Below are 71,908 nucleotides of genomic sequence, written 5' to 3'. Positions count from 1 at the left end.
AGTTTAGGTCCGGGTAACCCATGGTTGTGATTCTAGTGTTGTTTTGCGGTGGATTTTAGCGTGGATATTGAGGATATTGTGGTCTTAACAAGAAAGAAGGTATGAATATTTCTCTTTTGGTATTATTTAAGACTTATTTACAGAGATAAAGTCATTACATAATTGTGTAGTAAGTTGATTAGTTATGGAAGTTGGAAAATAGTGTGTGGGCTGTTTTATGGTACATATTGGTGTTGATAATATTGTTGTTGATGTTGGTATTGTTGTTGTTGTTGGCTGCTGAATTGAGATTTTGGGCTAGGCATATAAATAGAGGAGATGCTGCCGAAATTTCGGCAGATTCTAGAAAGATTTATTTGGAGGCTTAGGATAAGTATATAACAACGAGCCTAACAATAGAATGAATGGTTTTATATGTAGATTTCAAGAAAGAAGGTAGGTTGGAAAGTCGAGAAGCGAGCTTCCAGGTATGTTAAGGCTATCATTTCCTTCTTTTGGCATGATCTATGACAAGTGCGAAGCGTAATGATATCCATAATGAATCCATTCCTAGATGTAGGGTATCCTGAGTTCCTTGACTTCTTATGTCCCGAAGGGGCACCCATAAGTTGTACGATTTCATAAAGTTGTCTAATTCCCGAAGGGGACATTCATAAGGTCTTTCTCTTACCTATGCATTTTACATTTAATTTTTGAGTCTCGAAGGAGACAAATGAAAAGGGGAAGAAGTTCCCATTTTTGCGAAAAAGGGGAAGAAGTTCCCATTTTTAAGAAAAAGGGAAGAAGTTCCCGTTTTGAAACTAAAGTTGCTCCGAAGGGAGTCTTTTGATGGTTTTCAAAGATTTTCATGCATTTGCATATTTACATACATGCACGACATCATTTCATGGGGAAGGGAAAAGGGCTAAGGATTTATATACGCAAACCACCTGATCAGCTGGAATACGATGATTATGATGCCCGAAGGGGCTATTATGCCCGAAGGGGATTTCATAAAGTTGTCTAATTCCCGAAGGGGACATTCATAAGGTCTTTCTCTTACCTATGCATTTTACATTTAATTTTTGAGTCTCGAAGGAGACAAATGAAAAGGGGAAGAAGTTCCCATTTTTGAGAAAAAGGGGAAGAAGTTCCCATTTTTAAGAAAAAGGGAAGAAGTTCCCGTTTTGAAACTAAAGTTGCTCCGAAGGGAGTCTTTTGATGGTTTTCAAAAAATTTCATGCATTTGCATATTTACATACATGCACGACATCATTTCATGGGGAAGGGAAAAGGGCTAAGGCTTTATATACGCAAACCACCTGATCAGCTGGTATACGATGATTATGATGCTCGAAGGGGCTATTATGCCCGAAGGGGCTGCGAGCAGGGTGAAGGCATGCATTATATATATATATATATATATATATATATATATATATATATATATATATATATATACACATACTCATGTTGCATCAAAAGTTCATATGCACGTACATGTTTATCAGAGTTGGTTACAGGTACAGGTCGAGTCTGATACTCTTTTATCATCCGAGTCGATATATATGTTTCAGTTCTGCCTTACATACTCGGTACATTGTTCGTACTGACGTCCCTTTGCCTGGGGGCGCTGCGTTTCATGCCACACAGGTGTATACAGATGAGTAGAAGACATTTGGCTATAGGATTTTCCCAGGCTATCAGCTGGATTGGTGAGCTTCATCTCAGTTCGGAGTGTTGCCGAGTCAAAGTACTTATGTTATGGTATTTTGTATATGTTAGAGACTTTGCAAACAGTGTCCTGTGGATAGTGCGTCGAGGAGTCAACAGTGGTATAAAGCGACCATATAGGTCGATGTGTTTTCAAGCTTTATTTTTAAGGATTGTATTGTGACTAAAGGTTTTCTTGAACTAACGATAAGGGAGAAGTCCCTGATTTGACAAAAGAGTTTTATTGAAAAGTTTTTTATTTACCTGACAGAAGCGTCATTTCGTAGATTAAAGGTTCACAAAAAGTTGTAACTCATGGATGGAATGGTAGTATGGCACTCAGCCTCGCTTTCCGCATCTTGTCCTCCACCGATGTCACTCCCACCTTATACCGGATATCTTCATTCCTAATTGTGCCCATACATCCACCGCAACATTTGCATTTCCACGACTTTCATCTTCTGAATGTGAGAGTTCTTGACTGGTCAATACTCCGCCTCGTAAAACAAAGTCGGTCTAACCACCACTTTGTAGAACTTGCCTTTAAGTTTTGGTGGCACTTTCTTGTCACACAGCACTCCGGAAGCGAGCCTCCATTTCATCCCCCCTGCACCAATACGATGTGAAACATCATCATCGATATCCCCATCTCCCTCAATAATAGACCCAAGATACTTGAAACTTCCTTTCGTTTGGATGGCCTGGGTACCAAGTCTCACTTCCTCATCAGCCTCATGTGGTATGCCACTGAACCTGCACTCCAAGTACTCTGTCTTGGTCCTACTCAACTTAAATCCTTTAGACTCCAATGTTTGTCTCCAACCCTCCAACTTAGCGTTAACTCCGCTGCGAGTCTCGTCAATCAAGACTATGTCATCCGCGAACAACATACACCAAGGCACCTCACCTTGTATTTGTCACGTCAATCCATCCATCATCAAGGCAAATAAAAATGGGCTAAGAGCTGATCCCTGATGCAACCCCATCAGAACAGGGAAGTGCTTCGAGTCTCCTCCTACTATCTTTACCCTGGTCTTAGCTCCATCATACATGTCCTTTATTTCTCTAATATATAAATTATTAATTTAAAATTTAATACCTTAAAAAATTAGATTTAAAATCTGTAAGCTTCAAATTCGAGTCCGTCTCTATCATTGTTATCAGCAAGGGTCAACCATCAAGATGGTTTATGCGGATTGTGGCCCATTTTATCTCTTCTTTCCTGCCAATAATGCTCACGCATGGAGAACAGATGCTGGCAAGTGGACATGTTGCCTGTCTTTAACCCTTCTATCAATGTCACATTTATGTAGTCTACAAAGAGCACTTTACATTGAAGTAGGGAGGGAGTTTAACTGAATTTGGACGGACTAAAATTAATTGAGTCAATAAATAAGCGAATTAATAATTCGTCCAAAAATTACTTGGACTAAAAAATATTGAATTAAATGGGTTAAACATTTGGCCCCACAAAGGGTAAGGGAGTCGACTGAAAATCTCAACTATTAGCAAGAATTTCATCCGCATAGGATCCCCAATTCTTGTTCACCCAAATGATCATATTCGGTGAACTGTGACCTTGTACGATTGTGTCGGGTGAGCAGCAATAGTTTCATCATTGTCTTACTTCTGGGCTAGCAGGTGATCATACTTTGGCCAAGTATACTATAAAGAGACTCTCGAAAGCCAAAAGTATTAATAAGCTGCCCAACGTAACTCTTATCAAGGTTTAATATTTTTGTTTGTTTTCTTATAATTTATTTAATTACTCAATATTTTTTTCTTTGTTATGACTATATATAACATACTTATCAAATTAAAAAAAAATTAACAAGGTTTATCATTGGTCACTTTAAGCTACATATTTAGTCCAAATCATCTCAACTTTTAGATTGATTGAATTGAACGTATAAAATTTGACTAAGTTATTAATGGGTGATAACCGGCCCAAACTTGAGAGGTTTGTGAGGGTCATATTTTTCACGATGTCATCCCTAGGGAGACATAGTCATAGCAGGCGACTAGTGTTGTACTCCCATTTCAATTTATGTGACGGTATTCTTTTTAATTTGTTACATTATTTATTGTAGCTTATAAGTCGAAATACAAATATCACCTAAGAAAAGGTCAGAATTGCTTTTCAGGTATCCATTAGGCCAATTAGGGGATGTCTAGAGTTATCTTTTGAAATTTTAAAAAATGTACGGATTCAAAATACAAGAAATAGTCGTTGCACTTATGGAAATAATCTTACAAAGTCAAATGAGAGGAAGGGGCAATAATAGATAGATGGATAAGGTCGTCAATCTGTCTCTCAAGTAGTGGTCGCTTAGCATCAACTTCAAGTTTTGTGTACGAATGGTGTAAAAACATATATAGAATTAAATTAGGATTAATAATTATTTTTTATTCCTTTAATTATTGATAAATTCTAATTTTTGGTTCCTATAATATTCGATGAAACATGTTTAATCTTTAATTAGTTGTAATATGCAATTCTGAGCTCTTTATATTCACAAATGTATCATAATTATCAATTATTTTATTACTTAATTACCTAAATATTATGTTAAATTTGTAGTTTGTACTGTTACTCTATGTTTTACGATAATACAGTTCTAGAAACATTTCAAATATAACATACTTCTTACATAAAAATACTAAAAATACGCACTTCAACTAATCTTTTAGAAGTGTTCCGTCGAATATCACAAGGATCAAAATAAAAATTACCAATAATCGAGGGACCAAAAATGCTATTATGTCATCAATTTATTAATAAAGTATTTGCGGGTAGATCTATAATTAAGCATTATTTGGTAAACCGGCATAAATGGTAAGAAACCTGCCATAACATTTTACTCTCTCACAATTTATGTGATGCATTTTTTAGTATGTTTAAAAAAGAATGATACCTTCTTATATTTAGAAATGAATTAACTTTAAATTCTCAATTTACCGTTGATGAAATAATTTAGAGTTACACAAATATCTATGACTTGTTTTAGATCATAAATTTCACACATTTTCTTTCTTTCTTAAACTCTGTGTCTGATCAAAATACATCACATAAATTAAATATAAAATATTATATTAATAATAATAAGTAGTACTTATTTATACTATCAGTGTATATATATCTTAAGTCAAAAAAAAAAATCAAAAAAAAAATTAATCATATTCGCATATATGTTTGGAGTACCCCTCACCATTCACCAAAACAAACAGTTGACTCTCCTTTTTCCATTGCCTTTGCCTTTTGATTCCATTCTTCTCTTGTGGAAAAAAGGCTCGAAAGTAGGTAGTGAGCTAGCGCTTCCGTTACGTGTTCGGCCGAATTTAGTGATTTTGGTTTAAATTTTATATTTATATTAAATTATTTATTGAACATGTACAAATTAATTTACAATCATGTAACTATAAAAGACTAGAATGTACAAATTAATTTACAATCATGTAACTATAAAAGACTAGAATTCCGAACTCATAAAATTTAAATTTTAGCTCCGCTTCAACTTAAAAAGATACCAATGACAATAAGCAGATATTATATCTCTTAAGGTTCTGTTCTTCTCTATATTACATGGGCACAATCTTGCTAAGCATAGAATATTTTGATTTGATTTGGGATAACGATAAAACCATGTGAGCAAAATGTCAAAATTTTCTTCCTTCGACAGTTTTTCTTTTGGGGAATTATTCCTTTAGTGTGAAGACTATATCACCTAAGTATCTAGTTACTGTTGAACTTGGAGAATATCGACTCCCAAACTAAAGAGTAGGTTCTCGTTGAAGTTTGAGCACCTTCTAGATATCACATTTTTTTTATTTATTTAATTATATTTCAACACACTTTTCTTGTGAGGGTTTGATTTTCTTTAAAGAGCTTCTCCAGCATGATGGTGCGCGGATGTCATCGTAAAACTCAAACTCAGGACCTCAGTCTGCTTTGAAACTGTATTAAAATATGATCATCTCACTTGAAACCTTAAATTGTTAGAGAGAACGATCAACGCACATTCATATATGAGCTTGGTTCACATCATGTCTTTAGACTGACCTAACCCAACATTATTCCTAGTTACTTTACCTCTAAGGTTGAATGGTGCGCTCAGCTTGCCCATCAGTCTGCGGGTGAAATGCGGTGCTAAATTTCACTTGAGTGCCCAATCCTTCTCGAAAGGACCTCCAGAATTTGGCTGTGAACTGTGCTCCTCTATCAGTAATGATGGACACAGGGATGCCATGAAATCGCACTATCTCCTTGAGATACAATCTGGCATAGTCCTCTGCTGAATATGTAGATCTGACGGGTAGAAAATGTGCTGATTTCGTGAGTCGGTCAACAATCACCCAGATGGAGTCATACTTGCGCCGAGAACGAGGTAAGCCTACAACAAAATCCATATTGATCACGTCCCATTTCCAGGTTGGAATTTTCATTGCTTGCAAGAGCCCTATCGGTTTTTGGTGCTCAATTTTCACTTGTTGACAATTTGGACATTGAGCCACAAACTCCGCTATATCTCTCTTCATTCCTTCCCACCAATACATTAGTTTGAGATCATGGTACATCTTTGTCGCTCTTGGGTGAACAGAATAACGAGAGTAATAAGCTTCTTCCAGGATCTGACGGCGCAATCCCGCAATATCCGGAACAGATAACTTATTTTGATATCTGAGAATCCCATCTGCAGAAATCTCAAATGGTGACTTCTCATTTTGGGGAAGTGTGTCTCTATAATAGCTCAACTTGGGATCTTCATACTAGCGTCTTTTTACTTTCGTGTCTAGAGACGAAACAGTTGGGTTATGAACAGTAACTCCTGCATTGCCCGAATCCGTTAGGCGAACTCCTAGGCTAGCTAGCTGGTGGAGCTCACGGGATAATTCCTTTCTTTCCAGCGGGATATCACATCGACTGCCCATGGATTTACGGCTAAGAGCATCAGTTACCACATTTGCTTTTCCAGGATGAAATAGAATATTTACATCGTAGTCCTTCAATAGCCCTGACCATCGCCTCTGTCGCAGATTCAATTCCTTCTGCTTGAAAATATATTGGAGACTTTTGTGATCTGTATAGATATCCACATGGACGCCGTATAAATAATGCCTCCATATCTTCAAAGCATGAATAACCGCAGCTAATTCAAGGTCATGGGTCGGATAATTCTTCTCATGTTTCCGCAACTGCCTAGAAGCATAGGTAATAACCTTACCGTGCTGCATCAGTACACAGCCTAACCCGACACCGGAGGCATCACAACACACAGCATAGCCTTCTGATCCTTCTGGAAGTGTCAGGACTGGGGCTGAAGTCAACCTGTCTTTCAGCTCCTGAAAGTTGCGCTCGCAAGCATCGGTCCACTGAAATTTGGCGGCTTTCTGCGTCAGCTTCGTCAACGGTGCTGAAATAGAGGAAAACCCTTCCACAAATCTTCTGTAGTAACCTGCTAATCCCAGAAAGCTATGGACATCTGTAGGCGTCGTAAGCCTTGGCCAAGTCTTCACAGCCTCAATCTTTTGAGTATCGACCCGAATACCATCAGCTGAGATGATATGGCCCAGAAAAGTGACAGAGTTCAACCAGAACTCACATTTTGAAAATTTAGCATATAATTTTCGAGCTCGGAGAATTCCAAGGACCGTACGCAAATGACCTACATGCTCTGCCTCTGACTTGGAATATACCAGGATGTCATCGATGAACACAATTATGAATAAATCTAGAAAAGGCCTGAACACCTCATTCATCAAGTTTATAAACACTGCCGGAGCGTTAGTCAAGCCAAACGACATCACCCGAAATTCATAATGACCATATCTAGTTCTGAAAGCCGTCTTCGGAATATATTATTTTTTGACCCTCACTTGGTGGTATCCTGACCTCAGATCTATCTTTGAAAACCACTTGGCTCCTTGCAATTGATCAAATAAATCATCGATCCTCGAAAGTGGATATTTATTCTTTATTGTTACCCTGCTCAGCTGCCTATAATCGATACACATCCGCAAGGACCCATCTTTCTTTCTTACAAATAAGACAGGTGCTCCCTATGGCGATGAACTGGACCTAATAAATCCCTTCTCGAGCAAATCCTTTAGTTGTGCTTTTAGTTCTTTCAATTCTGCAGAAGCCATTCTGTAAGGAGGGATTGATATTGGCTCAGTATCTGGCAATACATCGATAGTAAATTCAATCTCCCGCTCCAGTGGAAGACCTGGAAGCTCATCCTGAAACACATCTAGAAACTCATTTACTACCGGGACGGATTGAAGAACCGGCGGTTTTGCTTCAATGTCATGAACCCGAACTAAATGATAAATACAGCCTTTGGCGATCATCTTCCTTGCTTTGAGATAGGAAATAAAGCTGCCCCTTGGAGATGCGGTATTACCTTTCCACTCTAGAACTGGTTCTCCCAGAAATTGGAATCGAACCACTTTGGCTCTACAATCTACATTGGCATAACAGGAAGCCAACCAATCCATACCCATAATAACATCAAAATCTAGCATCTCTAGTTCAATTAAATCAGCCACGATGTGTCGACCACACACTGCAATCGCACACTTTTTATACACTTGCCTAGCTATTACTGGATCACCCACCGGAGTAGACACTTCAAAAGGTTTGATTGGCTCGGGTTTTATTCCAATACGGTCGGCGATATAAGGAGTAATATATGACAAGGTAGAACCCGAATCAATCAATGCATAAACATCATAAGAAGATACTGTCAATATACCTGTAACAACATCAGGGAAGGTCTCAAGATCCTGTCGTCCGGCCAATGTATAAATACAGTTTTGGGGACCGCTCGAACTAGAGGCTCCTCCTCTGCCCCTGCCACGGCCCGCTGAAACCTGGGGAGTCTGCCCTACGGGGCGCACGGACGACGAAGAGCCTGCTACTGAACTTGTGGGCTGGGCCCCACCTATGCCACTCACCGAGGGGCAATCACGCATCATATGCCTAATCTGGCCGCAGGCATCTGAACCTTGGCGGCACTGACCCGAATGTAGCTTACCGCACTGGTTACATCGTGGCACTGATGGTCTCCTCTGACTGGAATCACCTCCGAACTGGGGGCCTAAACATCTCGAGCTCTAGCCATGTCCAGAATAAATAGGGCGATCAAATCTTCTACCCGCGAACCGAGGAGGTTCCCTAGCTACAGGCTGGCCTGAATGTCCGGAATGTTGTGGTCTCTGGCCCCCTCTATATTCACCGCTCGTACCGGTAGATCTGACCCTCTTACCATATCCCCTATCAACATGTCTCTCACCCCTGTGCGGTTGTTGTTGCTCTTCTAGGTTCTGGGCATGGGCTTGAATACGCGAGATGTCCATTCCTTCCAGAAATGAAGCTGTCAAACAATCTTTAAACAAGTGTGGCCCTAAGCCACTCACGAACCGATGTACCCGGTCTCCTATGTATGCTACCATGGTCGGAGCATATCTAGCCAATGAATTAAACCGGAGACTATATTTTCGGGCACTCATACTTCCTTGCTTGAGATTCAAGAATTTATCAGCGCGAGCCCGACGAACCTCAGGTGGCAAATAATGACGAATAAAAGCATCCACAAACTCTTACCATTTCGGGGAAGGTGTATTTTTCCCTCTTGAAGAAATCCAGTTGTTATACCATAGAACAGCTACATCCCGGAGTCTATAGGAAGCCAACTCCACGGACTCAGTATCAGAAGCATGAATTATTCTCAGCGTTCTCAACACCTCGTCAATAAAGCCCTGCGGGTCTTCATTCGGTTTTGACCCGAAAAATTCTGGAGGGTTCAAGCTCATAAAATGATGTGCTCGGGCACTAGTCGTCCTATCACCTGGACCCGCACTCTGCCGCTGAGCCTGAGCGGCAACTAGCTGAGTCAGCAACTGGACTGCATCTCGTAAGTCCTATTCTGGAGCAATAGGGGAAGGGGCTGGGGCCCTTTCATGCCCTTCTGCTGCTGGAGGAATTGGAGTGGCGTGCGAGGGAGTAGCACTCTGAGCCTCACTATGTCCTAACTCAGCTGGGGGTTCTCGGCTGGTACCTTCTCCAGCGGCACCTAATATTCTGCGGATTTGCTTCTTCCGTGACGGCATCGCTGAAATCATAACGCACAATTAGGATAAAAGGAAATCTTACATTGTAGCTCTATCGCACGATCTATGAAGAAGAAGGACGGTCGTTATTCCTAAATGCCCCGCAGCCTCTTGTCTATGAATGTGGTGGGCTTCACACCCATAAACAAGACTCTACCGGACACGGCTCGTAGACACACCCTAGGACGAAACTGCTCTGATACCACTTTTGTTACGACCCGACTAGAGGGCTATGACAGGTACCCGGAGCTGACTACCGAGCACCACTCATCATACTACTGTCCTGCCCAACCTGTACTCACATAATCTCCAAGATGATACTTATTACGAACTGACCATAAATTATTCCGCAAGACATGCATGTATATAAGCCCTCACGGCAACAAAAGAATGATATACAGAATATACACTAGAGGGTCACATAACATCAACTACCGACACATATGTATCCACGAGCCTCTAACTGAAACACTGAAGTCATGAAGACGGGACAGGACCCCGCCATACCCAAGTATATACACAAAAGAACATATCAAAAACTACACCTCTGGAGTAGGGAAGTGCTCCTGTGCAAGCTGATCTGACTCCTAAGAATCTGGGTCGTCTCCCTGTCTACCTGTGGGCATGAACACAGCGTCCATAAAGGAAAAAGGACGTCAGTACGAACAATGTACTGAGTATGTAAAGCATGTATGACATATAATAAGGAAATATAGAAAACATAGTAACAAGGATAACTGTAACTGGGTGCCTCTTGAGGCGGAGTCATGCATGCTCACTTTTACCGTTCAAAACATATCATACATACATACATAGATTGTCTGAATCAATAATATCATTAGCCCGCGTCCGGGGTAATCATCTCGCGCCGCCCACTAGTGGTGTCATGGCCGGTCAAATAGGCACGGTGTAATCATTAACCATAAGCAGCCCACCGAAGTAATGTCATGCCCGGCCAAATAGGCCCGGTGTAGTCATACATAAATATAACATCAAGCATGCATGCGAGCTCAAATAAAGGCTACTGGTCTATCGGAGTGACGTAAGGTCGGTAACCTCCAATTACATTATGGCATCATCATCATCGCTATGTCTCACCTTGAAGGAACTAGTATCATGAGGTGAGACAACAACAAATAACAGCATCAATGAAATTATAGAAACACGATCAACAAGCTCAAAATAGCATTATCATCATTAACACGGGACATATCTCATCTTTAGCTCATAAGAACTCTTAACCGTTTGGGATATAAGAAGGTCATGGAATATATGGAAGACAAATCACAAGAATCATGCCTTACGAAGGAAAAAGAGCTAGCCTTACATACCTTTACGTCTCCTTAACTATATCGGCTAAGCGCTCTCCTTCCGAGCTCACAATTCTAAATACAAAAGTGTCCGTACTAAAATCAAATAATCGGAAGTACAATTAAGCTTAAACTAAAACGACTAAGGACTAATGAAAATTGGACAGCATTTCCTTTGTTTCGAAAACTTTTCCCATATAATAAAACAGCTCCCAAACATCATAACAACACCTATAATATCATACTACACAAATTCCTTCGGGTTAGACATTATTCGACTTCCAAATTCACTTCCAAAATCCTCCATAACCATAACTATAATACAACATCATGTTCATCATTCGCATAATACTTTTGCAACATCATTAGCGCCATTCGTAACAAGATTATACCCATATTACACCATGAATCATAACTCCAACTATCTTTCAACTCAACATACCCTTATTTGCATATTTGAGGTCATGTTCCATAAATTTTTCCTAATTCGAGTTCTTCAACTACTCACAACCATCAATAACATGAAACAATTGTAAAACTCACCTTTGGTTATATAGGAATGGTCTTTGGATGGAAATATGCCACTTGAGAAAAGCTCAACTTTAATACCAAAGAAATTCTTAGCTTCTATCAACCCTTGGAAGCATCCACACCCTTGATTCTACCAACTCTTGATGTTTGATCTTTGAGTTTTCCCTTAGATATGTGTTAGTGTGATATGGAGAGGGTTCTAGAGGTTTAGAGAATGTTGGAGAAATGGAAAATGAGAAAAAAAAAAAAGAGTCGTACATATATGGAAAAAGAAATTCTGACCCGACCCGAAATCTACGGCCTATTATACGGACCGTATAAATTATATGGTCCGTATAATGGATCGTGTATTTCCTCCAGAATCTCATCCCTCACTGGAAGGGTTCTACGAACAGGTATACGGGCCGTATAAATTATACGGTCCGTATATATGACCGTACAATCCACAATTTCCCGGATTTGTCCTCGTTGGTTCGTTTAACTTCCAATCCTCATGAAACCTTGTTGGCACTTGTTTAACGCTTCATTAACGATCTAAAGAACCTTATAACTCATCCTCAAAATCTTGCTAAATATCCGTTAGCTCGGTAACTATGAAATCTTCCCCAAACACAACTTATACTTCGCTCCCTTTGACGAACCTAGCTTCACCAAATCATATAACTTAAAAATCTTACCGTATATACTTTAAGGTTGCCAAATACCCTTTTATTAGTCGTAAGAGCTTCATGTTCGTCTTAAGCTTGTGTTACTCTATTTAAGACTCCACGACATAAAATTTCCGAGGTGCAACAAAAATAAAGTATGTGTTGGTACTGCTAACTACTCCTACTCAGTTCTCACCTATACTTCTCCTCTCTTCAGTATGTCTTCTATCCAAGTTCTATCTTCACAATTTGGCTTCCTATAAATGTATTCCAAAATCCTGTGTTTGCTTTCCACCATGACTTGTTTGCTTATCACTAGAGGTCGCGGTACTTTGTGGTTCCGTAGTGCTTCATTTCGGGCCTCCCATATATAATATATCAATGCTGCTAGAACTGCCCATAGGAAAGCTCTGCTGACTCTTCCTTTTGCCCTTCTTGCCACTCTAATCCAAACACTTTGAATTCTCTGGTTCTGCATCTGTAATTGTAGCCAGTGCAGCACCTCCTTTAGGTAAGCCTTGGAGAATATACACTCAAAGTACATGTGCTCAAGTGACTCAGTCACATTGCCACATAATAGACATTTATCATCCTAACATATGCCTTGTCTTTGCTAGTCTATCTCTTATCTGCATCCTGTTGTTGCATTGCTAACCAGCTGATAAAGCAATGTTTGGGACACTAGTCATGTTCCATACCCCCTCCAGTAGTCTGCTCCAACCCCGTTCCTCAATTGACATCCACTTTTTATGGTGTACTGTCCTGAGCTAGTAATCCATCCATCTTGCACATAACTAGTCATGAATTTATCCCTAATTCCACACAGTTTCTTCCACTGCCCGAAACTATCTTGTGGGACTTTGTATTGCCACCAATCTTACCCCTTAAATATATATGGTTCATCTATTTCACCCAAAGATTATCAGTTTTATCGGCAATGTTCAATACATACTTATTGCAGCTTCATTCCAGACTATACAATCAGTAATTCCAAGCGCCCCCCCCCCCCCCCCCCCCACCCCTCGCTTCTTAGATCTGCAGACTAACTCCCAGGGTATTAGAGGTGACTTAATATTAATAACCTGACCACACCATAAGAAGTATCTACATAAGGCCACAATTTATTTCATCACTTTCCTAGGTTGGATAAACATGGAAGCCCAGTAGGTGTGGATATGGATCAACACTGAGTTAACCAACTGGACTCTCGCTGCATATGAGAGGTGTTTTGAACCCCAAGTTTTTACTCTGCACACCATCTTGTTCACGTATCTCACACTCTACTGTAGACAGTTTCTTGGGTGATATTGGTATTCCAAGATACCTAAATGGAAGCTTTCCTGTTGTGTATCCTGTCAGCTCACACAAGTTATTTGTTACCTGGTTTTCCATATTTGCTGAGAAAATATTTGATGTTGTTGTAGCATTTGTTTGAAAGTCTGTGTGTAGATGTTATATGTTTAAAAAAATGTTTAGATATCAAACGTGCCACTCGGAATGAAAACAGGACATCTAGTGCCACTGGCAAAAGAGTGAAATGCTTAGCTCGACGGACTGAGTTCGATTCTTGTTTGCCACACTTTGCTCTTTTACTGTCTCGAAGAAGTACATATTTCGCTTTTTTGCTTTCTGACTTCAGTTCTATTCTTTTTGTTTGTTTTTTTCCTTTAATTTCTTATTAATCCTAGTTGACCTTTTTTTTTGGGGGGGAGATGTCCTCACTTCAGTTCTATTCTTTTTTAATTTTTCTTTTTCTTTAATTTCTCTTGACTTAGCTACTCTTTATCAATCCTAGTTGTCTCTTTTTTCTGTTTTATTAAATTTTGACTTTTTTAAATTCCTCTTTCTTCAAATACTAGTCTCAATGAATACTGAGTTTTAGAAAAAATACATTAATATTAATAAAATATGTTTGAATCCCAAAATATAGATTTAGAAAAAATTTAAATTTTAAAAGTGATGTACATTGATTATATTACACTGAGTATATTGTTGTTGTTAATATAAAATATGTTTGAATCGTAAAATATAAATTTAAAAAAAAAAAATGATGTACGTTGATTATATTACACTGGGTATGTTGTTGTTTTTTATATGTTGATTATATTATATATAGTTTTCAAAATTAAAGGGTTATTTCGATCTTTGACCAAGGTCCGAGCCAAATTAAGAAAATGTACCGAAGAGGATACAATCCTTCATTCTTAACTATATATCCGCACCAACACACAATATGCGAAGGAGTATGTATATATTGAGGTAATGATAATAGATGATTTTTACAGGTTCAGATTTCTAATGTAGAAAACCTATTTATTTCTCAAAAATATAGAGAACATGGCCTTTTATCCGTGCAAAAAAGTTGGATAACTTAGGAATCTCTAATCACATGATATCTTAAAAGAGAACATAACTAAATAAATTTTCATATTCGATCAACTTATCGTTATAAATCAAAAAGATCCATCAGAATCGAAGCACAAAACTAAACAAACTCACCCGTTTACCTAGTGTGGCACCCGAAACCTTCAAACTCTAAATCCACCTCTGCTTGACACCTAGGCCACATGATTCAAATCTCAAGAGATACAAAGAAAACATTAGGTAATTTTTTGTTATTTAGCTAACTTTTGGTGGACAGAACTACTCAATATATGTGTTAATGGGAGGTAGCAACCTAACACGTATCCAGTAAAATAGTCGAAGCATGATTAAACTGACCGAACACCATTACTACAAAAACAAAATGATATAACTCCAAAGTTTTAGCGAAGTTTGAAATAAAATTATGCTATGGAACAACCAGCACCAGGTGCTACACTAGCCGATTTATACAAACAAAAATTAAATGATTCGATCCCTCAAGACAGATATGACGTGGAAGACATTTATAATTTGGTCATATATATAACCATTCAAATTCCTGTTTGTTCGCTTATCTTCTGTGACTTCGAAAATTTCAACACAATTTGCAAAACTTTTAATCATGTCTTAACCAAAGCCAAATGCCCTTCCCATTTCTCAGGTTTTGACCATTAATGGTAAATTTTCTTTTTTTCCTTTTATTGTCTCTTCTTTATTCTTAAACATTTGCTAGAAATATTGATTTTTAATCTTGATGGTTGTTTATGATGATAGTAATGATGGCTCTCTTGTTCTAATACTATTTGATTTAGATTTGGACTTTTTTTTTTTTGCATTGGTGTAGGTCAATATTGATACGTAAAGAGAAGTGGAAATGGCATATAAGGTGGATCATGAATATGATTACTTATTCAAGATTGTTTTGATTGGAGATTCAGGTGTTGGAAAATCTAACATACTTTCTAGGTTTACTCGAAATGAATTTTGTTTGGAGTCTAAGTCCACTATTGGCGTCGAATTTGCAACAAGGACCCTTCAGGTAATAATTAAATTCATCTTGCTTTTATGAATTTGCATGTGTGACATGATCACAATTTGTCCAAAATTAGCTCGAATTATAGAATGTGGTTGATTTCCTTTTTTCAGTTTCTTGTTTATTTCTGCAACAAAATGGAAGTAATAAAAATTTGGCAGCATAAGACGAGACAAGGATGATAGTTATAATTAGTAATGTTGTTATATATGTCCTCTTCCCATTGAAATGTGACACATCAACAAATGTTGTAGTAGTTTCTTTTTAAGTCCTTTTTAGGTCCTTTCTTCCCACCTTAAAGGTGACAAACTTTTTAAGTCCTGTCTTCCCACCTTAGAAGTACTGGTGGATCATAAATTCCTTTACAAAATGCAGAGATATAAATTTATTGGTAGCCCACAACAACAGATTATTGCATCTGAAAAAACCTTGGAATATAATTATCAGCCTCTTTTGGATCAATCTTCATCATTGGGATGTTTCTCTTTTCATTTGAACTTGCAATTACGTTCAGAGAGGTGAATCCATGATTTTAAGTTTGTATGTTTTGCATCCCTCGGATAACGCAAATCCGGAAGGAGTCAGTAGTTGAGCACTGGATCCCTTCGAACATAACCCTTTTGCCATACTAGGTTTTGAAGAATATTTTGTTACACATTAAGTGAATTTCTTAACACATATAAGTTTGGACCAAAGCTACTTAATTCTATCGCACTCCTAAAATGGTGGATTCGCCCATCCTTCTTTTAGGGAATATCCATATGATTCTTTGACTAGTGATTAGGGCAAGATTCATGATTTGAATTCTCAAATGACTTGCTTTTTTCCTCTCACAATTAACATACCATGATTAATTAGGAGATATAGTTCAAACCCTCTCTAGGGATGTATTGTTTACCCTATCATTTGTAGCTCTAACATGTTATAACAGAGTAACTTACCATTTGTTCTCAGATCCCAATCAATACCAACTATTAAAGGTCTTTTGTAGCTGCCTTTTAATCCGCCTTATTGTGCAAATAGTTTTCTCAGAATCTGTGCATAGAGCTGAAAATTCTTTATAAATAATCCGTCTCAATGGCGAAGTCACCCTTGTCCAAGAAGTGTCAACTGAAAATTTACACTTTGTAGATATACTAAATGTTGAATTTCTTCCCTTTTTTGTGTTTGTGTCTTTAAATATTTTGACTCGTCATAGTGAAAATCCTGACTTAGTGGCACGTTTGTACTTTGGCTGCATGGTGTATATAGGTAGAGGGCAAGACGGTAAAGGCACAAATATGGGACACTGCTGGTCAAGAAAGGTACAGGGCAATAACGAGTGCTTATTACAGAGGAGCTGTTGGTGCACTTTTAGTCTATGACATAACAAAAAGACAAACATTCGAAAACGTGACACGTTGGCTCAGCGAGCTAAGGGACCACGCGGATTCCAACATTGTCATAATGTTGGCTGGAAATAAGTCGGATTTGAACCACCTTCGAGCCATCTCCGAGCAGGATGCTCGGGGACTGGCTGAGAAAGAAGGGCTCTCGTTCCTCGAGACGTCTGCTCTTGAGGCATACAATGTCGAAAAGGCGTTCCAGACGATTTTATTGGACATTTATCAGATCATAAGCAGGAAAGCTCTGGCTGCTCAAGAAGCAGCTGCTATTCCTGGTCAAGGCACTGCTATTAATGTTGGAGAGCATTCTGGTAATAATAACAGGAGACCATGTTGTTCTAATTGAAATGGTGAAAAAATGTTGTGAAATTTTATGCCAGAATATAAGATTTTTGGTTTGTCAGAGTTTATAATGGAAAATGATAGATACTGTAGATTACTTAAAATGTTGTAATCTAATACAAGTTGAGGTGAGAATATTGTAATACTTTTAATTTCTTGGCATTCTTATTACTTTGTTGAAAGAAATATGAATTTTGCATGATGTGAAATTCTTGTATTTGAAAGATACTATTTATTTATGTTTTTTTTCCACCCTGTGTCCGGTACCCGCATTGGAGCCCGACTAATCCAGATACACTCTGTGTAGAGCCCATTCTAGGGAAGCGCTCCTTATCAAGGATTTTTCCATACTCAGAGCTCGAACCCGAGACATCTGGTTTAGAGAGGAGCAGCCCCATCCGTTGCAGTGTATTTGAAAGATCTGATGTATTTAACAGTCTCAGTGTGTTTCCTTCTCATTCCACATCTCATTACTGGACCTAACACTATGTCTTAGAGGCTCAGACTTAGAGGCTCAGCATTTTATGAATTGCTCTTCCTTTTTTTGTCGAGATGGAGTTGGTGTTCATTTAGAACAATATTTGCATGAAGAAGGGAATGTTCCTGGAGTCATTCAAATATCTGATCTTTATTGCCTTTAAAATGATAGTCTCCAATACAAGACAGAATTGCTATATTTCGGTTTAATTGCAAAATAGGTAGTCTTATTTGTAGGATTTGAGTTGTATTCCATCAGTATCCCTGGTAGGACCCCGAAAAAAATAGGGGTAGCTAAACCACCTCTGCATGATCACCTCATTTCCTCATCAATGACCTCTAACACGATACAACAGCAGAGGAAATTAAATCTCTACGAACACACGAGGCCAAAGAAGTCACAATGAACGCATCATAAAGGAAAAGTTCCTGTCAAGCGAATGTGTTCCAATGTACTTCGTAAACCATACTTATTCACAGCTGCATAAACAGCTCTAAATCCTCCACCATACGCAGGAGAAGCATCATGGACAATCTGGTGCATGAAATACTCGCCTAGTTTACTCTCTGCTTGAGATTTTTCGCCTTTCTTGGATGATGACCATGTATACGAGGATGAAGCTGTTGATGTGGACGGCATATTGCTAGATCCAGACATTACCTCTGATTCAAGCCACATGTGGGAAAGCACTTGGCAGATTCCTTCTTCTACCTCAGGGCTGAGATTACGGTATCCTGCAAATTACAAAAGTATAATGAAGTTCTGATGATGAAACATCCAGCTATATTTCTTTCCTTGACGATTGTTCGTGTTTTTAAAGTTCGCTCCAGACTGACAAAGTTGAAAGGAAGTATAGAATTTTACCTTTTAGACGTAACCAGGCATGCATCAGTTCATGAGCAAGAATGGCACCAGTAAGTAATCTGCATACAAAAATATTTGGTAAACCTATTTGCCATAATCTTCTAGGAAGCATCTTGATTGTTAATTGATGGTGCAAACATACCATACAGTACTATGGTCACAAGAAAGATCCGGGAACAGGAAAATAACAGTGATTTTTTCTAACATGTACATCAACTTTAGTTTCCCTCTGCTTCAAAGTCGAAGAAAATAAGTTGGTTTCATGCCAAAGCATATCTTACTTACTTGGATTTAAGATAAAGATCAACCATACTTTCCCACTGGTTGAACGTCTCTAAAAGGATATTAACTGGCTGACACGTCAAAGCACATCTTAAATACGTCATAAAAAGTTCTTATTTCAACAACTATCCCTCAATCTCAAGCTAGTTGGTGTCTGCTATATGAATCCTCACTATCCATGTCGCTCATTTGAAATTCATCTCCGTCCAATATTTAAAATCTTATATTCTCTAGCACTAGAAGTTCTCTATAAAGACTCCTGACAAACATTCAACCTTAATTTAACGTACCAACATGACTAAAATTTAGTGCCAAGCAATGGTATCGCCTACATGGATTTTTTTTCTCCTCCTTTTCTTTTTCTCAGGGAGTGTGTGGAGCACCACATGCCACATATTGGTTTTCATTTTCACCATGACGCTAAAAGAAACTGAAAGAATCAAGGAACACAAAGAAGTTACCTTGGGAGGCCAAATATTACTAGGATAGCTGTAACTTCACATCTTCTAATTAGCTTCTGAGGATGTGTTCTGATTCCTATTAGTCCACGAACACCTATTCTTGGCCTTCTGAGTATCTGCATTGTTAAACAAATTGTCATGGAACCATCACATGTTTCACTAAAAGGTCATGAAGACACGTTTAAGCTAGTCTACTATGGAAAATCATTCAAGTTACTAAAGATCTTACACTGGTGACTGTCTGCTCTTCTGATAGGCATAGACCTCTGGTTTCGGGCATATGATGGAGACCCTAAAAGAGTTGCCAAGTTAGTAATCTTCCCAGACAAAAGGACAGAAAAAACAAAATAGGGATAATTACATTTTTGGACCGCTCAAAAGAATAATAGCCCGCAATGTATAGGTTTTGTATATGAAGTAGAAATATACATATTATATACATAATCGGTGTATATGTTATGTATATTTTGGCTAGCGTCCGTAATTAATTTCTGCTGACGAGCCAAAAATGGAAAATCCCAAAAAACTATAGGCAGAAATCATTCTTACATGTTTCTCTCCTTCAATGGCCTCGTTAAGGGCATGTCTTTCGACAAGAAGCATAGGAACTTCTTGATCGATTTTCATGTTCATGCCTTCGTAATAGTCTCTGATGGAATGGTAAAGTGTCTGGCAGTCCCCAGTATCCATGACTGCAGATTCCATGCATTCTAAGCATAAGCTCCGACCATCTCCAAGGGACATATATCTTGCATTCCGTGACTTCAAGAATATAAAGACAATAAACGAGAATGTCATGAGTTGAATGAAAACTTGAAAAGTGATCCAACATGTTTAGTTCAGCTGACATCCATACCTCGAGACGTTCACAACTACAGCACCTTTTGGTGCCATCATTCTCATGTGCAGGGCAATATTTCTGAGACCAAAATGGGTGGCATCTGTACTCTATCAAGCCAGTTCCGTTTGTTGGGATCTGCAATGTGAATGGTAGGTCATAACTAGAGGGACTGTAAAAGATATTACAGGGGCCTAAATAGAAAAAATGACCTCAGTATAGAACTATGAACCATAAGTTGGAGTTCTATTAAAGAACAACCAGAAAAGAAAAGGTCAAAAACAGAAGCAGTATGTCCTTACAAATTGATGGCAGACTTCACATTTGGGATAATTTATTGCCTTGAAGCATGACTTATGATATGTATTGTTCCCTGACAGAGAAAACTTGAACCAACGAAACCAATGAGCTAACATGTCAAAACATTTGAAAGTATTCAATTTATATGAAAATTGCACTTCATTGGTCTTATTTTTTATTTTCATATTTGGCAAAGGGGTTTAGTGTTGGAAAAATGACAGCAACAGCAAGGACAAAAATGTACCTCATATTCAGTAATTGGGACACCACAAGCACGACAAAGAAAACATTCTGGATGAAAGAAAGTTCCCATGCATCCCAAATAATTGCCAGAGACGATATCCTTATAGCAGCCACTACATTTTCTGCAAATATTTATATATGCACATAAGTTCTCTCTTAATCGAGAAATAACAATCTGGCATGGTATTAATAATCAAGAAAAGTGTGTGTTCACACACACAAAAAAAAACACATCGTTAATAATCTACTCAACCTGTTTGTTAACTAGATGTTTGGCTTTACAAGCACTAGTTTACTACCAGAAAGCAAGGGATGGTCCTTCAAAACCTTAAAATTAAGGAAGTATTACATACAGACAATGAAGAGAATTTCTTCTTGCATATATAGAGTGATGCATTAAACAGATAACAATCTGAAATGCTAGAACTACTTAAATTTCAGCTGAGACAATGTATAATTTGATATCTCAACATTAATCCTGGAAACACAAAACTAATTACCTGTAACTACTTGGATTATATTCCCAAGGAGCATATGAAGGAGCATAATAAGGAGGATATGAGGATGAATTCGAATTATCTTGAAATGATCTTGCTAGATCTTCATCTTGATCAGTCCTCCATTTGTATCCTGAGAGAAAGATAAACCTTTTATACTCTACCTCAAAAGAGTGAAACCAAAGTTTGGAAAATGGTATGCTAAATGCAAGAGAAAACTGAATGAGGTACAATTTTAGCTTCACAATTTTGAAAATATCCTGAATGAAATATAATTACCTTTTGGTTTTTTCGAATCTTCAGCAAGAGAGAGCTCAATAGCACGGTCTAGTTCCTCTTTCTCCTTCCTGGTCCTAGAATTATCATCCTGATGAAATTTTAAATGTGTTGAGAGAACATTCAGTTGAAGGAGATCTCAAGTTCAAGTGAAAGAAATAAGACAAAGTTAAGTTTAGGAGAAAAAAGGTAGTCATTAGTTATTTGCTGATAGTTAGGACTAAAGACGCTCGAGGTAATATTTGAAGGACCAAAATAGACCTACTACCATAGATAAGGGATAATTTTGGCTAAAAACTCAGATGTCAACTATAGAAAAAAAAAATATTATCTCAGAATAATTTCTTATACTGTTCACATTTCAGGATATATAGAATCCTATTCAGAAGGGCATAAATGAAGCTTCTTGAGGAGACTAAACCTATAATCCCTCACCAAAATAAAGAGAAACAGTAAGGGTGGTTGAGACTTCTGTTGATACCCCTGAATAAAAACATTTTAATAACATTGCTAATGAAAAGCTTATTCTTTTCCCAATAATCCAATTTAGCCTCTAAGAAAATTATGTTAGTCATCATTTTCATCTCTGCAGAACATGAACTACAGAAACAAATTAAAGCATAAGAATTCAGACATCACCAACTTCTTTCTCCCCTCCCTTTACTGAAAAAAAAAAAGACAAACAAGAAAAACTACCTAAAAAAAAGTTTAGCTACTACTCTTTTTTGTCCCTAGAAAGCAATATTACCTCCCATAAAAGTAGTTACTTTGTTAAAGGCAGCATAGAATTTCAAGTGGATCATGTGCATAACAAGCTGCAGAAAATCTATAATTCTCAAAAATCACCCTTTTATTCTTTTCTTCACTCTTTTATTGAGTTTCCTATAATATAAATAATGAGGATACACGGTTATACATATATATTATACATGAACTATACGTATGTTATACATCTGCAGACTATTTTTAGCTTAAGTGTTTGGGTGAACGGCTATTTAGGTTAATTCTTCTAAAAAACATATCTTGACACTGCAGATACCCCAAATGAGAGAGACATTAAAAGGGTCTATCATAAACATCAAAGTAAAAAATGGTGTCAAAAAGAAGAGTAAAAGAATCACCATTGATCTAGCTGGAGCTCTCCAACTCATATTTTCATCTCCAAGAAACTGTGGCTGTTGCTGTGCCCTACTATTACTTGACCCACCCTTGAAAAGTTTACTTAACCACTTCATTAACCTTGACTTTCTCTCAGTAGTTGAAGAAGCAAAGTGACCTGCTTGAACAAACCCACAAAAAAATATCAACCAAAAAAGACAACTTTTTTCACATAACTAAACCAATCTTCATGGAAAATACTAACCCCACAAAAATTACCAACCAAAAAAACCAACTTTTTTACAAAATTAAACCAAGCTTCATGAAAAATTCTCAAAAGGGTACTCTTTAAATTGCAAAAAGATTCAATCTTTGAAGTCCTTAATACAAAATACTCAAAAGGGTACTCTTTCAATTGCAAAAAGATTCAATCTTTGAATTCCTTAAAACAAAATACTCAAAAGGGTACTCTTTCAATTGCAAAATGATTCAATCTTTGAAGTCCTTAGAACAAAATACTCAAAAGGGTACTCTTTAAATTGCAAAAAGATTCAATCTTTGAAGTCCTTAATACAAAATACTCAAAAGGGTACTCTTTCAATTGCAAAAAGCTTCAATCTTTGAAGTCCTTAATACTACAAAACACTCAAAAGGGTACTCTTTCAATTGCAAAAAGATTCAATCTTTGAATTCCTTAAAACAAAATACTCAAAAGGGTACTCTTTCAATTGCAAAATGATTCAATCTTTGAAGTCCTTAGAACAAAATACTCAAAAGGGTACTCTTTAAATTGCAAAAAGATTCAATCTTTGAAGTCCTTAGAACATTACCATATATGCAAGGCTGAGATATATGGTTGACACTTGAAGAAGACATAATTGTATAGAAGAAGAAGAAAAAGAAGAAGAAGAAGAAGAAGAAGAAGAAATTTTGTGAGAATTTTCAAGATTTGTAAAGGGTGGCTTGAAAATGACAAGGACAACGTGGGAATGAGAAAGAAGGGTGAGGAGAGAAAAGAAATGGAACGATGGCATCATGTATTAAAGACTAAGTTTTTTATGAGAATATTTTGTGAGTGAGAGAGAGAAAGATTCTTAGATTCTTAGCTTGAAGAGAAAGAGGAAATTTTGGGAATCTGCTGAGAAGGATTGTGATGGAAAGGTGCAAAATGGCAGCTGCAATTTTGGATGGCTGACAAATTGGAGGCTGTGTGTTAGTGAAGTTTCAAAGAACTAATTAGTTATACCCAAAATTCTGTTGACATTCTTGATTGAATTTTTTGAAAGGTTGTTTGCCGGGGGGGAAAGGAAGTTCTTTTCATAAATGGGGCTTGTTTTTCTTATAAACTACATCAAAGTCCCCTAAGACTTCACTATTTTCATTTAACTTTTATACGCTAGGGGTCGTTTGGTTGGAGGGATTAGGTGGGTTGTTCCAGTTTAGAATTTAGGATTAAATTTATTTCATGTGGGGGTATTAGATAAAACTAATATCAAAATTAGGACTATAATCTTGATAATGTATCACATATAGAAGGGGGATATATTATTCATGGCAGAGGCGGATGGAGTACTGTAACTAGGGGTTCAATTGAACCGTAAACTTTTGATGCGGAGTATATATTTATATGTAAAAATTTACTAAAATTATAATAAATAGTAGATATGAACCCGTAGTTTAGAAATATAATGGTCCAATGCTAAAAAATTTAAAAGGTTGAACCCTAGAGTTAAATCTTAGATCCGCCTCTTATTCAAGGTACTAACATAAACTAAAAAAATAAACTGTATATTAGTTTAAAATCTGGATAACATAGCATAAAAGTGTTACCGCGATATACAAGATATAAAGTTAAATCTCATTAATTTTTATTTAGCCAAAAGAAATGGAAAACTTAAAAGGTTTATAAAGCTAGACTTGGATGCTTCGACCAAAATTAGCAATAAGATGAGTATTTCATTTGAAAAAATGACTTGAAAAGGAAGAAACTGCTTGACTAGTATAATTGCAGAATGAGTTCATGTAGAAGCATACGTTTTGGATCAAATATAAACATAAACACCATGAAAATGAATGTGAATCTCCATTAACCAGAAAACGGACTTTGCTCACAAGTCACAGTAATCTACTACTGTTGTGTGTCTAGAAGCAGCAGAGGAGACACCCTTCTACAAATTCTAGCAGGGAGCGTTTTCCTTTTAAATGGATTTTAGCATGAGTCTGAAATAGTTGAGTCTTAATATAATTAATTATCAGATGAAAAGCCAAAATGTCCTCATTCTATCTATGGAATCACAATTGCCCTTAACCTTAATATTCAGGTTAAATATGCCCTCATTCTATCTGTGGGATCACAATTGCATTTTACCATAAAAATGTCCCTCCTTTAAACTGAATTATGATATGACAGATGTGGGGTGAGGGGGGAGGGAGGGATTTTTAGGAGCATTTAAACCAATTTAGGGGCATAGGAATTTTAAGGGCACTTTTTACCCTTTTTTTCGCACTATAATATGCCACTATCCAGATTCCAGAAGTTCTCCAAGGGGCAGAGAAGAGAGTTCGTATATATGAAGTCAACTATGCAAATGTCCTATGTCCAAAGTCCCCTAGCCCCTACCATTTTAGGTCATTGGGCCATGCCAACTTCTAACGGTTGTGTTTTTCCTAGGAGAACTTTTCCCATCTCTAATGTATTGTCACCAAGTTGATGTACAAATCAAATGATGCCTTTTGGCTTTCGGTAAGCATAGTGTAATATAAAAAGCATGTTTAACATTTATTACTTAGGCTAAAAGAAATTATTTGGATAAATATGATGGAGGTTCACCTAAGTTTTTTCACAAAATTTACTCTTAATCGTTGAAATAAATCATCATTGTATCTAAAAGAAATACATAGTTGAAAAGTTCATTAGTTTGGTTAAAAATAATGGAGCTCTAACAATTTATTTTTACTGGTTTAGCCCGAAACAAAGTACATGTACAGTTGAAATAAATAATTGTTTGTGTCTAAATAAGAAATAAAAAGAAAATGTACACTCGAACCTCCATTATTTTGGTTAAATCTTTTATGTGGCTAAACTAATAGAATTTCAGTCGAACCTCTTTTATAGATTTGGATGAAAGAGAAATACACAGTAGGAGCAAATAATTATTCATCTAAAGACAACAAAACAACATACCTAGTGGGGCTTTGGGTACGCAGACCTTATCGTTACCTTTGTGGGTAAAGAGGTGTTTCAGATGGACCATACATAAGTTTAGAAATTAAACTTATGCCTAGTATAAGTTCTTTAGCTATTGAAGTTATGTTAGGACATAACTTGTGAGACATTATGATACGAAAATATAAATTTTGCCTTGTGATTTTTTTTCACGAGGGACATATAAAAGGCCAGCAAAAAATAAGGGCAAAAGTGCAAATGACCCACTAGAAAAGGACTTTGCCTTGCCCATAGATCACAATCAGCTTTCTAGTTTGCCAATATTAGGTCAACCATGCAAATGTCCCATGTCCAAAAGTCCCCTAGCCCCTACCATTTTAGGTCATTGGGCCATGCCAACTTCTAACGGTTGTGTTTTTCCTTTCCCTATCCAATGTATTGTCACCAAGTTGATGTACAAATCATATGATGCCTTTTGGCTTTCGGCAAGCATTATGTAAATTAAAAGTTATGAAGAACTAAAACAAATATCATATATCCAAGCCCCTGTCCATATCAAAAATCATTAAGAAATATTCTAATTACAAAAGAGTTTAATTTATATTCATCGCCGAAAAAATTCTTTATACTATCAAGTCATTCAAAAAAATTTATTATGCTATATTATTCGAACTTTTTAAAAATAGTAACATACACATGTCGAGTCCTCTTATAATACATCATTTTTTAAGGATCCGACCCACACCCAAATGCATTTTTGAAGAATACAAACAACATAATATACAGTTAAACCTCCATTAATTAAAATATGAGATATGTAATCTTGAAAATAAAACAGTTTACCTGTTATAGCCGGTAAAATTGACCTATAATATAATATTTTTTATATTAACGGTGTATATAACGTATATTGTGCGAAGAATCACTCTAGCCAAGCAATTAACGGTCTCACATTAACATGTAGTATAGTGAGGACTATTATAATATCATTTCTTGTTAGTTTAGGTATCTTGAACTCTCCGAGGAGTTAGCCAGCATTTCAACTTCAAATGTACAGTATTTGAGATTCTTGATTTGAGTCGTGTTCTTCAATATTTTTGTCTTATCATTTTGTAGCAATATTGATTCATTAATTAGAGGCTAACACTAAAAATTCCCTCTTCCTGCATGATCGGTTTATCAAATATTAATTACTTGAGATTATTTTCTCTACACAAACATTTTTTTTTTTGCAACTTTTTTGTACCTCGCTTGATGTTATGTATTTATATATATACATTTTTTTTGTTTTGTTTTGTTTTTCATAAGTGTTCGTTATCTGCTTTTGGGCTAACCAAAATTTGCATCAGGAAATTTTACCTTAAGAGGTAAAATGCTCCCTAACAAAATGATTTTATTTTCAAGATTCGAACTCAAAATAATTATTAATTTATATTCTCGGCAGTCACCTCTCATCTTGATTCATTATATACAATCAAAGACTAATTCTATATAACCACTTAACTGCTTTTTTGTTTTAAAAGTGGACGTCATATATAGTCTTTAATTTGAACCATTTCAAACTAATTAATGACTATTCTTAAAGAATATCCAATCTTATATATATATTATTTTATAATAAATCAAATCTTTTAGTAAGTCTTTCTTTTCAGTACTTGCATAACTATAAAATATTCTACAATTTACTATTAGACCCATGTTTCACAAAAGCAATTCCTAATTCTTTCACCTTACAAGTTACTCTATCTGATCCCAAACATTAGTAAATTTGACACATTTAATTTGTTGCAAAATACTTGACATTTTAGAAACACAAGAAATCATTTATTATTGTTTTCAAATTTATTCTTGTTGCCTCAATTAATAGAGTGTAATTAAATGATTTTTAATTTAATAATTAAGTCTATTAAAAAAGTAAGGTGGGGGGGGGGGGGGGGGGTTTACAAAAATCTTATTAAGACATATAATATATGAACGTGAGTTAGCTGGTATGCTATATTACAAGCAAAGGACAGGGCAGAACAAATAGGATTCCTCCACCCTTAATTAAAGGTCTCGAATTCGAATCCTGAAAATAAATATAAAATTCTATTATGGAGGTTTTCCCCTCGAATTGGCTTTATGCGACATGAATCCGTATTAACTGAAATTTTAAAGCGTGGGGTGGAAACATGAATCCGTATTAATTGAAATTTTAAAGCGTGGGGTGGAAATTCAAAAAAAAAAAAAAAGAACTAGTATGTTAGGTTAGAGCACATTTTTTTTTTTGGGGGGGGGGGGGGGGGGGGGGAGGTTCAAAAATACCCCTCTACTTTGGGAAAGGGGCTAAAAATATCCTTTCACTACAAATTTGGGTCAAAAAACTCCTCCCGTCAATAAAGTTTTCATATATACCCCTATCTCAACAGAAATTCCAACATAATCCAATTTCATTTTTAAATTCGCTCCATTTAAACTCGACCCAAGTACATAAAAAAAACTCATATGGGTTATCCGCTCCTGTGCCTAGTGGCTCCAGATGTAGGACTCGGGAATACGTTGGTCGCATATGGGTTTTTTTTGTAGTTGGGTCGAGTTTAAATGGAGAGGGTTTAAAATGAAATCGGGTTATTTTGGAGAATTTGGGGATTTCCGTTAAGTGAGGGGTATATTTGAAAACTTTAATGACGGGATGAGTACTTTTTGCTCAAATTTGTAACTGATGATATTTTTAGCCCTTTTCCCAAAGCAGAGTCATTTTTGAAACCACCCCCCCCCCCCCCCCCCCCCCGCCCGTTCTCCCTTTTTTTTTTTTTGGTTAAAAGAGCACAAGTTAAAGATGAAACTTAGAGAATTGTGCCTCATCTACTAGCTGTTTTTCTTTCTTTTGGCTTTTTGATCAGCAACTTTACTGAGTTATTCTTCCAGCGATTTTATGCGTTAAAAAAAGTTAATCTAAGATCTGTCTATTCGAATCAGTACTCTCTTCTTTAGTGTTGTCATCACAACTATTAAAAGTCCAATATTATCAATTAATTAATCAAATCATAATATTCTTTTTTAGTGGAAACCTTAATCTTGATTGGGTGATTAAAAAGAGTAAAGGCATAAATTGTTGGCACTCACTTGTCGTCAGGCATATAAGGGTAGAATAAATTAAAGTAGCTTCTTAGTTACGTACGAGTACATATTTACTATTGTCTCCCTGTCAATTTTATGAAACTCTTTACATGTCAGTTAGTCTCAAATAGAATGACACGTTTTTATATTTAGTAATAATTTGATTTCAATCTATTCATTTTTCTTAAATGAAATTATTTATAATCACACGAATATGTAAAATTTACTTTAGATCACTGCAAGTTCATATGTCTTCCTTTCATTCCTAAAATTTGTATTCAGTCAAACCCCTTCACGTAAATTGGAACAAAGGGAGTACAATTTTTTTTTCAAAGGCTGACATCAGGATTTAGTGGCTGCAATTTGAGTCCTGATTAATTAAACAATTTTACTAATTTATTATTTCAAGTAGTGGTTGAATTTTAAATATTACTGCAAGTTTCATCTTTTGTCAGAAACTGTGTAATAACAAACCAACAGATTCTATTAGACTTCCTTTCTTATTCTTCTTTTCTTCAACCGTTACTATAAATAAATCGTGTGCATGTTCTGAGACTAATATGCAATATATTAAAGTTAAAGTTCTGATACTAATATACAATATATTAAATATTGTGCAGCTTTTTTCTTTCTTCAGTAATACAAAAATCCCTTTTCTTTTTATTCTCTTTCCCAAGAAAATCTTCAATTGGGATCAGATTTTAAGTTAAATTTTTCTCTCTTTTCGTCTTAGTGGGGGAGCAGTGTAGGGAGACATTATGGACAGGATTGAAAAAGGGGTTAATTCTGCAACTTTTTGCGTTGTCCAAGCGCCATGCACATTCTATACCAAAAGTTAGAAATTTTTTTCACCCTTTTAGTTTATGTCATACCAATTAATACATGGCAGATGTCTTTTATATTTACTTCATTACTTAGTTATTGATAGTATATACTCCCTCCGACTCAAATTATCTGTCGTGATTTTCTTTTATACGTCCCTTAAAAAAACTATTAGCAGAGGTTTTTAACTATTTTACCTTTTATTGGTATTTAAAGAATCATATCATCATTACATAATTGAGGTGTTTGTATTCTTCAATACAATTACTACTTAGGGTAAAATGAGGAAACAATAATTAATTTTGTCATAAACTTCTAAAACGACAAATAATTTGAGACAACTATTTTTAGAAAACACGACAGATAACTTGAGGCGGAGAGAGTATATATTTTAATCTTAATTTATTATTTAAGCACAACAAATTAATTAATGTAAATTGGTGTAAACATTTAAATCGACTAAAGTTTTCTTTTATGGAGCAAAAGGATTAGTTACCGCTTGGTCGGAGAATTATACTATATATATACATATATACACACATATTATCAAAAAATAAAATTAGCATGCAGATATGTCGTTAATTGACACTATAGTGGATGTTGCGCAATTCCTAGTCCAACAGGTCAAATGCATTGTTCATTTGATCATGATCATGGGTTTGAGCCCTATTAAATGTATATATCTTAGAAAAGATTATCCTCGTTTGTTTAAAAAAAAAAATCAAGGTCATAAGTAATCAAACACAAATTTATTCTTATACTGATAATCAACTAAATCACTATGCCATACCTCACAAAAATAATCAAAGTTCACTAACTAGTGACTAAGAGCCTGTTTGGATGGGCTTATGTCTATAAGCTGCAAACAGCTTATAAGCTAAAAAAAAAAAAAATGAGGTAGTCTAACTTTTTTTTTTTGGCTTATAAGCTGAAAACAGCTTATAAGTTGCTTTAGCTAAGCTAAGTCAAATGGGCTCAATTATTTTTTCGAGCTTATTTTAAGCACAAAATGACTTTAAACTGGTCAGTCAAACACTCAAAAAAGCTGAAAACAGCTTATAAGCAACTTATAAGCAATTTATAAGCCGATCCAAACGGGCTCTAAGTGCCAAACTCCAATCCAAACTGAATAATTTGGGATATGTTTAGGATAAAGTGAACTCTTTCACTATGAAGTATCACTTTTTAAAAACAATCGATAAGCAAAATATAATGGCGTTTAGAATGACTCTAACTAATTATTTGTTGCTCTTTAATAATATTTTTTATTGACCAGCTGAATTTGAACATTCCTTTAGACTCGTTTACCTAGAAAAAATTCCCCCAGACAAATTAGATAAAGATTCTAAACTTCTACTAATTCTGTTCCGTCAATTTATTATCCAATGTTCCTCATGACCTGTTAAACACTAAAAGATTGAAATTCAGCGTATTTATTCTTCATTAAAATATTGTAAGTTTGCGGTTATCCTTTTCTTCACGTAAAATTATATTTATCTCAATAAAAGAAACACTTGAACTAACCAAGTTCAAAGTGAAGTTGATTTATGATGTTTGAACACTAAAATTATCATCCTCTCTTCCACGCAATCCTAGTGCGCTGCCCAAGCTGTGCCTTTTCCTACTCTGCAAATACTAGCCAATGTGACATATTAAAAGAATCTGAAACTAAAAAACAAAAACATAGGTGAACAGAAAACCGAATAAATTGAAATTGTTTCCCTAGCGATGCTTCTAACTCGAGATTTTTATTCATAGAACTAACCATCAAAAGTATATTCATCCATCTATCAACTGCATCTTCTTTAGTAAATGAAAGAGGGACTCGTTTCATAAGTAGGTACAATAGGAAGGAGAGGTTCAATGAAAACTGTTATTCCAACTAGGGAGGAAAAGCCTCGTGTTCAGGGGTGAATCTACCAATTAAAAATGGGTCATGTGAACACATGGTCACCCGACTAAACTCGGTATATTATGTATATAATTCTTAAAATATATCTAATATTAACTGAAGGAACACATGATTAAACTAGACTGAGTGGAGCACTGGTTAAGTGTTGGGTTTAATCCCTTAAGGTTGTGGGATTGAACTCTACTAAATGCACTTTTGCGTCTTTTTTTCAAAAAAAAAAAAATCAAGGTGAACTCATCCTCTTGAAATCCTAGATTCGTCTCTGCTCGTGTTGGTCTTGTAAAATGAATACGAAAACAAAATTCTCAAAATCGAGCAATTCAGAGATAACCGGGATGAACCTATTTCAAGATTGGGGGAGGGCTAACTCTAATATGAGAAAAATAATAACAGGAACACCCAGAAGTGAATCTAGGATTTCATGAGGATGGGTTCACCATTGCTTTAAGATAAGATATAAAATTTTATAGTGACATCGACTTCTGGTTGTAGATTATCCCATGGAGTTTTATTTTTATTTTTTGGGACTTGATATAATTTGAAATAAAGGAAAGAAAAGTCATCTGATGCAATATAAAATAAAAACACGTTTTTACTTGGTTAATAATATAAAAAAGGTCAAAAGGCAGCTTTAGAAAATAATAGCAAAAACGTGCAAGAGCTGGGGATTGAACCCATGACCTTGAGGATGTAAACATAGCCTCTACTCAGTGCTCCGCTCAGCCTATTTTGATCATGTGTTCTTTTAGTTTATATTAGATATATTTTCAAAATTATACACATAATATATCGAGTTTAGTCGAGTGACCATGTGTTCACGTGATCCAAAATTTATGCATAAATTCGCCCCCGGGAAGACCCACACAATAAGAAGGCATTTGTCTAAGGTTAGACCAATACTGTGTACATGTAGTTAACACAATTGTCATCATTTATCAGTGTAAATTAATGTGTATTTTGTATTTCATTTTCCTTATTAACTTATGCATCGTGAACTGCATCTACTTTTTGTAAATACGAATATCACTGCACATACGTACTGCTGGTCCCTGAAAAGGTTTCTCATGCAAAGAACAGGTAACTTGGGAAAAATATGACAATTGTAATTGAACAATTTTCAAAAAATCATGCTATATGCTTTGGTAAAGTCGGAAAAAATACACATGAAATGCAGTTGTACATGAAAGATCAATCTCCACGACTTCTGACCAAGAACATGGGAGCTGAGGATCAACTGGAGCCTGGTATAACTAAGAGGTTGATGCTTCAGTGTAGTAAACAGAAAACAAATCTATCATGTCTTCCACGTTCTCCATTGAATCATCAGAAGCAAGAATGAATTGGAAACAGAGGGATTACAATTAGACATTGCTAGCTGCTCACTTCTTGACTAATCTCAGAACATCACCCACGAGATGTAAAGACCCTGTCACCAGGACCTAGACAAACAAGAGAAACATCAACTAGTTTGCTATATACGGAGAGTCAGACAGTGCTGAAGGACTACTATTTTACAACAACAAAAAATGACAAGTTAAATTTATGTCAGACCAAGAGTACATATCTTTTTACAACTAGTAAGATTTTCTTGCATGCATATTGGATAAGTGAAAACGATCTCTAGAACGAAAATCTGAGCAATAAGTACTGCTTTCTCAGTAATATTGATAATAATAATAACAAACAAGAAACTGTTGTGCAACAAGGACCTTAATAAGAGTTTTTTCCCTGAAATCCTATTTGTCTATTACTTAATTTGCCATAAAAAGTGTCCACTTTTGACTTCCATGATCATTATTAAGAGAATATATAGACAAGGTAGTTAAGGTGAAAAGTTACATTTTAATTCTCATAAATAGGCAAGGTGAAAAGTTGCTTAGCCGATGCTAAAAGTGAATCTAATGATAATATTTGGTGTTACACAAGTAGAGGTGTTACTTATAGAAATGAACTTTACTTTACCACAAGACAAAAAGGAAAATGAAAACTCAATTGGGATGGAGGGCGGAGGGAATGGTATTTGACTGCTACAATTTTCAGGTCAAGTATGTCATAGAGTTCTCTCGTAAGCAATAAAAAGTTATTTCCTTCTAATAGTGAGACAAAACGCAGTCCTATTCATTGATGTACATTAAGCACACATGATTCGGCATTACCTGGGAACGACCAGATCGGTTTTTACGAACAGTGTCCCTAAGCCAATTTATTGCTACAGGGAGTGAAGGAAACACTTTGCTGTTCTCACAACTTCGAGCTCCTTTCTCTGCATCATCTGTTACTTCTTCGTGTGTATGGTCTGTATTCTTCACATCATTTCCTGTAACTAAATAGGCTCAATTAAGCGCGCGACTTATCATTTAGCAGTTAATTATGCTTCTATTTCCAGGGAGGTGTTTAAAAAACCATTAACTCCATCCGTAACGACAATCTCCTCACACTTGCGGCAATATTTGGACTTCTATACAGATAAATAAGATGATAACAGACACGTGGAATGACAGTTTTATCTAATTGATACCAGTACGCTATATAATTCAGTGTACATAAGCATGCAGAAAGATTAGTCACCCTATTAGTTTATAAGAGGTCCAATAAAAAAGGGTAAAAAGAACACTAAAGCAGATTGTTGCTCAATATGACCCCTAAACGACATTTCTCTAACTCATTCAATAATGATGTCCACATCATACTTGAAGACATAACGGGATTGTTAGTCACTGTCCTGCATGTTTCAAACAGTATGGTTGGAGATATGACAGAAAATGACTTCCATAGCATGTATAAACAGATATGCAATTCTTCCTCTGTACCAAGGGAAAAGAGTGTGGATCAGGTCTCCTCTTACTGGAAAAAAAAAACCTCAATCTTCATTTTGGCTCTGTTATGATCTTAACAATAAAGAGTAAAGCTATCCATAATTATGAGAATAAGGTAAGTTTACTCATTAAACATATCTACTGGTTGAGGTGCATTTTCTAGGAGGTGATAAAGTATTAGGCATGGTCAAGGTACGCAAATAAAAGGAAACAGCCAGGATACTAGAATTTTCTCTAGTAAATCTTAAAAGTAAACCCACTTGAATTAGCTAAATACAAGATATTTCCGTCATAGCTCACTCTCAATAACAAGTATGATGGTTAAATTTCAAGGACAAAAAATATATAGTATGAATCAGACTTGGAGTATTTCCTGATGTACCAGTACCTACCAACCTAAGATGATCACGACTGAGAAACCCATTTTAAAAAACTTGTCTATCTATTCTTTTCCAACTTTGTGCATCTATAGAAAGAGTATATTCAGCCTTTTACAAAATAGAAAAGAGTATATTCAGCCTTTTACAAAAAAGAAAAAATAACAGAACTGTTGGCACTAATAACAAAAAATTACAACGAATCAGATCGATATTGCACGTCATGCGGAGAAGAATCATATCATGAAATTAAAAATGCCTCAATGGCGTACGCATAATTTTTTACAAGCGGTGTCTAAATTTAAAGAATTGAACAAATAAACAAATTTGTAACATTATATAATATTTTATTTTTATTTTTAATTTTTTATACATATGAAGTGACTTTGGCCCATTGGTCTCTTGTATCTGTCAAGAATTCAATGCTTACGAGCTCCATTTTTAAACAAAAAGTCATGAGTTCAATCCTTACAAGCTCCATTTTTTAATTAAAAAAGGGCTTTAAACTTTGCAAAATTACGTGTCCATTGGAGAATCGAACCCTGGACCTTTATCAAGTGAGAGAGGCTCTTAAACAGTATGCTAGGAAGTGGTTTTTGTTAAGCAGCGTCATTTAATGGTATTTATGGTTTTGCAATTTTTCGTATGTATACTCAGCAAAATTTTCCGATGAAGCGGTGTCGTGTGACACCGCTTCATCTAACGTGCCTCCACCCCTGAAATGCCTGCAACTTTTCTACTAATATAAAGGGATTCTTTCGGAAAACACTATCAGTCACAGAGATATTAATCATGGAATGTGGAACAAAATTAGTTCCATGACATTTGTTAATTATGAGAAGTTATTAGCTTCCAAAATACTAACTACTAAAATGTTGATTATAGTTCAATATGACTTCTAACCTTTTTCCCCATGAACAAGGTTTTCCCATATTCTTTGTAGAGTCAACTGCCATGAGAGATCAACTTGAGTATCAGTTGGCGATGAGGCACTTGCACCCACCTTGTAGTATACTGATATGTTAGGTACAAAGAGTGCTTTCTGGAAGTGGACTCCTGAAATATTAGACTCAATGTCAAATCCTGAATTACATAAAAAGTTGCGAAAAAACCATTATAAGCTCACCAGGCTATATTATCAAATATCATTCAGCATGAGATGACAACAAGATTTCAAGAATTTTATCCTTGCTAATTATCAAAAGGACTCAACAGTAAGATTGACTACGTCCAAATAATTACCATGACTAGCACACGCCCTCATCAGCCTTGGAAGAAGTAATTCAGGATCCCTCACTGACATACAGTTGAAGAGTAAGAACTGCAGGTTTGACAACACTCTCAGATTTAGCAGTGCAAATAATAATAATAATAATAATAATAAACCAACCCATTTTGAATAATAATTTTCTTGAATATATCAAGATGTTTAAAATGCATTTCTATAGTATTTGAAAATGCTAAGATACCATCTATATAAACAATGATAAAATTGCTATAGGGCATAAAAATATCATTCATAATTTTTTGAAATTCTAAAGGGGCATTGTGGAATGTCCATGCCAAATTGTCCACAAAATTCTCCTAATTGTTGTCTTTCATTTAGACCATATCTCTTAATTTGCTGATTCAGCATAATCTCATTGCATAAGGATAAACCTTCTTGCATATTAACTTACCATAAGTATACGCATCATAATTGATGCTAGCTTCTCCTCTCCTAAGAGCTTTTCTAACTCTTTCAGCAAATAGGCTAGGCAATCCATCTATAAATTTGGACTTCCAATGAACGTCATTACATTCGGGTAATTCCATAACCCTACTAAGGAATACATCCTTGTACCACCTAAATGAGGTAAGGGTTTTACATCTCAGATTTTAAAGCAAGGTTCTAATAGTTTCACTATTGTCAGACCATCTTCCTGAGAAATGTTCTATAATATTAATAATTAGTGTATAAACAACATTTGGTACCTGAACAGATCCTTCCGTTCCTTGTTCTAGCTTGATAGCGTTTAGAATATTATCACGCTGTTCTTGGGTTAAATAATTATCCCACCAACCTTTCAATGGGCCAGTAAAACCAGCAACAATCATTTCAGCAATATTCCGCTCATTATTTTTATTAGCTTTGCAAATTGTACTATACATTAGCATTCTATGTATCGTACAGTAAATTTGCCTCTCATTATAACCATCTATATTCCATTCATATATTTCCTTACCACTATAACTATTGGTAATAATATGCTCATATTCTTCAAGGAGAACATTTTGAGGAGTAGGGCGAGGATAGTAGAACATCCTTTGCCGAGGCTTTACAGCATAGGCCTGTGATATTTTATTTATTTCTTCCGATACTTTGGTCTTATAATCCTGATCGGAGAAGTCATCATCCTCTGCTACGAATTTGTAAACCTTTGAATTTTTCATCAAGCATTTGCTCTAATTCTGAAAAAGGTTTTAACTTAAAATCTTTGATTTCAGGTGAAGGTTGTATACTAGGGATGGCTATGGTTTCCTGCTTATTTCCTTTAAAGATAGCAGAATCATGTAATTTTCCAATTTCGGAAAATAGTTTGTCAATTCTATCATGTAGTGAAAGAATTTGTTCATCCAAAATATTCATGTAGATATTGGCATAATTTTGTTGTTTCAGCATATTATTAATATGCCTAGCAACAACCTACAAAGTATCGGTTTCAAATAATTTTGAAAAAGCTACAAAATGAAAGACTTTATCATCCTTACCAATTTGAAAAGACTGTTGTGGAGGAAATATTGTATTAATAATTTCTCCATTAGTCAATCTATATTCTCGTTCTAAGACAGAAATATAATTTCTAACATGTTTAGCCATAAACCAAGGAACAAAAGATATAATCTTATTGGCTTTGGAAAGATCTTTATAAAATTCTTCTTGAAAAACTATTGTTTCGTTATTATTAAAACTTGCAAAAAAATCATTTTCTAAATGGTTCCCATCTGGGTGTAAAACATTCTGCACTAATCTTAGCTCTTGCGGGTGATCCCCGACTAAAATCAATTTTATGGTCTTGATATATGAGGAAAATTCATATCTGACTCGGTCAATTCGATATTATCTTGATCAATTTTGAGACTGCTGACTCTATTATTATCAGTTTCTCTGATTTGAGAAGTAGAAGCTCTACATGGAGACTGGACAATATAATCAACTGGTGAAATATACGAATGATATGAAGAATTTGATCTAGTCAGTCTAGATCTAGTGCTGATGCTATGACTTTCAGCTTTATCTAATAAAGATTTTGGTTCTGCGAACCTTAATTTAATAGTCCCATCTGGGACCTGCTCAATTTCAGTAATATCAGTATTTAAATTATTTTGGGGAGGAGCAGCTCCTTCTATGACCCACTCTTTGGGAAAACCAATTTCATCCCATTTAATAGGTCTACAACAACTTTGGATTTACCAAAGTTAGTTTCTATCAAAATAGTTTCATTTTTGAAATTCATAATTTTACACGTAAGATTCATAGTATATAATGGTTTAAAATATATTCTATAAAAAATACATATAACTTCAATATCGGGCATATAATCATAGCCATGTAATGTAACACTCAATATTAAAGCGTTTAAAGAATTCTCGTCCTGCAAAGATACCTGCAAATTAGGATAAGCATTAAAATATACAGGATCATATGCCAAACTGGTTTGAACTGTCCCTATAAGGGATTTTTACCAATTTTGGTTTCTAATGTCTCTTAAAGCTGCTATAAAGCTTTTTGGGAAGCCTCTTAATGTAAGTGGCTTGAATGCACCCTATACTAAATCAATATGCACGAATCTATGGGTTTCCCTATAAGGGGCTAAGTCACTTTCAGATAATAATCTAAAGATGGCATGGTCACTATCAACCGTAATAGTTTCTTCAGAGGTTTTTACCACTTGCTTGAGACCTAATTTCTCAAAAGTACTCATTTGATATATTAATCTAGGCTGAATTTTAGGAATAGTCCACTTATTAAGCATATCATATTCCTCTTTTTTACTATTTTTAATAGTATATTTACTCCTAATGATATTCATTAAGAAGTGTGTTGAACTTATAACACCTATTACTACTGTGTACCATGGCTCTGATACCATAACCTGCAGGACCGCACTTCGAGATGGTGCTACAGAGGGACTTTTACTAGGTCAATAACCCTGGCAAGAAGATTGTCCAGTTCAGAACAAGTCCAACAACAGCCCTAAACGCCACCTCAACTTAGCGGGCACAACAACAGGATCACCGCCTGAATCTGAATAGTCCGCCTGGGTTATTCTCTACCTGACCTCAGTACCATCCTTGGTGAATCCTTGCTAATTAAAGCATTTTCACCATAATACCTATTAGTCTAGTATGGCATAGTTCAACACAAGGTGTTTAACTTATCATTTAGGCTAAATATGAATATGTAATTTAAAATAAAAGAAAATAAAATTACCTAATTTATGGATGTTGTGCTCAGCAGAGATAGATGTATATCAAACAGCAAACTTTTATTTAGAGAGTATTTTTACTAGAGAGAGAAGGGGGTTTTTATCAACCTGTCTTCTATCTACAACAAAGGATCCTTTTATAACGGATCATCTTAAAAACGACAAAATTAAAAGATAAGAATGGCCGACAATTTTGGCCGACAAAGAAAAGAAAAAGCTACAACTTTTAAAAGTAAAAGTACAATAATTAAAAAAAACAAAATACTTTTCTTTATTAAAGATATGCTTTATAAAAGCAGATTCTTGTGGTGGGGTCAGTTTATCACTTCATATTTGATTTTCCCCGATCTTTTGCTGAGCTGGAAGATTCTTCTTGTTGGCTTTTGAATTGGGCCAAGAATTGTGAATTATCCTCAGTATTATCAGGACTCTGAGATTCTCCGGCTAAACATGTTTGTTCTGCATCTTAGTCTGGAATTTCCCGCTGCTATGATTTCTTCTTGAGATATAACTCCTTTTTTCATTTGAATCATTCTGGCGATGTGCCGGAAAGAACTGGGAATTTCGCACTGCTGTCTGGAATTAATTGAGTCTCTATAGTTGGCTATAATGGCTTTAACTTGGTCTATTAACTCTTGGCCAGGGATAGTGCCATCAGTAGATTTCTGAATTAATTTCTTCCAGAATTTTGTATAAAAAATTCTGTGAAGATAAGGTACATTTTGCGGGGTATAACCCACTTCCACAGACCATTTCATAATCTATGGGATAGAAAATGCAATGAAAAAATACATATTAGCAATTCCATCAAAAAATGTATTATTTGTTTCCAAGTCTATTATCTTAGGAGAAACTTCAACCCATTCAGTATATAAACTTTTGAAGGACTCAGGTAAAATTTGAACGGTTGGACCATAATGAATCCACCATTGACAAAACCAATTTGGAATGCCTTGCTTATAAACATTGGCACATATTTTAATAAACCATGAATGTTTTCTATTATTATTTTCATATAAAAAGACTTTATTAAAGCCTTCAACATAATCCCAATAATTAAATTTTACAGGGATCTTCTGCTCAGGATGGATATAATCCTTTTCCTTGAGAGTACTTATTCCCCATTCTGTTGGAGAAAAAACCTTTTTTATAAATTTTTTTTTTTTTGATAAAGTGATAAAGGTAACATCTTGTATTCATATCCAAAAGCAGCACCTGGAAGTGTTGAGGGGGTAATTACAAGCTCATAAAAAGAGCCATGGTGAAGCTGTCAAAAGCTAGTCTAAAACTAGTCTGCTGTATCATTACAATTTGCCTATAAAATCTATCAAATCCCCTATATCCCCCAATAAGTTCTGATTACACCAAAAATATAATACACTAAGACAATTCATCCTAAATTTATGGATGGAGTTGCTTTTGTCTTCAAAAAGTCTTAAATTTCTCTCTTTCCAAGCTATCCACCAAATGCAAGCAGGGATTAGCTGCCACCAGTTCTCTTCTCCATTTCTGTTGCCAATACCTTGCCAACTGTTGAGTAGTTCAAAAGTAGTCTTAGGCATGGCCCAACTAACACCAAGAATACAAAAGAACATGTACCACAAATTTGCAGTTGTCTTGCAATGAATGAAAAGATGGTCATTTGTTTCCACATCTAATCCACAAAGTAGACATCTTGAGCAAATCTGAAAGCCTCTTCTTTGTAGCCTTTCATGTGTTAGGCATGCTTTCCTAACCACTAGCCAAGCAAAGCAAGAGACCTTTAGGGGAATCTTGATTTTCCAAATGAGTTTCCAAGGCCACACCTCTATGATGGAGGTTCTATGATTATAATTCCAGTAGGCAGACTTGACAGTGAAAAAGCCCTTACTATTTAGCATCCATTTTGGTTTGTCTGGTATATCTGGAGTGATCTTGAAGGGTTCCAAAGTTTGTAATAGCTCGGCTACTCTATCAATCTCCCAATCATTTAGTGCTCTCCTGAAAAGCAGATTCCATACTCGATGTTCCCATACCTGGTTGGTCTTGGTTTGCTGTTGAAGGCTAATCAAGTAGAGATCAGGGAAAAGGCTCTTCAAAGAGTTTTGACCTGTCCATGCATCATCCCAGAAAGCAGTTTTCAGACCATTGCCAATTTCAATGCAAATGTTGCTGTTGAAAGTTGGCCAGTAGTTCCTGATGGTTCTCCAAGTACTGGTCCCATAAGTGGATGTGACCACATTTGTTGTCCATTGGTTTAACAAACCATATTTATGAGCAATGAATCTTCTCCATAATGTAATGTCTTCCAAACTGAATCTCCATAGCCATTTTTGTAGTAAACTCTGATTGTGAAAACTAAGATTCCTGATACCCAAACCTCCTTGCTTCTTGCTGAGAGTTACCACTTCCCATTTTACTAGATTCATGCTTCTTCTGTCCTTGTTGCCTTGCCACAAAAAATTTCTCCTCAATTTGTCTAATCTGTCCTCCACACATTTGGGGAGGGTTGAGAAGTTATAATCTTTTCTGCTATTAGCAGGATAAAAATGTTGGAATTCTGCTGATCCTAGGGAAGGAAGAATCAACTGATAATTCATTCTATACTTATAAGTATAATTAGCGTATGACGTTGTATCAAAATACCTTTGCATTATTTGCCAAGGTTCTGTTAGGATTTAAATCCCAAATCCGACCTTTGTAAGCAGGTTCCCAGGAAAGATTGGAGGGTCACAGCTGGACCACTTAAATACCAACCTCCTTAGACAGAACCTACTTACGCCGTGATGTAAGCGAAGAATAAATAGCACACACAGATTTATAGTGGTTCACCCTCAATGTGAGAGCTACGTCCACGCTGCTGCTGCAGATCTTATTAAAGAAGAAATATTACAAGTGTTTACAACACTCAACCTCACAACCCCAATCCCAATTACACTCAAGAATTTTACCACAGAAAATTCTCTCAAAGACCTTCTCTTACTTAGGCCTTTCACTAAGAGTATTTCTCTTAGATTTTTTCTCTCTTGGGATGTGTATAGCAAATGATCTTAATGATATCTTACAAATGAACCATAAGCTACCTATTTATAGGAATGAATTTCCTATGATGAGGTAAGCGCTTACATCACGACTATTATGAGGTAAGCGCTTACATCACGACTATGTGAACAAAAGAATTGACTTGTTTGGCCAATTCCACACCTAACAAATCTCCCACTTGAAGACTAATTTTAATTTGTCTTCACACTTTGATCGATGCAGCAGCTCTTTCCTACTTTCATACTTCGTGCAGGCCAACTGAAGTTGAGCATAGCTTCAGTTTGTCTATCGTCACTGCCTTTGTCAGCATGTCTGCTGGATTCTGACTCCCTGCGATCTTCTCAAGCACCAGCGCTCCATCTTCCAAAGCTGATCTAATGAAATGGTACCGGAGTTGTATGTGCTTCCTTCGAGCATGGTAAACCGGGTTCTTTGCCAAATGAATGGCGCTTTGGCTATCACAATATAGCACACTTCCCTCGTGGTCCTGATCCAATTCCCGCAGAAAAGATTGTAGCCACATCATTTCCTTTGTGGCCTCCGTCACAGCAACGTACTCAGCCTCACAACTAGAGAGAGCTACTATCTTTTGCAACTTGGAAACCCAAGAGATTGCAGTACCCAAGAAGGCCGCGGTATTGACTGCATCTGCCCAGAATGTCTTGGGCAGTCCAGAGTGTATTCTCATACTCCGAGCACGCTCGTTCAACGTTCGGTTCATTCTTTCGGCTACTCCATTCTGTTGCGGCGTTCCAGGAATAGTCTTCATCATCTTGATCCCATTATCGGCACAGTACCGTTTGAAATCACCATCAGTGTATTCTCCGCCGTTGTCGGACCTCAAACACTTCAACTTGAGGTTTGTTTCATTCTCGACCATGGCTTTCCATCTTTTGAATACACTAAACACATCGGATTTATTTTTCATAAAATAAACCCATACCTTCCTGGTTGAATCATCAATGAAGGTCACGTAGTAGTGTGATCCTCCAAGGGAGGGTACAGTGGTAGGTCCCCACACGTCTGTATGCACCAATTCCAGCTTTTCGACCTTCAACTCTCTGCCTGCACTTGAGAAGCTTACTCGCTTTTGTTTTCCGAGAATGCAGCTCTCACACGTATGAAGGTCCACCGTCTTCAGCTCCGGAATTAAGCCATTTGTCACCAACAGCTTCATCCCCTTCTGGCTGATATGCCCAAGCCGACAATGCCACAAATCTGTCTTCTTTGTGTTGTCAACCACAGCAACAATATCACGACAGCTATCTGTCATGTAGAGAGTGCCAATCTTCTTTCCTCGGCCAACTACCATAGCACCTTTCGCCACCTTCCAAGACCCATTACCAAAGTTGAGATCATATCCCTCATCATCAAGCTGACCTACTGAAATCAGGTTTCGCATCAGCTTTGGAACATGTCTAACTTTTGTAATCTTCCACGAGGATCCATTTGACATTTTCAAATTAATGTCTCCCGTGCCAACAACGTCTAGCAGCTCTCCATCGGCTAAATAAACTTTGCCAAGATTCCCATCCACGTAGTTTGTCATTATATCATGATGTGGGGTGGTATGAAAGGACGCTCCTGAGTCAAGCACCCAAGAGTCTATCGGGCTGTCAACCGATAGCAACAACGCATCGCCAATGTCTTCCGTAGCAGCGTTGATTCCAGCCCCCTTGTTGTCCTCCTTCTTTGGCGCCCTGCAGTTCTTCTTGAAGTGACCTGGTTTTCCACAGTTCCAACAATCAAATATTCGTCCTGGTCTGGATTGACCCCTGCCATTCCTTGACTTCGATCTGCCCCTATTTCGGTTGTAGTTTCTGTCATAATTTCTGCTTCTGTTTTCAACATTAAAAGCAGAACTCGTCGATGCCTCTCCAGAATCTGTCCTGCGCACTTCCTCAGCAAGGATACGATCCCTAACATCGTTGAACTTTAGTTTGTCACTGCCGACAAAATTACTAACCGCTGCTCTCATTGGCTCCCAGCTATTTGGTAGGGATGCCAACAAAATTAGAGCTTGCACTTCATCATCGAAGTCAATTTTTACCGATGACAATTGATTTACAATGGTATTGAATTCATTTACGTGTGCAGCAACATGAGCATTTTCCATCATCTTTAGATGAAATAGTTTCTTCATGAGAAATACCTTATTATTTGCCGAAAGTTTCTCATACATGTCAGACAATACCTTCATCATATCTGCGGTGGTCTTCTCCTTTGCCACGTTGTGAGCAACGTTCTTCGACAGCGTCAGCCGAATGACTCCCAGAACTTGTCTGTCGAGAAGATTCCAATCTGCTTGCTTCATCTCCTCTGGTTTCGGACTCAGAGGTTCATGAAGCTTTCTGCCATATAAATAATCTTCAATTTGCATTCTCCAGAACGCAAAATCTGTACCATCGAATTTACCGATGCCGTGCGTCGTACCATCTTCGCCTCCCATCGTTTCTAAATCACAACACAACCTGTTGCTCTGATACCAGTTGGTAGGATTTGAATCCCAAATCCGACCTTTGTAAGCAGGTTCCCAGGAAAGATTGGAGGGTCACAGCTGGACCACTTAAATACCAACCTCCTTAGACAGAACCTACTTACGCCGTGATGTAAGCGAAGAATAAATAGCACACACAGATTTATAGTGGTTCACCCTCAATGTGAGAGCTACGTCCACGTTGTTGCTGCAGATCTTATTAAAGAAGAAATATTACAAATGTTTACAACACTCAACCTCACAACCCCAATCCCAATTACACTCAAGAATTTTACCACAGAAAATTCTCTCAAAGACCTTCTCTTACTTAGGCCTTTCACTAAGAGTATTTCTCTTAGATTTTTTCTCTCTTGGGATGTGTATAGCAAATGATCTTAATGATATCTTACAAATGAACCATAAGCTACCTATTTATAGGAATGAATTTCCTATGATGAGGTAAGCGCTTACATCACGACTATTATGAGGTAAGCGCTTACATCACGACTATGTGAACAAAAGAATTGACTTGTTTGGCCAATTCCACACCTAACAGGTTCATCCTTCCATCGAAGGTCTTCATTTTCAAGGAGAATAATTAACTCTCTATGCTCATTTTTATCATATGAGTCTGTGTCCTCATTATCATATTCAGTGAGAGCATCAGAATACGAAGGTGGCATATTATCCTTCTTCTTCTGGGATTTTATAAAATCCAGATATTGTTGATATGTGATGTCTTCCTTGTTATTACTAGAAGATCCCGCAATATTGGCGGCTATGAGCCTTTGATTGCCCATTTGGGCAAGGACAGCGCCTCTGGCTGTTCCTATATTAGTTCCTCGGCCTCCAGACTAAGATGCAGAACAAACATGTTTAGCCGAAGAATCTCAGAGTCCTGATAATACCGAGGATTTTTCACAATTCTTGGCTCAATTCAAAAGCCAACAGGAAGAATCTTCCAGCTCAGCAAAAGATCGAGGAAAATCAAAGATGAAGTGATAAGCTGACCCTACCATAAGAATATGCTTTTATAAAGCATATCTTTAATAAAGAAAAGTATTTTGTTTTTTTTAATTATTGTACTTTTACTTTTAAAAGTTGTAGCTTTTTCTTTTCTTTGTCGGCCAAACTTGTCGGCCATTCTTATCTTTTAATTTTGTCGTTTTTAAGATGATCCGTTATAAAAGGATCCTTTGTTGTAGATAGAAGGCAGGTTGATAAAAAAACCCTTCTCTCTCTTGTAAAATCACTCTCTAAATAAAAGTTTGTTGTTTGATATACATCCATCTCTGCTAAGCACAACATCCATAAATTAGGTAATTTTATTTTCTTTTATTTTAAATTACATATTCATATTTAGCCTAAATGATAGGCTAAACACCTTGTGTTGAACTATGTCATACTAGACTACTAGGTATTATGGTGAAAATGCTTTAATTAGCAAGGATTCACCAAGGATGGTACTAAGGTCAGGCAGAGAATAACCCAGGCGGACTGTTCAGATTCAGGCGGTGATCCTGTTGTTGTGCCAGCTAAGCCGAGGTGGCGTTTAGGGTTGTTGTTGGACTTGTTATGAATTGGACAACTTATTGACCTAGTAAAAGTCCCTCCGTAGCACCATCCCGAAGTGCGGTCCTGCAGGTTATGCTAATAATACTAATACTAATACTAATACTAATACTAATAATGTAATCAGCATTTCAAAAGAAGAAGAAAATGATAACTGAGTGTAGAACAATCTCCTTCCTATATGTGCTTACTCTCTGGTTAATTCAACTTTATACTATAGAGAGATATGATAAAGAAACTTCAGCTCTGTTCAATGATTCGACTCATATATTGAACTCAAGAAAAGCTCATGTCTTCAAAATTCAAACTCTAAAAGCAGCATGCAGTCAAAAGTAGCATACAAGAAATCCTTAGAATGAAATTGAGATAAGCTTACCTGTGTTGCGCTTTTCTTGGATGCTTCATGATGGCTAATCTCTACGGAATCATGCGAGGTTTCCAATTCATTATGTCCAATATTACTGGCAGAGGAATTGTGCTGCTTGTAGTCTCCTCTGATCGCCAGTGAAAACCATTTGGCACATACATCCATGCTTTCAGGACTATGGGCACCATCCAAGTAGAACACAAGTTCCCCTAAGCTTTCACTCTCTATGAGTTGGTCAGGCACAATTTGAGCACGGCCTTGTAAAGCAGCTGTTGCTAGCCCTTTCACAAATTGCTCAGGTAGATGTGTCTACTTAGAAGGGGGGAAACAAAAGAAAGAAATTAAGAGTAGGGAAAAGAGGAATACGGTGTATAGGACATCCATGATATATCATTTACCATATCTTTTAGGTAATTAATTTCACTGTGGCCGGTTCTCTGTAGCCAAGTAGAGCATAATGCAATGGCAAGACCAGCATTTATATATTGGTGCTCACCCTCTAGCCCAAGATGTAAACCACTCAGCACGCTGGCATCAAGTGGAGCAGCTACTTCAAGATGTACCTGCACAACAATACATGTTAACATCAATAAGAAACTTCTTAACATAATTCTGTTCCTGTTAAGAAGGAAAGTTGACCATAGATCAAAGATGAAAATTTATTCCTTCCTTTAAATGAAGGAAAAGTTGATAAGATATTTCTGACATGAGCTCTCCCTTACATGAATCCCACACTGACCTTTCATTTCAGTACCATTCTGTCCAACTTGAAAGACAGTTCTATTCATCCAGTTAACGTATTTAGATGAAGTTCCCCTTGGATGTCAGCAAGTAAACCAGTTACTGCCTCTTTTTGTTCCTCTCACCTTTGAGCTAAGATATTGTAACCTAAGTTGCTGATCTAATGGAACTCCACAGGTCAATCGACTTGAACACCAAATATAAATAGTCTCAAGTTGCTTAAGAGTCATCACAATACTTTTTGCAACCAATTACAAAAGCGAAGACTGTGTTCTGCCTGATACAAACATTAAATTTATACCTACAGCTACCTAATTGGTTACAACTATGCTTTCATTTTCCAAATCCTCAACTCTTACTTAAGCTCGAGGCACAAAATTTTTACATTGATCTGAACTGAAGCTCCTGCGTGATCTACTTTCATTAAAGGCATATTTGACAACCTGAAGATAATTTTCTTTACATAAATAAGAACTACACAAGAGATTCTGAACTAGAAAGATCATAACAATTTCAGACTTGATGCTCAAGTGGGTTGCACAAAATCTAAACCATGTAACAATGAAATTCTTTGTCCGTTTTGGCCAAATTAGACATTCCGGTGACTGCAGCAAGTGCTATACAAAGTAACAGGAAGGGACAAGTGATATCACATGCCCTATTTCCGTTGTCTAAGTTTGCAACAGTCACAGTTTAAAAGTGACATTGCAAAATTATAGTTCAAAAAGAGTGGAACCAAAACTAAAAAGGTCTCCTTTTGACATATTAAGTTCTATCAGAGAAAAAGTTGGCAATATTTAAAGCTCACAGGATGCTGCAGATAAAAAGACATGCCCCAACTACATCACTTCCGTGTGCTTCATCCTTCTCAGTTATTAGAATTGTCCAGTAATATATCTTACCAATTAACACAGCCATCACATTGTTCTCATGTTTGACATTCAATACTTTGGCTTTTTATCTTTTAACTCTTGGCAGCTGAATTTGGCCCAAGTTGGTGGCAATGAAGGGAGATTTGAAGGAAGGGAAGGTTGTCAGAGGTTTGTTGAGGGAGAATGTTACTTCTGTTATACCTATCTGGTTGAGGAGGGACCCAGGGAGACGATGACATTCTTTAAAAACAGATCATTCGTCACTTTTTTATTTTAAGTTCTGCTCCTCTTTAGATTCTTTTGTTTAAATGGCTTATTTGAAAATATCCTGTAGACTTCAACCGGCAGCTGCTTAAAGTGCCAGCTGCAAGTCCCTCAAAACAAAAGGTTCCAGTGATGAAATTTAAAGTGCAAGGCCAGAGTTGAGAATAGGGTATAACCATTAGAACCATAAGGCACCTAACACTTTACTACTATATATAAGGGACAATCAAGAGGTATTTGTAGTCCTCACAAAAGTTTCCAATTTAATGTTAACCTTTTCAATTAATTACTTCTAGGTCCCAAATTTATTTTTAATTTTATTGTCTACTTTTTCATTACTTTACTTTTACTACTATATATAAGGGAGAATACCCATTTTTTGTAGTCTTCACATGATTTTTTTTTTTTTTTACTCTTTTTACCCCTAATTAAAATTTTAATGGCTTTGTGAATCTTCACACATTTTGGTAAATTTTGAAAACTTTAAGGACTTTATTCATGCCCCTAAAAATGATGATTATGAAAAAGGTTATAGAGGCCCCTCAAAGCATACTCATACATATTTGAATCTTTTATGTAGAAATATAATTAAACTTGTTTCAAATTATGTTTTTCCATAAGAATTTATTATAGACACATAAAGAGTTATCATGTCATTCAATTCTATCTTAATATAGGCTTAATTATTGAACTAAAATATTATTCTTATAATACTATTTATTATTTATTAATGTTATTTACCATTTATCATTTGCTATTTTAATTTTTTATTCGTCCATTCAGTAATTTCTTTTTAATTTTCTCCTACAATCTTATGTCGTACATGCTGGCGAACATAAGTAATTTATAAGGATTTCACTTAAGTTTGGATTAAGTTTTGAATTAAGAAAATAAATATAAATAACTTATATCATTGTTAAATACTTCAAAAAGGTAAATCACAGTCCCTCCTTCTCAATCGAAAAAACGAATTCCGAAGTACGATAGTTAATTAATAAATTTTATGTGGGCACTCTATTAAAATAAAATTTATTTACTATATTAAAAGAGTTACTATAAAATATTAGTTTTATATATTCTGAAAATGTTTGAAAAAATAATGTAGTTAAAGAAATTACAATTTGATTTTCAGACAGTAATAACACTAAACAATTGCAAAAAATTATATTTTTTATTTTTTTCTTTAATATTAAATTTTTTTGCAAAATATCGGATAATCAATATTTTATATAGTTTAGGATAAAATAGTTACGTTTAACATGAAAAGTTATTACAATGTAGATTCCATAAAATGGTTTATTAAATTAAGAAAAGGTTAAAAAAATGTTATTTTTTAACATGCATCTTTTGGAAGGTAAAAAAAAGCTTAAAGTCAGAACAATTAATTCTATTGACTTTTCAGTATTTTTTTCTGATTTAATTTGAAAGAATCTACAAAAAATACTTGTAATATCAAGGCTTTTAATTATTTATATTTATTTGTAAGTTAACTTTATTGATTTCATCATGCGACAATATTTGCGCATCAAATATATTTGACATACATTGAATACTGTAATATCTTTGGTATAAAACAAGTTAGCCAATATGGATTCAATTCAAAGAAACAAATGAAATTAATTTAACATATGAAAACTCAATTTGGATCATCAGAGATTTTAATCTCAAAAAATTTAAGTAAAATGGAAACTAGAAGAGCTTTCAAATGTTTGATTTTTTTTTTTAAATCTAATATACAAACTATGAAAAATACAACAACAACAACAACCCAGTGAAATCCCACAACGTGGGGTCTGGGGAGGGTAGAGTGTACGCAGACCTTACTCCTACCAAGGTAGGATGGCTGTTTCCGAGAGACCCTCGACTCAATAAAAACATAAAAAGAGGTCAGATACGGCTAAGAGATTCAAAGCGATATGGAAATGAAGTAACGCAAGCGACACAGATAACATAGAATAATCAAAGCACAGGAAATAACAGATAATAGCATAATAGCATAAATTAGAGCACAAGAAATTATACTACGATAATGCGACTATTAATAAGGCAGGGTAATGAGACTATCTACTAGCCTTCTACCCTAATATGGGTCCTCCAAACCCTCCTATCTAAGGTCATGTCCTCGGTAAGCTGTAACTGCGCCATGTCGTGTCTAATTACCTCTCCCCAATACTTCTTTGGCCTACCCCTACCTCGTCTGAAACCATCCATGGCCAACCTCTCACACCTCCGCACTGGGGCATCCGTGTCTCTCCTCTTCACATGCCCAAACCATCTCAATCTCGCTTCTCGCATCTTGTCTTCCACCGAGGCCACTCCCACCTTGTCCCGAATATCCTCATTCCTAATCCTGTCACTCCTGGTGTGGCCACACATCCATCTCAACATTCTCATCTCAACAACTTTCATCTTTTGAACGTGAGAAACCTTAACTGGCCAACACTCCGCCCCATACAACATAGTCGGTCTAACCACCGCTTTGTAGAACTTTCCCTTAAGTTGTGGTGGCACCTTCTTGTCACATAGCACTCCGGAAGCAAGCCTCCATTTCATCCACCCTGCCCCAATACGATGTGTGACATCATCGTCAATCTCCCCGCTGCCTTGCATAATAGACCCAAGATACTTGAAACTACTTTTCTTCTTGATGACTTGGGTACCAAGCCTCACTTCCAAGCCGGCCTCCTGAGGTGCTTCACTAAACTTACACTCTAAGTACTCTGTCTTGGTCCTACTCAGCTTAAACCCTTTAGACTCCAGAGTTTGTCTCCAATCCTCCAGCTTAGCGTTAACTCCGCTACGAGTCTCATCGATCAGGACTATGTCATCCGCGAAAAGCATACACCATGGCACCTCACCTTGAATTTGCCGCGTCAATCCATCCATCACCAAGGCAAATAAGAACGGACTAAGAGCTGATCCTTGATGCAACCCCATCACAACTGGAAAGTGCTCTGAGTCTCCTCCTACTGTCCTTACCCTGGTTTTGGCTCCCTCATACATGTCCTTGATCACCCTAATGTACGCCACAGGTACACCTTTAGCCTCCAAGCATCTCCATAGGATTTCTCTTGGGACTTTGTCGTAAGCCTTTTCCAGGTCAATGAATACCATGTGTAAGTCCCTTTTCCTCTCCCTATACTGCTCCACCAGTCTCCTCACAAGATGGATGGCTTCTGTAGTTGAGCGTCCCGGCATGAATCCGAACTGATTCTCTGAAATAGACAAACTATGAAAAATACTTTCCTTTAATTTCCAGGTACGTTTTTGTACTTTAATATTTTAGAAGTCTTTCGAAGTATCAGATTGATATTACAAAAACAAAGCAGCAAAAGCAGAAAAGTTTAAAAGATATCTACAAATTAAAATTTTAACGTCAGTTCTAAGCCTGGGCCAAATGACACTAGTATATCATACAACAACAACAACAACAACAACAACCCAGTGAAATCCCACATCTTGGGGTCTGGGGAGGGTATAATGTACGCAGACCTTACTCCTACCAAGGTAGGATGGCTGTTTCCGAGAGACCCTCGGCTCAGACACTAGTATATCATATAAGAGAAAATTTCTACTTACATCCAACTCAGAAGCCTTGTCTTCAAGCACAAGCATTGCTTCGTCAGGCTGGGGAACAGTAAAGGCTGGCACTCCTCGCTGTTTCAAGCATAAACACAAATGAGGAAGAAAGAAACAAACAGGACATGAAATGAAAAGCCTAAAACAGGATGACAGTATTTAAGCAAGGGGCACAATTTTTTATGATGTGATATTTCATCCAACCTTGAAGATTCCTGCCTTTTCTCCAGCAATTTGTCCAAGAGTATTTCCTAGTGATAGTAGTTCATGCATGATGATAGAAGCAATCAAGACAAGATCAAGATACTCCACCAAGTTAATATCATAAAATCAACACAATAGAGATCTGGGTTAAAATTTAAATGTAAATGAAGGTATGATAGACATCTAAATAGTAAAGCTTGCAGAAAAAACTTTAGTGCCATTTGCAACATTTTATGAGGTAGATGCGATCTGAAGACTTTTGAGCACGTTCTACTCAATTAATAACACATTTCTATAGAAAACACCCCCCCCCCCCCCAACAACCACACCAAAAAAAAAAAAAGGAAACATATGATGCAAGTCACTAGTACAAGAATATGTACAAAAGCAGCTTCCTTAGAACACATTCTGTAATTTTAAGTTAACAAAACTTTCTGCAGGTGATTATCCTCACTTTATTCAATTAAAATTTAAACCGGAAGTTATTTACATAGTATACCCACCACCGATGTAGCTTTAAGGTAATTAGAGTAACTCTGTTACATGTCAAATATGGATTGTGACACCACAGGAGACAATTAAGTTCAGTCCAACAATAAACAGAAATGCTTAGCCATGCTTTACTGTCACTTTTGAGTTTATTAAGTTTTATAGACTTCATGTATCTGATGAGTGGCTGTTTTTTTCTTCTTCGTTCCTTGGGATAAATCGATTTCACTTTACTCGTCAAGGAGGTTTTCAAGATAACCAGTCTATGATAACATAATTAGTGAATAGAGTGTTGCGTTTTCATACATGGGACTAACTTCTCACCTGTGGGGGATATTCGAGTTTGGACTCATGTCTATCACTAAGCTAAGCCAGACGGAATGGTCTTGTCTGGAACTCTCCTTTCTAGGTTTAGATGATAAAACAATCAAAGTCCATTGATACCACATCAAGATGGTGTCATTTGTCAAAAACTATTTCCCGAAGAAGTAAGTGCCTCTCAACCTCCATTTTCATAACATTGTCCCACATCTATAAACTGGAATTTTCTCTTACATCCAAAAAAAATTATAAATTCGTAAAAACTTCTTATGCAACAACAGTCTCCCTCACACCCACCAAAACAACCTTCAATTTCTATGGTTCCCAATAGTGCAAACACTACATAGTAGAATGTTCTTCCAACTTGTGTTGCTCTACTTGTCAGTCCTATGTGATCCCTCAACATATTACTGTTTCAGCTACATCATGGGCATCAGCCAAGTCACCTCAAACAAAGTAAGTGCACGATTCCAAAGCTGCTCCATATACACATAATATATAGCAATAAATGGTCTGCGTCCTCCTCCTCTTCCTTGTTTGATGAGTAGCACCATCTTGTGACACTCTTCCTCAAATTGTCTGATATTTGGATACCATCGCACACCACAAACCCTATCCTTTTCCTCAAATTATCTGGTGAATAGGTTCTAATTAGGAGAGGACTCTCCTTTTTAACAAATTTTGAGTTGGTATTCACTAGCCATTCTATCCTTACCACATTTTCAATCCCAATAGTTAAAATTCGCCAATTTACTCTTGGGTACTTCACCATCCTAGAAATCCCCTAAACAGCCCATAAGTGCAAGTTAGTATTTTCCTAAACTACTCAGAAGTCTCCCTGCTCACTTCTCTACTTCATGCATCCGAACTTTCAAAACCACTTATGATTTCTTTTCCTTTTTTTGATAACCGTGGTGTCCGCGCCAGCTTCCGCACACCCAACTAATTCCACGAGGCACCTGCTACCTCCCACCAGTAAAGGTACCGGGTAACTCTATCCACAAACGGTATGAAATCACCTAGTGTTTTTGCCTCCACTGGCAATTGAACCCGACACCTCATGGTTCTCAACCTAATTCATTGACCACTTTCTATCCAGTTCATTATTTAACTGATAAAACAAGGTAAAAGTAATTTCTAGAAATATATTCCCTTCTTCACCTACTTCAGTTAATCATTCACACTTGTCCTTAAATCTACTCCCATGATTGTACACCTTGCATGTTACCGGTAAGCCAATTAGAAATCTGCATTCTGGGCTCCACTAATTCTTGTTTTTTTGATAGGTCATTCTGGCTCCACTAATTTTACATAGCAGAAAGTTTAGGAAATAATCATTTGGACCATAAACTTGAGAATAGTAACGACTACATATAGCAATTTCTGTTTCCTAAATGATTGAGGAGTAGTTATGCAGTACTAGCAGAACCATAGTTGCTATGCAGATTCTGTGTATGCTAGCACAGTTAAGTTGTAGCAGGATAAACTGACAAAGCCCACATACCAATTAAAGACAATGTTGTTCATGTTCTATATTAACTCTTGTGGGGTAGATTCCAATTTTTGTCCCTAATTATTTAACCCAACATCGATTTAGTCCCAACATTTGAAATCTTTCTCATCCTCAGAGTTTTAGATTCCACCTGTGCAAAAGTATAATATAGGCAAAGTAAACATAAGGATTACTTGTGCTGGAATAAATTGATAAAATCAAATGTTAAGAAGCAAATCATATTTAATGTTAAAATTTGTGATTCAATTGCATCATCCTAAAAACTAGACATTGCTGAAGTTAGACGATAAAACTAAGACAAAACAGTTGCCTAGAATTAATGAAGAAGAAACACAAACCAAGAATCTCCATGTGGTCATACCCTAGTGAAGATATGCCACAAACAACTGGATTCTCAACCTGAAAAGAATAACACACATCATCATAGTGGATATCCAAAAATGACTGATAGATTGAAGTTTTGGATAGATCGCTGTAGCAAACATTGTCCAATATGTCGCCTACGTACCACATTTGTTGCATCATATTTGCCTCCTAATCCAACCTCCAAAATAGCAACATCTACCTGCTCACAGTACAATGCACGAAAAATTCACTACTTGTGATAAAACTACAGTTAAAATTCACTTTTAAAATAATGAATGTATATTCGGTTGTCAATTTTGCCATGGAAAGTCACCAGGACCCACCTGCTCTGCTGCAAATATTTTGAAGGCTAGTAGCGCAAGGAAGCGAAAGTAAGTGGGCATTGGGACCTCATCAGTGGTTCTTTCCTACACAAGGAATACCAAGAGTCACCTCATATAAACATTCTAGGTCAAAGCAGGCTGAGGAGATCTGAGAACAGAGTACGATGTTATGCAAGACCTGTTAAAATAAAATCAGGAATAATCCATGTTGTTTGTTCTTATTGAAATGCTACGCATGGTGGACTATAATACTTCCAATCATCAGCTTTGCACATCTAGAGACTTAAAAACGTATTTTAGATTTAACTTTTACAATGTAATGTAACCGACAACCCATTAAATACACTGGAACAACAACCACCCAGTGTAATCTCACGAGTGGGGTCTGGGGAGGGTAGAGTGTACGCAAAACTTAACCCTACCTTGAGAAGGTAGAGAGGCTGTTCCCGATAGACCCTCGGCTCAAAGAAAGATGAAAAAGGAATACACTGGAAATGACAGTAATTTCTATGTCTGCTCCTATGCTGGCATTTCGAATTAGTTAGCATGAAGTCCAAATGATGGAAAAAGATTTGGTCATGCATCAAGAAGGAGCTTCACTACAGTCGCTCAAGTGTCATTGACTACTCTTGATCTTAGCCAAAAGGAAGAGAAAGGCATAAGTGTCATTGGCAACTCAAGGTAGAATAACCACGCGGTATTGGAATATTTAAACAGTATCTATCAAATATCCAGGTTAAGATTCAAACACTACTCATTAAGCAAGAATTCCCCTGCATATGGGCAAATGATTCATGAATAACATTCAAAACGACTACTTTGTGTTCTGAGGTTTTATCCAAAATATTAATTCCGCAAGAGAACTACCACATGTAACTATCATTGCGCCTAATACTTAACAGGGGATGGAGTTACCAAATAAGTTAACATTCCAAAGAACACATTAACCTTTACTCGCCTTGAATCTATCGAAGCACCACCAAAAATATGCCAAAAACTTGTCTTCACATATGTCCATTCTGAAAGAACCCAAGTTTAATGACAGAGTTATCAACTGAGCATTAATATAACCTTATAAATTGGAATTTGACATCAGGTGAAAAGTAGTACATATTATTTCAAGAGACTGCTGGCAATTTATATCTTATATGAACATCCAATCACACAACCCGAGATTGATAAAACTAAAAATCAAGTACTCCAACAGGACCAACAAAATTTTACAGCAATTGGAATAAGTTAAGTTTATTTATCAAAATAAAATTGGAAGAAATTTTCAGTTTTAACTGATCTAGAACATGATGATCCTAACATCGGTGCTGGAAACTCACTCACCCATCCAATCGGAATCTTTCTCTAACATCAATGAGGTGAGGAGATGTAAAAAGCCCAGTACGAAAGCCACAGCTGCGCAATATAGATTCTGAGAAGGCGCAAGTTGAACCCTTCATGAAACCCATAACAAAAGAAAAATCAAGGATACAAACCATTAGTAAAAAAGGTTGAAAAATAACATGCTTCTTGTGTAACACTATAGCATATCGACAGAAAAACTTTTGGAAGAATGCTTCAACTAAAGGATCCAATACAAGCCCAGTTGCTGGAACGTATGTAGATAAAATGTGTTAACAGAAACCACCGCAGAACATTATCAAAAATAGAAATTACCACAGAATAGACAGTATATCCATTCTGGATTCATCTTATGCCCACGAGCATCCTTATATTTTAAAAAAAAATAAAAAAAAATCAGCATAGTCGCCGATATTTTTATTTTGCAATCTCAGAGCAGTACCACTGAACCTGATTCTGATTAATATCAAGAATACTTTTAGCTAGAGATTGCTATAGAACTTAAAAGTGACTTGCAGCAAGTTAATTTGTCAATTCATTCAATGATTGCAATTGGCAAAAGGGGTAAGCATAAGATAGTTGATACATATAGTTTAGGATTTCGAAGGAATTTGGTTACACGGATTAATACATAAAGAAATTGGAAATCCCTGTCCACTAAGAAGTGAACATAACTACTCCCTCTATCCCAATATATGTGATACACTTTCCTTTTTAGTCTGTCCCAAAAGGAATGATAGATTTCTATATTTAGAAATAATTTAACTTAGAACTTCCCCTTGTACCGTTGATGAAATGATTTAGAACCACACAAATATCTATGACTTGTTTTAGACCACAAGTTTCAAAAGTCTTCCTTTCTTTCTTAAACTTCGTGCAGAGTCAAACTATATCACATAAATTGGGACGAGGGGAGTAATAAAAAGAATAAAACAAAAAGAAGCAAACAGAAGAACGAAAGAAAAAAAAAAAGATATACTTGTTAAATGAACTGATGATGCTTGAGCAGAACAACTAGAGAAGTGCACTGAAAATAAAAGACATGGAACATAAGTTGTTCAAATGTGCAACATATTCTTCCAAAGCTATTGGAATCCGAATTATGGAAACATTTTTGAAATGAGATAACAATGTGGTCCACTATGATGGCTTGACATGTTAGACAAACCTCAATTAATCAAATTCTAAAAATTCAATCAAGACGTGAGTCATGACAGATTAGAAATTGACACTCTCTATAGCAGACTAGAGCCGATATAACTCATTACCTTTCCTTTTGTACCTGCCACATGGATAACCTTCATCTGCTTAATCGGCTCTTCTAGCTCCAGTATCTGCGACCCATTTCAGTAGAGATATAACTCAGCTCCATATCAACAACTAACCAGCCTATAACACGAAAGGGAAAGAACAAGAAAAACAACCTTGACATAGTCAAAGAGCAATTCATATTTATCCCCTTTATTGCTCTTATCAGCGCGACTGCGTTTTGTGATCAATGACGATAGCGCTTCCATTGCCTCTTCATACGGAGAAAGAGTTGGTTTTGTATCATCCTTCCCTTCACCAGCTTCACCAATTACTCAATCCAATCAGAACAAATAGACATACAAAGACAATTAATCATTATGAAAGAAAAAACAGTAAAAGAATTGCATATCTGAAGTATATAACTCCTGCAAAAACAATAGACCAATTAATCAATAAATCAACTATGCATCCAATTAAGAGTTGATTTCTCAGATGGTCACTCAACTAATAGCTTCTATCTCAAAAAGTCACTCTCTTTGTTGAGGGAAATTGGAATCAAGAAGAAAGATGACTTTCTGAGTTAATAACTATTAGTTGAGTGACCTCTATGAGATCAACCCATCCAATTAATAGGGGTCAACTATATAAACTCCTATGTATCTAATCTCAAAAGATTCAATTTTTCCTCTGCCCATCAACCGACTGGCAGATGCGGATCCACCATATTGGATGCAGGTTCAGGAAACCCAGTAGCTTTTCCTCAAACCTTATACTCTCTCAGTCCCAATTATGTGGCACTTTTCACTTCCCGAGCGCCAAGTTGACTAACTTTTTAAGCCAAAATGGATTAGATAAACTCAATATTTTAAAATTAAAATCTAGATATTCAAAAATTATACAAAAAATACTGTAAGTTGCAATCTTTCTCATATCAATATAATGATAAACTACATTTTAAATTATTTTTTGGTCAAAGTTTTACATAGTTTGAATCTTGAAAAACGATAAGAGTCGCATAAATTGGGACAGAGGGAGTATATGTATTATAACATTTACTAAATATCTATAAATATTTGACTGTGAACCCAATTATTACTTTTGAAGTCCCTATAGGATCCCATAAATTTCAAATCCTGGATCCGCCTCTACCTACCTCCACGCTCCTCGTTAAATGTCTATGAATATTTGACTGTGAACTCAATTATTATACTCCCTCCGTCCCAAAAAGATCAGCACATTTCTATATTTAGAAATAATATAACTTTATGAGATGATTACCAGCCACATAAATATCCAACGGTTGCTATGGATAACACATGTCAAAAGTTTTCCTTTTTTCCTTAAACTTCGTGTCAAGTCAAACAAGACAATTTTTTTAAGACGGAGGAAGTAATTATTATTATTAGTATATATTAACATAATAAAGTAGCAGTAGAAATCCCTAAACTTCAAATCTTGGATCCGCCTCTGCCGCTAAGATTTGCGGAAACAATAAATCAAAGGAATTTTATTTTTTTAATGAAAGGAGTTAAAGATTAGGGCATGTACCTTGTGACATTTCGATTGGGACACAACCTGTGCAAATAAAACAGGGAATTAAAATCAGCAATAAAAGAAAGAGTTATTAAACACAAATGAAACGAACCAGAAAAGTGAGATGGAGATGTGAAGCGTAGCCTTAGTGGGTGGAGCAGAGTTTTAGTACTGACAAGTGGCGGATGTTGAATGGAGTAAGATGATAAACTGGGTTGGCAATTGGATTTGGAGGCTAGTGGACAATATGGATTATAATTATAGTTGGCTCCCCGAATTTCCATGCACTATCTTATTCTGTTGTAACCATTATGTATTAGTGTGTAGTCTGGTAGGGGGAGTATGAGCCCGTTTGGATTGGCTTATAAGTTGTTTTCAGCTTTTTTGAGTGTTTGGCTAGCCAGTTTATAAGTCATTTTGTGCTAAAATAAGTTCAAAAAAATAATTTAGCACGTTTGGCTTAGCTTATCTAAAGCAACAGCTTATAAGCCAACCAATTTTTTTTTTTTTTGGCTAAAACAGTTTATAAGCAACTTTTTTTAAGTCCATCCAAACAGGCTCTATATCTTTTTACTGAATATTGATAATGATTTGTAGTCTACATTTAAATTTTGCTGGCGGATCAAGTGCGAAAAATTTCTTCAATAATGGCTCTTGTAGAAATACCGAACATATTGAAGAATAATTGGAGCTTTAACAAATTGTCTGGGTGGTGTAGTCGGTTATCACGCTAGTCTCACACACTAGAGGTCCCCGGTTCGAACCCGGGCTCAGACATTGGCATTTTTTTATGCTTAACTGCAGTATCCACTATCCAGTTTTGTTCAACAAGCATTATCTCCCTCTTGTTCAGCAAGCAGTTTCTTGGGGAAACCTTTTTGGACGCTTTCATCAACCTATGGTCGGTTTTTTTCAAAATATTTAACTAATATAGTATAGGCAAACTTTAAGATAAAATTGCTCCTCGACCTCTTCCTTGAAGTATAATGTTTGAGTAAAACCTCTGATCAAAATCATAAAAAGAGAAATAATTCCGGCAACTCTTATATATAAGATTTCATAAAACAACATCTAAAAGTCACCCTTGTTGTACCTAGGAGAATTGAATCTTGAATTTTGATTATGAACAGTGAGTTTTAATCAAGTGGTATCATTGGAAAAGCTTGGAAATATGTCTGAATAAAGATTGCTAGTTCAAACTTTAGAAAATTACTCTCAATTTTTAAGTATGGACTTGGCATGCCAAACTTCGGACGCGTATGTCAGAGGCTTGGCTTTACTGAGCCAAACTTCAAACGCATATTTGGATGTTTGGCCTTGGCAAGACAAACTTCTAACACTTGAAAGTTTGTTTGCACAAGCAATATATCAAACTTCAGATAAAGTTTGTTACTTCGAATAGACTTTGTAAATTCAGCTGCGAATTCTTACAACTTCAGTCTGAAGTGGTTAAACTTACAAAGTTTTATGAACTTAAGCCGTGGTTTAAATGAAAGTCCCAAAATTGATTATCTGTGCACGAAGTAATTGCACTATTTGTCCTTCAAATGGGATAATATTTAATTTTGCCCTTGGTATTTAATTTTTTCTCTTCAAAATCGAACTTATACGTAGCGGTGAACAAGTTCTTTAAAGACGTTGGCATAAGTTATATATATTATGATGCGTAATTGATGACCCTATAAGCATAAGTTTGATTTCGAAGGACAAAATTTAAAGACCAGCCCATTAGAAGGACAAAAATTAAAGACCAGCACAAAATAGGGAAAAAGGTGCAAATGACCCGCCCTGAAGAAAACATTTTTTTGTGCCAATTGCCCTTCTTCTGGGGTGGTCTTTAAATTTTAGCCCTCAAATTGCTGGTCTTTAAGTTTTGTCCTTCGCTTGAAAAGGTAGCTGAAAATACCCTGAGGTTCTGGGTTCAAATCCTCCCCCCCCCCCCCCCCCCTCCCTCCCTCAGTAAAAAAATAAAATAATTTCGCAATGCAAGACTTTGCAAAAGGTTCTGCCTTATGCGATATACTTTGCCTTAGGACATAACTAAAAGTCTGCCCCATACAACAGAATTTTTCTTTAAGGCATAGACTTTGCCTTATAAGGCAAAGTTCTGCCCTCTTCGGCAGATTTTTAGTTATGTCTTAAGGCAAAGTCTGCCGCATAAGGCATAACTTTTTGCAAAGTCTTGCCTTGCGAATTTTTTTATTTTTATGACTAAGCCGGAGTTTGAACCCAAAACCTCGGAGTATTTTAGGCGAAAGCTAAAAATTAAAGACCAGCAATTTGAGGAACAAAAACTAAAGACCACCTCCAAAAAAGTACAATGGAAAATTCGCAGAGTTGCCCTTCTTTTGGGGTGGTCTTTAATTTTTGTCCCTCAAATTGGTGGTCTTTAATTTTTGCCCTTCGCCTAAAACCCATGGGTTCCGAGTTCGAATCCCTGATCAGTAAAAAAATTTAAAAAAATTCGCAAGGCAGAGTTTGAATTTCGCTCTGTTGCCTACGGCAGACTTTGTCTTGAGGCATATATTTTATTTTTTTTACTTTTCAAGGCAAACTTTTAGTTATGCCTTAAGGAAAAATTCCGCCTTATGGGGCATACTTTTAGTTATGTCTTAACTAAATAACTAAAAGTAAGGGTGGTAACCGGTTTGGTCTTACCGGTTTTAACCGGTAACCGGACCGGTTAAACCGGAACCGGAACCGGAACCGGTAGCACCGGTTAACCGGTTCCGGTTAACCGTTTAATGGTTTACCGGTCCGGTTCCAATATTTTGGAAACCGGAACCGGTTAAACCGGTAAAACCGGAACCGGAACCGGTTAAACCGGTTAAACCGGTAAAAAATTAAAAAAAAAAAAAAAACTAAAGTATATAAGTAAGTATATATAGTATATAGTACATATATATAAGTATATATAGTATATATATTAAGTTATACACATATATAAGTATATATAGTATATAAGTATATATAGTATATATAGTATATATATTAAGTATATATAGTATATAGTACATATTAAGTATATATAGTATATATAGTAGATATGTATATATAGTATATATATTAAGTTATACATATAGTATATATATTAAGTTATACATATATATAAGTATATAGAGTATATAGTACATATATATTAAGTATATACATATATATAAGTATATATATGTATATATAGTATATAGTACATATATATAAGTATGTATAGTATATATATTAAGTTATACATATATATAAGTATATAGAGTATATAGTACATATATATTAAGTATATATAGTATATATAGTAGATATGTATATATATTAAGTATATATAGTATATATAGTAGATATGTATATATATATATAGTATATATATTAAGTTATACATATATATAAGTATATATAGTATATTAAGTTATACATATATATAAGTATATGTAAGTTATACATATATATGTATACGAAAAACACTATTCTGTATTGTTGACTTGCTGTTAGGCTGTTAGTCAGTAAATATTTAAACTTTAATTATAAAGTTGTATAACATATGAAAATATAGCTACAATATACAAATAAATACTATAATATATATATATAATACAAAAAACAAAAAAAAAATAGATTTTAATCACTCCAAACCGGACCGGTTCCGGTTTGAGGTTTAAAACCGGTAAACCGGAACCGGTTAAACCGGAACCGGTTAGGCGGTTCCGGTTTTGGAACCGGAACCGGCCGGTTTCCTAACCGGTTCCATAACCGGTTCCGGTTCCAACCGGTTAACACCCTTAACTAAAAGTATGCCCCATAAGACATAAATAAAAGTATGAGGAGGAATTTTTCCTTAAGGCATAACTAAAACTTTTAGTTACGCCTTAAGGAAAAGTTTCGCCTTATGGGCATACTTTTGGTTATGCCTTAACTAAAAGTCTGCCCCATAAGACAAAACTAAATTATGCCTTAAGGAAAAATTTCGCCTTATGGGGCAGACTTTAATTTTTCCTTAATGAAAGACCACAAATATGAGGGACAAAATTTAAAGACTACGCCAAAAGAAGGATAATCCGCGCAAAAAAATGAAGCACAATCGTGCAAATTAAATGGGGCGCCCATTTGGGCCTGCAGATATTTGTAATGGGCCCTAACATGGTCCAAAGCCCGCCTTCAGGCCATTCTCTTATCTCAATCAATGGCGCGACACATAAAAATGTTGGTTAAACACGCGTTACTCCGTCATACCGGTCACTTTCCTCCTCCTTCATTTCCGTACCCAAAAATTAAAAACAAACTTCCTCATTAAGTAAATCCAAAATCATAATTACAAACACGAAATTTCACCCCCATCCCTAAAAAACAATTCGTCCTCATATTTTTTCCTTAAGTAGTCCCAAAATAATTACAAAGAGGAAATTTCACAAAACAATTCTTCTTCATTGATCCCCTTCGTAATTGTCTTAATTAATTATACAATTAATCTGATGGACGATTCGTATACCAATTTCCCTACGAGTCACCTTGTTGGCTCTGTACCGGTATGCATTTTTCACTTTTCCCATTTGTTTTTTTCCAGCACCTTGTTGGATATTAGTAGGTTGTGGAATTTTTCAATTCGTTGGAATTTTAGTTACTATTTGTGGTTAATTAGTTTCATTTAGGTTTGTAGGACGGTTAATTCGTCTTTTCTGGATATTTTTTCACCTAATGGAGAAATTGTTTGTGGAATTCTCTCTAATTTGTTGAGATTTTTACTCTTTGTGGTAAATTAGTTTTCTTTTAGGATTAATTGGATTCACAGCAGTTGGAGCGAGGCGAGTTGATTCGTTGATACTTCCACTGCATTTGGATTTTGGTTACTATTTGTGGTAAATTTAGTTTCCTTTAGGTTTATAAAACGATTAGTGTTCGTTAAAAATGAATTATTATTGATGATGGAATTAATTGGATACGAATAGAGTGGAATTGGTATTTGAGGATTCAATGTAGTTGATTGTTTTCCCTAATGGAGTGATTGTTTGTGGATTCTTCTAGAGCCCGTTTGGATTGGCTTATAAGTTGCTTATAAGCTGTTTTCAACTTTTTTGAGTGTTTGGCTAGCCAGCGTAAAGTCATTTTGTGCTTAAAATAAGCTCAAAAAAATAATTGGGCTCATTTGACTTAGCTTATCTAAAGCAGCTTATAAGCCAAAAAAAATAAGTTAGACTACCCCAACTTATTTTTTTTTAGCTTATAAGCTGTTTGCAGCTTATAAGCATAAGCCCATCCAAACAGGCTCCTAATTTGTTGAGATTTTCACTACATTGGCGATTTTAGTTACTCTTTGTGGTAAACGAGTTTGTTTAGGTTTAAGAACGGTTAGTGCTCCTTAAAAGACGAATTAATATCGACACTAATTGGATTTGAATAGAGTGGAGTTGGTATTGAGGATTCAATGTAGCAGAACTCAGCTAGTTTGGAGTGAGGCGAGTTGATTTGATTGATTAATTCGTTGACATTTTCACTACGTTGGGATTTTAGTTACTCTTTGTGGTAAATTAGTTTCATTTAGTTTTATAGAATGGTTAGTGTTTCTTAAAAGACAAATTTATTATCGATATTGGAATTAATTGGATTCAAATAGAATGGAATTGGTATTGAGGATTCAATGTAGCAGAAACCAGCTAGTTAGGATTAAGGCGTAGTTGATTTGATTGATTAATTTATTTCCTTTTGTTTTAGAGAGATTTTCTATTTGAAGAGTGAAAATTTGCTATATCCCAAGATTGAGGCTTAGTTTATTGATTGGTTGTTGTGAACTTGTGATAATTTTCCTTCTTTGTGAAAGTATTTTTGGCTATGGAATAAGGGAAAAACCAAAGCAGAAAACCACTTGAATGTGTTAGTTTATGTTGGAAATGGTATTTTTTAAGAATCCTTGCTTAGGATGCAATGCTGCTCAAATTGTAAAGACTATAGAAAAGATTCTTTTTGAAATGAAATGACTAGCTTTTCTCTTTTGAAGTGAAAAAAAAAAAGATTTTGGATTAATGACTTTCTCTTAATAGAGCTACAATGGAATGCATTATATCTGACAACTAATTTGAAGGATCTGACTTCCTTAAAATATTATATGTTTCAGTGCTTCAGCAATGCTCAGAAATTAATTCTTTCGGGGACTCTAAAGCTTAAACCCAAAAATCTTATCTAGAGCCCGTTTGGATTGTCTTATAAGTTGCTTATAAGTTGCTTATAAACTGTTTTCAGCTTTTTTGAGTGTTTGGCTGGCCAGCTTAAAGTCATTTTGTGCTTAAAATAAGCTCAAAAAAATAATTGGGCCCATTTGACTTTAGCTTATCTAAAGCAGCTTATAAGCTGAAAACAACTTATAAGCCAAAAAAAATAAGTTAGACTACCCCAACTTATTTTTTTTAGCTTATAAGCTGCAAACAGCTTATAGGCATAAGCCCATCCAAACAGGCTCCTAGAGTCAGTTTTGATTGTTTGTAAAGTAATTTCAACTATTCCTGATAACTGACTGTAGTATTTGCTTAGGACACTTTTTTTACGTTATAATTGTTATATATTGTACAGGCAGTTGTCACCGAAGAAAAGAACAGCTATAAACCAGAAGGTACCTTCCTGTAATAGGAATTTGCTATAACTCTTTTAATTGCTCTCTTGAAGAACAAACTTATGCTAATCTATTACATGCTGTAAGCAGCTCCTGCAGCAAATTCTCCAATACTTCCTCAAAATAATGGTCCAAATGCAGGAATAGGGTATCAAACTCTTGCAGGTGGTATGTCTTTCTAGATACTTGTATTTCCCTCTTCCTGTTATATGACATAATTTCTTTATTGAATACTGAGAAAGTTGGTATGACTTGCATGTCATTTTGATAGTGGCTGATGATTGCATTAAACTTTTCTATCGGATGTCCCCTAAGGGACAAAAAATGCATTAAACAACTTGTTTGAAAATGCAAATACAGTTACTCAAGAAGAAAACATCATTTATGAGTTTGAAGTTCATTTTTGTTTTTAATGGATTTGATTTTTGAGACTGGCGGAGGACTTGTATAGTTAATATGACTTGCATATCATATTAGTATGTAATATATATAAAAGAATATTTATTATTTGTTGAAAAATGTATATATAACCACGCAAAATATTGTTTCTGAGTTTGAAGTTTCATTTCTTTTAATGGATTTGATTTTGAGACTTGTTGATCATTTTAGGTTATTATATGAAATTGTGCCAAACTTCAAGAGATGTCTAAGAAAAGAGGGAGTGGTACATAAGATAGGACTAGTGGGTTCTGATTGAAGTTTTAGAGCATACCGGGAAATAACTGCCACTGGTGGTAAGCTCTAGGGGATTGCTACTATATCAGTTTTCTCTTCTATTTCTTTGACAACGACATAAGTCCATTATGTGTTTAGGGTCTTCGAATGGGTATAGTATTTTCAAAAATGCAAATAACTTTTCTACAAAAGCTAATGTTTCCTCCTTATTTTAGTGAAAGTAAATATTGAATTGAAATCAGAGAACTCAAGCAGATCTCTAGCTGGGTATTACAATATAACAGGGTTGGCTTCTTCCTAAACGACCTAAATGAGCTGGAAGGCTCTGGGGGTGTGTAAAAGCATGACCTCTTGCTCCTTAATTTGGTTGATAAACTTATTGTGCATAAGACTACAAGTTATTACTACCTTGACTAACATGTACCAAAAGAAAACAACTTAAATAACCATTCGTCACACGAAACTATTTCTTTCTTGTTTACGGTTCCGCAGAAGCTGATCTGGAAGCAATATCACTTATATAATACTCCATACTGAGGATCTGCAAGGCCATTCTATATTTGGGCAGATGGAAAAACCTTAAAGAATGGAGCTACCTTTGAAATGTTATCTTGCTAAAAAGATTCTTCCCCATATTTTAATGGCATAAAATGCATATTTGTAAGTGGTGTTTTTACTGTTGGAAAGATTGAAGAGAAAAGAAAGATTCACACTTCTGGATATGACCATATAGCGACATCGATGGAATCTGTTTAGGCATATTTTGTTGACCGCAGAGAGGAACCCATTTTTAACATCAGACTATTTAAGGAAAGGGAAGCCTGTGGTGTAGGATTTGTGTATTTTGGAGTCTGAAATAATGTATAAGTATGAAGCTTCTGAAATAATGTATAAGTATGAAGCTACAGAAAAGAGGCTGTTTGTGCAGCTAACTTCTGCAAATCTGCATGAACGATTGCAATTGATCTTTTCCTTTCTTACTTGCTTCCGTTTCTTTTTACTTTATTGTCCCTCTTGGATTTCCTTTCTACTAGATGGCATTCACCAACCTTGACTTGTTAAACCTACCTTCTTGTAATGATTGCTGGGCATCTATGATGCTTGAAGCATATGCTTGTTACGTAATCCAAATTCATGCATCACATCAGAAGTAATAGGCGTGCAGTTTCCATTAGTTCAAGTACCACCTAACTATTTTATGCAGAAGGAGATGGGCAACAATCAACAAACACGTGGAAAGGAGTATTTAGCGTGTCATCTTATACAGAATATTTTAACGTGGATACAGACCTTGTGTTGAACAGATTGATGAGTTCGTTGAATCCTACTACTGGAGATTTCTTCAGCAAGATTGATGCTAACCCTGACCTGTAAGTCCTACATATATAACTGTAGAAACATGGCGAGAAAGTAACAAAGTTTGGTCAGTTGCTAATATATTAGATAGTTTTACTAGGTTTGAGGAAAATGAGCTTATTCGAACAGTTCGGGGATTCAGCAGATTCCGTATTGATGTATATGTATTTGTTTTTTATTCTTGTTTCCGTATTCATTCTTTGTTCTCTTTTATCTGCTGTGTTGGCCAATTAAGGTTCTTGAAGCCTATTATCAGTTTTTAGGAAACTGAAAAAGAGATGCAAAAAAACACTTCTGTTTCGGTAATGAAACTCAACCTTGCTATGGACCTCTATGGTGAAAAGAACTGGAGTCTTTGTAATAGGGATTATCATCACATACTTATTAGAAAACAGGGTGCGCGTTTTTTCTCATGATGGGTTCAAGAGAAAACCTTGTCCTCATTCTTGCTGTTTGATTGTATATAATCGTCTTCCTCATGCTAGGATAATGATTAACCCTGCACATTGGTATCCTGTGTTGTATATTGCAGTTCTTATGTACAATATTTTAATTCTTCTATAACAGTACTCCTTGACCATTTTGAGTTTTTGAATTTCTCCACCTTCTAATATTGTTCTTCTTTCTCCTGTTCTTGCATATTTCAGTTATGGGCTTGTCTGGATATCTACTACTTTAGTATTTGTCATTGCTTCCATTGGGAACTGTGCCACATACTTGATGCACAAAAGGAGCGATAGCAATAGTTCTTGGAACTTTGATGTCAATTATGTGAACGTGGCAGCCTGCTCAGTATATGGTTATGCATTGCTTGTGCCGTTGGGGTTTTACTTCTTGCTTCGGTATATGGGTGCAAGTGCTAGCCTGATACGCCTCTGGTGCTTGTGGGGATATTCCTTCTTTGTTTTAGTTCTGAGCTCCGTAAGTATATTATATTTTTCTGGACATCTCAGACCCTTATTTATCTCATTGCTGACTTAAGGGAAATCCCGACATGGCCTTAGATAGGAGGTTATGGAGGACACGGATTAGGCTAGAAGGCTAGTAGGTAGTTGAGCGTTATCCCGCTTATCCTTTCATACTAGTAGTCGTCTTACTCTTGTAGTTTCTTGTCCTTCGATTTATGTTACTATCTATTGTTGCTTGTACTTAGTTTATCGTTTAATTTGTCAGTTACTGCTCTTTTCTCAGACTGCTTTATCATGCTTTTATAGTATTTTGCCATGGCTTATTCTCTTCCGTTATTTTTTTTTCATACTGCTTTGCACTACTTTTCCTTGTGCCGAGGGTCTAATAGAAACCACCTCTCTACCTCCCGAGGTAGGGGTAAGGTCTGCGTACACTCTAACCTCCCCAGACCCCACTTTGTGGGATTTCACTGGGTATGTTGTTGTTGACTTAAGGGAAATACTCTCTCCTCCCTGTACTACATCTATGGTTAACATACATCTTTAAACCTCCATCCATGCATCTCTCTGTTCAAAGTGCTATTAAGTGAACGCATAAAATGTATTCTAGCACAACTAGATTCCATGAAGCATGATACAGTATTACCTTGATAAGTCACAGTTTCCTAAGCTCTATGACCTAGTAGGTACATAGAACAATTTTTACATCTCGTGCATAATTTGCATGTTGAAGTTTGACTTCCTTTTTTCCGAAGAAAAGAGAGAGTGACTGGTTTGCTTTCGCTTTTCTAGAAAATCAAATGATTCCCCTTTTTTAATTTTGGTAACATGTTTTCACCAGATCCTATTATGTCTTCTCCATCTTTCAGTTTCTGTTGATCATCCCCGTCGAGTTTCTTAGGTGGACCATCACAATTGCCGCTGCCATTACATCAGCTAGTTTCGTTGCTTTAAACCTCAGAACATATGTACAGTCAGATGATCTCATCATTTTACTGGTTGCTGCTTTTGCCCTGCAATCGGCTTTGACAATCTTCATCAAGATGTGGTTCTTCTCTTAAGTTTTGGGTTGCTCTACCAACTGTATGCTCAACTTGCAGTTTCAAAAGTGTACTTCGAGTTTTGTTTTCTTCGACGAAATTCTTCTCTTTCTGGTGTTTGTTGTACCAATTAATCAGTGGTTTGCTTAGTTGTGTGAAGCAAAGAGGAGTGGACAGCACAAACAGTGGAAACTTGTAGAGAATTGTCTAACGGTTTCAACAAATACTACCTTTGTTGTTCATGTTGTATTTGGAGAGCATGTATTTTTGGTCTATGGGTATATGATAATGTTTTTCACGAATGACGCAATTGTATGAGCAAAAGCATATCCTAGTAGCCTAGTAAAATTTTCCTTTTTCCCAGATGCTTCGAGGTGGAGGTTGGGTTTCTTTTCTCTTTCTGTAGTTCAATTATTTTTAGCGTATGTACTGTAACCAAATATGACATTGAAACTTACAGTGTGATCGTACATACTACAAATATGTCTATGAATTTACTATACAATAATTACATAGCCTAATAATTACTCTTTTTCTATTTTATTTTTCATTTTTTTTTTACTTATTGGTGTCAAGAAACACCCAAGTGATATTTCCCAATCTACCCATAATAGTTTAGTTTGATGTCAGTTATTTGGTTGATTGTGTTGGACTTATTAATTGCGGCATAAAATTACAGATTTTTAGTATTTTGTTAGACGTATAAAAAAAAATTGCCACATAACTTATGCAGCGTTCCGCGTAGCAATGAAGCTACTTAGAGCCAGTTTGGATTGGCCTATTTTAGGTGTTTTTAAGCTAAAATAGCTTTTAAGCACTTTTATAATATTTGAGTAAAATTAAAAAAAAAATAAGTACTTATTTTTAAGCCAAAATGATAAAAATTAGTCAAAAGCTATAAGTTAGAATTTTAACTAATAGTTTTTTGGCTTATGAGTTAAAAGTCATAAATCCATCCACACGGGCTCTTATTATGATTAATGTTGCCCAATTGAATTTCGTTCTCTGGAAATTATATTGCAAACATAGGTAAAGAAACTTTGTCACGTATATATTGTTTATTTATTTTGTTGAGAAGGTATATATAGTTTACTGAATCTCCTCTATATGAAGAATACTTTTAGCATAATATTTTGAATCCCCGCTCCAACGCTAATTCGACAAAATTAAATAATCCTCATTATGATATAGTATGTTAAAAGTAAATAATTTATGTATAAAATTATTAATAAGTATTCCTTCTGTTTCATTGTATGCGTCTTAGTTTGACTAGACACGAAATTTAAGAAATAAAGAGACTTTTGAATTTTGTGGTCTGAAATTAAAAATGTGTATGATATACAAAAATGTCCTTCAATGTTGTCGTTATAAACTTGCCACGTAGAATGTTTGAATTGTCTACTTAACAAATATAGAAAAAAATACTATCTTTGAAACAGACCAAAAGAAAAGTAAAACACTTAAATTAAGACGGGGGAGTACTAAATAACAATCCCAACCATTTGCATAAACAATTTCACTCCCAACAAGGTTCTTCCTTAAAAGGCTTAATGCATATGCGACCCTCTACTTGTCCCTTTTTTTTTTTTTTTTTTTTTTTCATTTTGACACTTTAACTAAGTGTTATTCCTATCGAACCCCTGAACTCATCCTCAAGTGTATCTATCAAACACAATCCGACTTA

The 71,908-nt window shown here is 35.9% G+C and overlaps 4 protein-coding genes and 1 non-coding gene across 12 annotated transcripts; 3 read left to right on the top strand and 2 right to left on the bottom strand.

The window, feature by feature from the left end:
- The first annotated feature begins 15,177 nt into the window (after positions 1-15,177).
- LOC132640355 (ras-related protein RABA2b-like) lies at positions 15,178-17,814 on the top strand. Its single transcript, XM_060356928.1, has 3 exons — positions 15,178-15,330; positions 15,498-15,692; positions 16,938-17,814. Exons 2-3 carry the CDS (start codon positions 15,528-15,530, stop codon positions 17,415-17,417), a joined length of 645 nt encoding a protein of 214 aa, XP_060212911.1. The 5' UTR covers positions 15,178-15,330; positions 15,498-15,527; the 3' UTR covers positions 17,418-17,814.
- Positions 17,815-18,022: 208 nt separating this feature from the next.
- LOC132640354 (protein DA1-related 2) lies at positions 18,023-24,830 on the bottom strand. 3 transcript variants are annotated; one of them, XM_060356926.1, is made up of 12 exons: positions 24,785-24,830; positions 22,774-22,928; positions 21,656-21,743; positions 21,380-21,509; positions 20,881-21,001; positions 20,639-20,722; positions 20,355-20,474; positions 20,048-20,260; positions 19,728-19,790; positions 19,499-19,614; positions 18,756-18,814; positions 18,023-18,625 (listed from the first exon to the last, which is right to left on the bottom strand). In XM_060356926.1, exons 1-12 carry the CDS (start codon positions 24,813-24,815, stop codon positions 18,303-18,305), a joined length of 1,503 nt encoding a protein of 500 aa, XP_060212909.1. In that variant the 5' UTR covers positions 24,816-24,830; the 3' UTR covers positions 18,023-18,302. The 3 variants fall into 3 exon arrangements, with proteins under 3 accessions (XP_060212909.1, XP_060212908.1, XP_060212910.1); XM_060356925.1 differs by lacking the exon at positions 24,785-24,830 and adding an exon at positions 23,581-23,969; XM_060356927.1 differs by lacking the exon at positions 24,785-24,830 and adding an exon at positions 23,016-23,528.
- An 8,001-nt stretch (positions 24,831-32,831) lies between these two features.
- LOC132640353 (folylpolyglutamate synthase) lies at positions 32,832-59,953 on the bottom strand. 4 transcript variants are annotated; one of them, XM_060356920.1, is made up of 17 exons: positions 59,769-59,953; positions 59,672-59,698; positions 58,297-58,442; positions 58,141-58,206; positions 56,855-56,964; positions 56,478-56,538; positions 55,520-55,603; positions 55,339-55,395; positions 55,169-55,229; positions 52,508-52,554; positions 52,304-52,381; positions 47,246-47,410; positions 46,857-47,156; positions 36,185-36,263; positions 35,846-35,998; positions 33,906-34,072; positions 32,832-33,188 (listed from the first exon to the last, which is right to left on the bottom strand). In XM_060356920.1, exons 1-17 carry the CDS (start codon positions 59,938-59,940, stop codon positions 33,129-33,131), a joined length of 1,833 nt encoding a protein of 610 aa, XP_060212903.1. In that variant the 5' UTR covers positions 59,941-59,953; the 3' UTR covers positions 32,832-33,128. The 4 variants fall into 4 exon arrangements, with proteins under 4 accessions (XP_060212903.1, XP_060212904.1, XP_060212905.1 ...); XM_060356921.1 differs by having other exon boundaries at positions 33,906-34,066; positions 59,769-59,952; XM_060356922.1 differs by having other exon boundaries at positions 56,468-56,538; positions 59,833-59,944.
- A 406-nt stretch (positions 59,954-60,359) lies between these two features.
- Positions 60,360-60,433, top strand: TRNAV-CAC (transfer RNA valine (anticodon CAC)). Its single transcript has one exon. It is a non-coding gene; the product is annotated as a tRNA-Val (tRNA).
- Positions 60,434-63,870: 3,437 nt separating this feature from the next.
- On the top strand, positions 63,871-70,762 carry LOC132640352 (uncharacterized). 3 transcript variants are annotated; one of them, XM_060356919.1, is made up of 6 exons: positions 63,871-64,170; positions 66,206-66,245; positions 66,336-66,413; positions 68,125-68,290; positions 68,924-69,197; positions 70,026-70,216. In XM_060356919.1, the coding sequence occupies exons 1-6, from the start codon at positions 64,117-64,119 to the stop codon at positions 70,083-70,085; spliced, it is 672 nt and encodes a 223-aa protein (XP_060212902.1). In that variant the 5' UTR covers positions 63,871-64,116; the 3' UTR covers positions 70,086-70,216. The 3 variants fall into 3 exon arrangements, with proteins under 3 accessions (XP_060212902.1, XP_060212901.1, XP_060212900.1); XM_060356918.1 differs by having other exon boundaries at positions 63,876-64,170; positions 66,336-66,410; positions 70,054-70,762; XM_060356917.1 differs by having other exon boundaries at positions 63,876-64,170; positions 70,054-70,762.
- Positions 70,763-71,908: the final 1,146 nt, after the last annotated feature.

The sequence above is a fragment of the Lycium barbarum genome, chromosome 5 (assembly GCF_019175385.1).
Source record: "Lycium barbarum isolate Lr01 chromosome 5, ASM1917538v2, whole genome shotgun sequence".
In the NCBI taxonomy this organism is placed as follows: Eukaryota; Viridiplantae; Streptophyta; class Magnoliopsida; order Solanales; family Solanaceae; genus Lycium; species Lycium barbarum.
The sequence above is the reverse complement of the archived record's forward strand: the minus strand, read 5'-3'. Positions and strand labels throughout refer to the sequence as shown.

What these genes read in the sequence shown, in the direction of transcription:
- LOC132640354 (XM_060356925.1), bottom strand. Translation starts at nt 23,626, where the DNA reads ATGTCTTCTTCAAGTGTCAACCATATATCTCAGCCTTGCATATATG. An exon ending in CCATTGAAGGAGAGAAACAT is followed by an intron (nt 19,791 to 20,047) that starts GTAAGAATGATT and finishes CAACTCTTTTAG; the next exon opens with GGTCTCCATCATATGCCCGA. An exon ending in TGCCTGGTTACGTCTAAAAG is followed by an intron (nt 18,626 to 18,755) that starts GTAAAATTCTAT and finishes TGTAATTTGCAG; the next exon opens with GATACCGTAATCTCAGCCCT.
- LOC132640353 (XM_060356920.1), bottom strand. Translation starts at nt 59,940, where the DNA reads ATGGAAATTCGGGGAGCCAACTATAATTATAATCCATATTGTCCACTA. An exon ending in TGCTCTTTGACTATGTCAAG is followed by an intron (nt 58,207 to 58,296) that starts GTTGTTTTTCTT and finishes AATGGGTCGCAG; the next exon opens with ATACTGGAGCTAGAAGAGCC. An exon ending in TGACCACATGGAGATTCTTG is followed by an intron (nt 52,555 to 55,168) that starts GTTTGTGTTTCT and finishes TACTATCACTAG; the next exon opens with GAAATACTCTTGGACAAATT.
- LOC132640352 (XM_060356917.1), top strand. Translation starts at nt 64,117, where the DNA reads ATGGACGATTCGTATACCAATTTCCCTACGAGTCACCTTGTTGGCTCT. An exon ending in ACCTTGTTGGCTCTGTACCG is followed by an intron (nt 64,171 to 66,205) that starts GTATGCATTTTT and finishes TATATTGTACAG; the next exon opens with GCAGTTGTCACCGAAGAAAA. An exon ending in TTGTTTTAGTTCTGAGCTCC is followed by an intron (nt 69,198 to 70,053) that starts GTAAGTATATTA and finishes TCCATCTTTCAG; the next exon opens with TTTCTGTTGATCATCCCCGT.
- LOC132640355 (XM_060356928.1), top strand. Translation starts at nt 15,528, where the DNA reads ATGGCATATAAGGTGGATCATGAATATGATTACTTATTCAAGATTGTT. An exon ending in TTGCAACAAGGACCCTTCAG is followed by an intron (nt 15,693 to 16,937) that starts GTAATAATTAAA and finishes TGGTGTATATAG; the next exon opens with GTAGAGGGCAAGACGGTAAA.